We start from the raw sequence: 72,089 nt of genomic DNA, 5'->3' as shown, positions 1-72,089 counted from the left end.
ATATTTTTCACAGACCTGGATAAATATGTAGCTAGAAGTTAGTCATCGGTGATGACATATAAAAATATATTTTTTTCTAAATGTATATTTTTACCCCCTTTTTCTCAATTTTGTGATATCCAATTGTTATTTTGTCTCATCGCTACAACTCCCCAACGGGCTCAGGAGAGGTCGAGTCATGCATCCTCCGAAACATGACCCACCAAGCGCTTCTTGACACCTGCCCGCTAAACCTGGGAAGCCAGCCCCACCAATGTGTCAGAGGAAACACCTTTCAACTGATGACCGAAGTCAGCCTGCATGCGCCCGGCCTGCCACAAGGACTCTAGAGCGCGATGAGCCAAGTAAAGCCCCCCCCGGTCTAACCCGGACAACACTCGACCAATTGTGCACCACACTATGGGACTCCCGGTCACGGCCAGTTGTGACATAGCCTGGGATCGAACCCGGGCCTGTAGTGACACCTCAAGCACTGCAATGCCGTGTCTTAGACCACTGCGCGACTCATCACTCTTAGTCTGTCATAATGCAAAATATCATATTTGTGATTCAAACATATTTTAAGGACAGGTTGGCAACAATTTAACTCCAGTCAATAACTTGTTCCAAAAATCTTATTAGATGTGCTTGAGAGTAATTACATAGACATCGCATGGAGTTGCCTGTCTGATATTAATAACTATCTAGCTGACTCAGCTTGATAGCATGGTCTTGTTATACTTGCCACCTAATGATTTAACAGCAAGAAGAACCCTTTGGCACTACACATGTTGAGGTGCTTAGGCTTCGTTTACGCAGGCAGCCCAATTCTGATCTTTCTTTCTCCATTTGAACTTTTGACCAATCACAGATATTTTGGGAAAAATATCTGATGTGATTGGTCAAAAGACCAATTAGTGGGTAAAATATCAGAATTGGGCTGCCTGTGTAAACACAGTCATTTTTATCTTATTCCAGATAACTAGCAGAAATAGTTGCAGGTTTGTCTGACTGGAAAGCATGCGACCTGTGGAAAACCTTATGTAACTACTCCTGGCAAAGCAGACTTTTTTTTCCTTTACGGCTGCTGCAACTTGACGGAACCTTTTCAACAAGCTCTGAGTAACGAGAAGGTAAACTATTGTATGTTTTAGCTTTGCTCATTGAGTGGTTATGAAAGTAAGTGGTGAATGTGTGAGGGCTTAAGGGTTTACGGCAAGGTTTGTTGCTCAGCTCCTTTTGTGGCCTGTTCTAACCGCTTTGACTCACCACCCCCAGATGCAGGGACAATAGAGGGGAAAGAATGGGTCTAGCCCATGTGAATGACTATGCAGATCTCATTGGTGAGGAGGTTGTGACCACTGAGTGTTATTCAATCTCTAGTTATTCACAACAGTCATGTGCATCTGTTGCTTATAGAAGTCACCAACTCCCTAATTTTACCCTCTTGTGTTTTAGATTGAAAACAATGCCGTTTTTATTGGAAGCTCACATACTGAGTTGTATACCAATTTACAGTACATCACAAAACATAAAACACCCTCTCAAGAAAACTCCCTTGGACTAATACTCCTATGGCTGGGTGGTTCTTTATAATATACTGTACAGATTAGAGGAAACTGCATGTACAACCATTCCCTTTTTTGAATTCCTTCTTGAGTAGTGCAGGTAAGCCTTCTCCCTACAGCTACATGTTCACTTGTCCTGTTTTTCCGTGATGTCAGATGGGCAGAGTATCAGGTCGTCTCCACATGACCCCCAAATACAAACAAGACTCCTCAATGCATGGTGTGTGAAATAATACACAGCACAGCACTGCAATTAAATGAAAAATGACCAGCATTTATAAAGCAGATCGATATCTATCTACAGAGAGGAAATAACAAATTAGCGGCTGATAAATCTGAGAGAAACTTGAAATGTTGTAACAGGAACAGGAGCACCATGTGAGGGCCAATCACATTGCAGTAACCTGAGGCGGTTACCTGACCCCACCATCCCTAGCTTTGCGTTCCTCCGGCACACTCAGAGGTACAGTACTCACAAAGCCCCTCTATCGTTTGGTAAACATCGACTTGATCATATTCTGGGGTTGGAAGGGGCACAGTGATCCACAGAGTTGTCGCTGAGGCCCTGGGTTGCCCCCAAACCTTCCCTTTTGCTGTACTCCAATGTAGGCATGTCAGACGTCGTGTCCTGGAGGGCCCAAGAGCACAGTGACTGGAGCCAACCTGCAGCCGCAGCAGCAGCACCTCAGCAGGTCTGGATTTCTCTAATAGCAGGTGAGCTGGATCGATGGAAAACATTCTCTATCTCATTGCTGCCAGATCAACCTTTACTAGCATCAATTATTACTATATTTCTGGGATTGGGATTTGTTTAATGTGGTATCTCTTCTAAGCTCCAATTGATTGGCAATAACCATATTATCAGATTTTTTTTCTTTGAGGGGGGAAAAGGTACAGTATTTATTGCAGTCTATGATTGAATGAAGTGAAACAAACAGCGACTATGACAAATGACATTCTATCACAGATACATGTTTTCATGATTGATGGATGCAAGAGAAAAGAAAAGACGTGTGGTCAACAATCAAATTTCTTGATTTTGAATGACCTGTGATCTGGGCAGGAAAAACTCTGGACGTTACTGAGGTAGCCTCTTTAAAGGACGGTTCACTAAAAATACAAATGTATATGATTTTGTGCTTACCTAAATAAAGTAAACAAATAACCCTGAGTACTTACATAGGGTCAATGTGTTGAATCAACGTTGTTTCTAAGTCATTTTAATGAAATTACGTTGAACCAACATGGAATAGATGTTGAATTGGCGTCTGTGCCCAGTGGGTGTGCATGATGGCAATAAAACGGGTTTGCTTTCAGTCTACTCTCACTCACATCCTCTCATTGAGGGTGACCCACATAAACACTGGTACGAGAGGATGATACCTAATTCTAGTGTCACAGTTTACTTACTTGTGTTTCTATATAAAGATAAATTACATGTTGAGGGTGAGATTAAGCTGAGATCAAGCTTGGTTGCGTATTGCATTGGGTTTATCAGATAAAACAAGCACCATCCCACTTCTGAGACCAAGGGAGCGAATTCGGTTCATAGCCCCGACTCGATGATCCCAAGTCCAGCAAACAACATCTTAGCCATTACTCCAAGAGGTGCGAACTTCTTGACGAGGTTGCAAAGTAGGTGTTTGGCTAAGGTCGCTACAATATTATCTTAAGTTTCAGTTGCTCAAACTATATATTTATTTACTCCTATATACTGTAGTCCATTGGCCAGAGGGCCAAATTTAACATAATTGTCCACTTTGGGGTGACAAAGTCTAATGATGATTTTCATTAAGGTCCATGTCTGTGGGTTATATTTTGGTATGATAACCACTTATAGGAGGTAGGTAAACGTAGTTTCACTGCATTACATGTTATGACCCCTTTCCGTATATTGAGCTTATGAAATTAAATGTTGTATTATAAGGGAACAATCTTCTCATACTAAAGCAATTCATATATTATTTACTTCATAATACAACACAAATTAAGGTATGAAACAATTGGATTGGTAATGACATATCTATCCTCCTGAGACCCGTGATGATTATTATTATTACATGTTTGGGGTGAAAAAAAATGTTACCAAGAAAGAAATTAGAATAAATATTGTTATTTATCTTTTATTGTAAGTGCAACATTGTCCTCTGTAGTGGTCATTGGGATGTAAATATGAAAAAAATATAACATTAAAGTCAATGGGTACAGTAGGTGAAAAACAGTTGGGGCATCCGGGTGTCTACTACAGAGGACATTTCTTGATAAGATCTTATTTAATGTGAAAAAAGTATTACACAGTCCTGACAACTCCCTTAACTATTCCTGAGATATTCACTTACGAGAAAGAATTTGAATATCAAACTCACAAAAATGATAATTACACACACTTCTTTTCAAATATCCACAGACTGTGCTAATTTTGACCTCAGCCATTTTTTTTAAAAACCAGGAAGACGAAGCTGTCAAGGTCACACCCCCACACGTGATATCATTGAAAAGCCTACAATGTCCTCTCAAAGGGACAACAGGACTTAATACAGTGACTGTATGGCCTCAGAGATACGGACCAAGAACTGATGTTCACTAGAGAGAACAAAAATGAATTGCTGGGTCTCAAGAGTCTATGGGCCCTTTAAAAAAGAAAAGCTGCACACTCTAGGAGCAATCATTTATTTCCAATGTTTCGATAGCCAAGCTGTTTTCATCAGGGTATAATCTCTATTGGCCCACCTTGGGGGTTCAAAGGCCATACATGGGGGTACATCAAGATAGAATGGGCTGTAATGGGTGGAGTTCTATCAACACATGGTACCCCAGCTGATAACTACACCAAATATCATACAGAACAAGGAAACACCATTGGGAAAGCTTTTTAGCTACACTGAACAAAAATATAAACACAACATGCAACAATTTCAAAGATTTTACTGAGTTACAGTTCATATAAGGAAAGCAGTCAATTGAAGTAAATTCATTATGCCCTGATCTATGGATTTCATATGACTGGGAATACAGATATGCAGCTGTTGGTCACAGATACCTTGAAAAAAAAGAAGTATGGGCGTGGATATGAAAATCTGTCAGTATCTGGTGTGACCACCATTTGTGCAACACATCTCCTTCGCATAGAGTTGATCAGGCTGTTGATTGTGGTCTGTGGAATGTTGTCCCACTCCTCTTCAATTGCTGTGCGAAGCTGCTGGATATTGGCGGGAACTGGAACACGCTGTCGTACATGTCGATCCAGGTCACCCATTGAGCATGTTTGGGATGCTATGTCTGGTGAGTATGCAGGCCATGGAAGAACTGGGACATTTTCAGCTTCCAGGAATTGTGTACAGATCCTTGTGACATGGGGCCGTGCATTTTCATGCTACAACACGAGGTGATGGTGGCTGAAGTATGACACGTCAATGGGTCTCAGGATCCCGTCACGATATCTCTATGCATTCAAATTGCCATCGACAAAATGCAATTGTGTTCATTGTTCAAAGCACGCAGATAAACTACCCTTAGACGGCTTTTGACAGTTTGTGCAGAAATTCTTCGATTGTCCAAACCCACAGTTTCATCAGCTGTTTGGGTGGCTGGTCTCAGACTATCCCGCAGGTGAAGAAGTCGGATGTGGAGGTCCTGGGCTGACGTGGTTACACGTGGTCTGCGGTTGTGAGGCCGGTTGGACAGCCAAATTCTCTAAAATGACATTGGAGGCAAAATGAATGCTCATTTTTCTACCATAAGAGAAATTAACATGAAATGATCTGGCAACAGCTCTGGTGGACATTCCTGCAGTCAGTATGCCTATTGCATGCTCCCTCAAAACTGTGGCATTCTGTAGTGTGACAAAACTGCACAACTTAGTAGCCTTTTATTGTCCCCAGCACAAGGTGGAATCAGCTTCTTGATATGCCACACCTGTCATGTGGATGTATTATCTTGGCAAAGGAGAAATGCTCACTAACAGGGATGAAATAAGCTTTTTGTGCATATGGAACATTTCTGGGATCTTTTATTTCAGCTCATGAAACATGGGACCAACACTTTATATTTTTGTTCAGGGCATATAGATTTAGTCTATAATCAGTCCCAGGTATGTCTGTTATATGTGGGTGATTCCTCACAAAACTAGAACACAACAGGACCATGATTTGGGGGATTTTCACAATTGTATCCATAGAAGGGTCCTTTGGAGGAAGGATTCTTGACATATATTTGACATTTGCATCTTAAAACATAATTGAGAAATAATTATTTGAAGTTGGAACGTTTTACATTTTGGGCTTACCCAGGCCTCCTTTAATAAAAAACCATATAGTTTCATCTGTCGGTGCTACATAGCAAACATTGGTGTCATGCGAAGCTTTACCGCTTGCTCTAATATGTGTTTTGATTTCAATAATAATTTCTTATATTAATTTCTTATTATTGAAAAATATAAACATCAATATTGGAAACATGCTGTTTTTGATATGGCAATTGTTTAAATACAGTACCAGTCAACAGTTTGGACACACCAACTCCTTCCAGGGTTTTTATTTTATTTTTTTACTATTTTCTACATTGTAGAATAATAGTGAAGACATCAAAACTATGAATTAACACATATGGAATCATGCAGTAACCAAAAAAGTGTTAAACAAATCTAAATATATTTTAATAATCAGTAATTTCCTCTTGAAAGAAACATCAACCAGTAACTATAACATGAAGCATAAGCAATCTCATACAGATAAGGAAATTGAGAACAATTAATCTACAATGCATTCCACAGCAATCTACGAGACTCTTCAAAGTAGCCACCCTTTGCCTTGATGACAGCTTTGCACACTTTTGTCATATACACTGCATTCTAACAAACCGCCGATAATGAGGGTGTCAACTCACATAGCAAGTGAAGTATTAAAGCTTCAGCCTTTATAGATGATGTCTAGTTACACTATTTATGGAAACATTTAATATTTTAGTTTAGGGCTTCTGCAATATATATTAGTTAGTGGCTGCTTAGGGTTGTCGAGGGCATCAGCAATAGTCCAATTGCTGAAAGGCTGGCTTTTTTTTTCTGATCACCAATTGCATAACTTCAATTAAATGTGCCACTGAACTAATGACTACAAAACGATTAGGTAACATATTTCATTAAATAACATGCATCGTTTTAAGGTGGTCAGGGACAGAAGAGCTTATAAATCAGCAATGTTCCTTTTTTGTTTACCTAAATCTTTGCGGTAACATGCTGAGACAACTCAACAAATGGCAGAGCACACCTTTCAATTTGGAAACTTGGTTATTCACCAGCAGTTTTCCTCTTGTTAAATGTCACTCACTGACAGTCACTCAATTAGCCCATGTCAGTTAATATTTTTTAGATTGGTTACTTAGTCTAGCCAGCTATCTTAACTTGTAGTAATCATGGCCGAATTACCGACCGGACACGCAGGGCACGTGCCCAGCGGCCCTGATCTCCAGGGAAACCCCAATGAATTTTGTTAGTCACTCTCATTCAGATATCATATTAACATGGCAATGGCAAAATGTATAGAATTGCAGGAAATTAGCTGTAAAACAACAACAAAAAGTTATGTAAAGCAAACATATTTATTTACCTTTTGTTAAAGATGCACTTTCAAACTTTAAAAAAAATAATTTCAGGCAGTAGTTTTGAAAGAGGTGCTCAGGAGCCAAAAGTTGTCCTTGTTTTTTTTTGTACTATGTCATCAAATTGTGCAAACTGACTCCGGTCATCCGTTGAGCGGTGTTTCCTTTGACACATTGGTGCATCTGACATTAGGGTTAAGAGAGCAGCGTGATAAGAAGTAGGCGGCCAGGCAGGTCATGTTTCGGAGGACTCTGGAGCAGTGGAAACGCGTTCTCTGGAGTGATGAATTCCCCATCTGGCAGTCCAACGGACGAATCCAGGAGAACGCTAACAGAGGAGAGTGCATAGTGCCAAATGTAAAGTTTGGGGAGGAGGAAAAATGGTTTGGGACTGTTTTTCGTGGTTCGGGCTAGGCCCCTTAGTTCCAGTGAAGGGAAATCTTACGCTACAGAATACAATGACGTTCTAGACGATTCTGTGCTTCCAACTTTGTAGCAACAGTTTGGGGAAGGCCTTTTCCTGTTTCAGCATGACAATGCCTCCCCACACAAAGCGAGGTCCATACAGAAATGATTTGTAGAGATCGATGTGGAAGAACTTGACTGGCCTGCACAAAGCCCTGACCTCAACTTCATCAAACACTTTTTGGATGAATTGGAACGCCGACTGCGAGCCAGGCCTAATCGCCCGACCTCGCTAATGCTCTTGTGGATGAATGGAAGCAAGTCCCCGCAGCAATGTTCCAACATCTAGTGGAAAGCCTTCCCAGAAGAGTGGTGGCTGTTTTGGCAGCAAAGGGGGGGACCAACTCCATATTAATGCCCATGATTTTGTAATGAGATGTTCGACGAGCAGGTGTCCACTTACTTTTGGTCATATAGTGTATGTAGAATGTTCTATTGTTGTTTAATAGTCATTTTCAATTAGTAAGCGAACATTCCAATTTGTGTCAACATTATTTTATCAGCCGGCGAACATTCTATTGTAGCTACAACCTATATAAATGTGTGAAAAACATAGAAAGCTACTTTTTTGGAGAGGTTATCATATCAATTTGGTCAGGGGCTTGTAGGGAACAATTTAATACGATTAACCCTTTGCTACCCTAAAGTGTAAAAATCTTTCCTCTTGCCATGGACCAATAGTTCTGGGCGGTTTATATAGCATTTTATAAACTGGGTGGTTCGAGCCCTGAATACTGATTGGCTGAAAACCGTGGTGTATCAGACTGTATACCATGGGTATGACAAAACATTAATTACGTTGGTAACCAGTGGTGTAAAGTACATAAGTAAAAATACTTTAAAGCACTACTTAAGTCGTTTTTTTGGGTATCTGTACTTTACTATTTCTATTTTTGACCATTTTTACTTTTACTTCACTACATTCCAAAAGAAAATTCTGTACTTTTTACTCCATACATTTTCCCTGACACCCAAAAGTAATCGTTACATTTTGCATGCTTAGCAGGACAGAAAATGGAAGAACTTTTTGAGGCTATTAAATCCTTTCAGTCTGGAAAAACCCCAGGGCTTGATGGCATATCGGAGGTATATCAAGTATTTTTTGATATACTAAAAGTTCCATTGTTAGATTGTTTTAACTACTCTTATAGAAATAGTAGTCTGTCAGGTACTCAGCAGGAAGGTCTGATTTCTCTATTATTAAAACGAAACCCAGATGGCAAATATAAAGACCCAGTCTATCTAAAAAACTGGAGGCCCCTTACACTTCAATGTTGTGATGCAAAAATACTAGCAAAATGCATAGCACTCAGAATTAAAATGGTTTTACCAGGTATTGTTCATCCTGATCAGACAGGTTTTTTACATGGACTATACATTGGAGATAATATACGACAACTACTAGAAATAATAGAACATCATGAAACATTTAAGAAGCCAGGAATGGTATTTATAGCGGATTTTGAAAAGGCAATTGATAAAGTAAGACTGGATTTTGTTTATAAACGCCTGCATTTTTTTCAATTTCGCTAATTCTCTTTTAAAATGGGTAAAAATATTTTATACCAACCCCAGGTGTAAAATAGTAAATAACGGCTACTTCTCAGAGAGTTTTGAATTGTCAAGAGGAGTTAAACAAGGGTGTCCGCTGTCACCATATCTATTCGTTATAGCCATCGAAATGCTAGCTATTAAAATCACATCCAATAACAACATTAGAGGATTAGAAATCCAAGGCTTAAAAAGAAAGGTGTCCATGTATGCCGATAACTTAAGTTTTATATTAAGTCCGCAAGCTAGATCCCTGCCATGTCTCATTGAAGATCTAGATAATTTTTTTGTACTCTCTGGACTAAAACCTAATTATGTTAAGTGTACAATATTACGTATTGGATCCTTAAAAAATACAACTTTTACATTACCCTGCAGTTTACCTATACTTGGTATTCATATCACAAAAGATATAAATAAGCTCTCCACAATGAATTTCAATAGAAAACTTGTAAAAATAGACAAGATCCTGCAACCATGGAGAGGTAAATACCTGTCTATTTATGGAAAAATTGCCCTGATTAACTCCTTAGTCATATCTCAGTTTACTCACTTACTTATGGCGCTGTCTACTCCTGATGATTCGTTTTTTCAAATCATATGAGCAAAAAATATTTTGCTTTATCTGGGATGCTAAACCAGACAAAATAAAATGTGCCTATCTATATAATGAATATGAATTGGGTGGGTTGAAATGATTAAATATAAAAGCACTAAACCTCTCTCTAAAAGCTTCACTCATTCTAAAGTTTTATTTGAACCCTAAATGGTTCTTAAGTAGATTACTAAGAAAAGCTCATCCATTGTTTAAAAATAGCCTTTTTGCCTTTGTGCAAATTGCCATGTCTCTCTTTCGATGAATTGAAATTATACTTTTTTCAAAGTATCTCTCTTTTTCAAACAAGCATTGCAGAGCTGGCTGCAATTTCAATGTCATCCCCCTGAAAAGATAGAACAAATATTATGGCTGAACTCATGTGCTGGTTGATAAAATACCTGTATTTATGGGAAAGATGTTTGAAAAGGGTATTTTGTTCTTAAATTATGTTGTAAATTGGAATGGTAGAGTTATGTCCTTCATGGAAGGTCTGCTCAATCCAAGAATACAACCAATCGATTACAGCATTGCCCCAAAAATGGAGGAGGTGGGTGGCGGCGGAAGGAGGTAGGGAACTGGTCTGTCTGCCCAATATAAAGGATCAAAACTGGCGGAGGAATAGAAATGGAATAAATAGGAAAGTATACCAGTTTCATTTGAGGACCAGGATGTTGACAACTGTGCCATACAGATTGCAAAATAGTTGGGAAGAGATTGTTGATGTACTGATTCCCTGGTACAGGGTGTATGAGTTGATATATATAAAACAACGCAAGATTCAAGTCTTTGTGCTTTTCAGCTAAAATTATTATATAGAATTCTTGCCACCAACAAAATGTTGAATATTTGGGGCATAAAATCATCAAAGCTCTGCAGATTTTGTTGTGAGGATACAGAATCAATAGACCATTTATTTTGCTATTGCCCTCAGGTAGCCTGTTTCTGGTCTCAGGTTCAGGAATGGCTGAAAATGCATAGCATTGATCTAAAATTGACCCTAGAAATAGTACTGTTAGGAGATCTGGAGAGACCGGGTCAGTCAATTACTAATATACTAATACTCTTAGTAAAAGTATTTATCTTCAACTCGCAATCTGTGGATTCTATTCAATTAGATTGAAATTGTACGTTAAACATCACAGCATAGTAGAAAGATATATGTTGCATAGAAACCCGAAGTGGGTGGCCAGCAGAGATAGATGGGATGGGCTGAGGGTTGGTATGTAGAATTGGAGACAAGTGGGAGTGTAGTTGCTGTGTGAGAGAGAATGATGGTCAAATATATATTTTTTAAAGTCCAAATAAAACAGAATTAAAAGTACATTTGAATGACACTAAGTGGCAGTGTTTTTACAACTAATGCCGGTTTGCCTGAGGCTGATGCCGTACAGGTGTTTGTACACATGCATATACACACACTCTCATTCAAATAAAGAACACACACATACATGTAATAGTGCCAGACATGCACACAAACATATACAGTTGGCATTGCTGTTATGATTGTAGTTGTCCGTGATGTCCTTTGTTTTAAATGTATTTTAATTTTTTTGCATTGTTGTTTGCTGTTTTCTTCTGTCTTTTCCTTTTTTCTCTTTAGTTCATTCTCTTGGTTGTTCATGCATTGGGGGGGTTCTTGGGGATGGGGAATGGAATTCATTTTATTTTTTATTGTTCTTCCTGGGGGTGGGGGGGGGGGGGGGGGGGGGGGGGGGGGCACTGTGGGAGGGGTCTCGAATGGTTGAGGGACAGCTATTGGGGATCTTGGAGGGTTCGGGTTCATGTTTTTTGGCCTGGTGGTAGATCGGTCAACATGCCCTTGAGCAGGGCATTGACCCTGGATGCTTCTGTGTGTCGCTCTGAATGGGAATCTGTTGGATGACTGGTATGATGTAGTTTTTGAGCGGCTTCACTGCAAGTATATTGTATGTTTCGAATATTCAATAAATAAATAAATAAAATGGACAGAAAATGGTCCAATTTGCACTCTTATCAAGAGAACATCCCTGGTCATCCCTACTGCCTCTCATCTGGCTGACTAACTAAACACAAATTACATGTTTTTAAATGACGTCTGAGTGTTGGAGTGTGACCCTGGCTGTCCGTAAAATAAATAAAAAACAAGAAAATTGTGCCGTCTGGTTTGCTTAATATAAGGATTTTTAATTTTATTTGTACTTTTACTTTTGATACTTAAGTATATTTTAGTAAATACATTTACTTTTGATACTTAAGTATATTTAAAACCAAATACTTTTAGACTTTTACTCAAGTTGTATTTTACTGGGTGACTTTCACTTTAACTTGAGTCATTTTCTAGTAAGGTATCTTTACTTTTACTCAAGTATGAGAATTTAGTACTTTTTCTACCACTGGTGGTAACCAGTTTAAAATAGCAATAAGGCATCTCTGGGGTTTGTGATATATGGCCAATATATCACTGCTAAGGGCTGTGTCCTAGCACTCCGTCATGCCTAAGCACAGCCCTTAGCCGTGGTATATTGGCCATATACCACACCCCCTCGGGCCATGTTGCTTAATTAATCTCTGTTAACTCACAAGTAAAATATTGTGTAATTTGGTTAGTTGCATGCAGAATCTGCTCACGGGAGATTTAATAGCATCTCATTCTCATGATGTTATTTTGCATTTACATTTACATTTAAGTCATTTAGCAGACGCTCTTATCCAGAGCGACTTACAAATTGGTGCATTCACCTTATGATATCCAGTGGAACAACCACTTTACAATAGTGCATCTAACTCTTTTAAGGGGGGGGAGGGGGGGGTTATTTTGCATTTCCTATCAGCTATATCTTTGTTAATAATTCACTGGGCCATGCTAAACAGGCATACAAAGTGTCTTACTCATATAGGCCTGTTTATACAGTGTTACTTACACATACTGTTATAGAGGTTTTATTATACTATTTACTGTGCCCTTAACTCCATTGTTGAGTATAGGCACAGTGATTCTGATCGCTGATTGGTTGAGCTAGACATGACCTGGAAACGTGCCTTTGTGTGGTGATTGGATGGTTACCATGTGACGTCCCTATCCGCAATCATAGCAGGGAAAAGATTTGTGCGGTGTCGGAAATAAGTCTGTTGTTTGTAATGCATTGATATTTTCCTCAGTTAACGCAACGCGGAATGAAACCAAGAGGCATGCAAATATTTTTTTGCTGCAGGGCTTCACTTTATCCTTGGGCATGGATTTCGAATTGGAATGTCCAAATGACGTCTAATTTATTCTTTCAGCCTAGATAGAGTAGAGCAAAGTGCGTGGCTAGCAACTAGGATAGCTTCTGTCTATCCAGCTAACTTAATTACTGTACTTAAAAAAAAAATATATAGATAGTCTGATACCGTTATCTAGCTAACGTTAACTTTTTCCCCAGTTTAGTCGGTATTTGCAACTTGTCTGTGTCGATGCCTCTCGACAGTCTTAAACATTCTGCTATTCTTTCAACTTTGTTTAAAATGGCAGACGACATAGAATTGATAGGAGCTTCTGAATTTATAAAAGGTAAGTGGAAATTAGGTAGTTGTGTAAACTTGCTAACGTTAACTAACAGTTATCAAGCTAGCCAACTCAATAACGTTAGTATTTCGCCAACCTTGCTACTAACTAGTTAGCGCGAGCGAGCCTTTGCACCTCGCGAGCCAATGTACTGGTCAAGCTCCTCTCTGTCTGTGATTTACACATGCGTTCGAGAACTGCTAACTTGATTACTCATATTTTCAAAGTAAATTTAACTAGCGAATTAATCTGCCATTTTGAGTTTAAATTTACATTTGATTGAACGTAGCAAGCTTTGTACGGCAAGTGTAATGAAAGCTTGCGGGAAGCAAGAGAGACAGTCGCATGAGTAAACAATGTTGCTATAAACGCCTTCTTCCTTTGTAAAGTGTGTTGTGGATGGAGGTTTTTATGGTCCCGCAATGTTTGTTGTTAAGAGTATCCATGTTTTTTCAGATCGATTATATTTTGCTACCCTAAGAAGCAAACCAAAAAGCACTGCAAACACGCACTACTTCTGCACGGATGACGAATTTATCTATGAAAAGTAAGATTTGTTCTCCCTCCCAGAATCTCTTCTCACTTCCATTCGCTTCAGTGCATTTGATTAGCTACACTTTATTGGACAGCGGCAACAAGTCGCTTGGGCTGTTGAGGAGCTTTCATTGCAATTATGTAACAGCTTTTCATTATACGTTTTCCAATTCAGATTAATAAAACCGTTGTGTTCCACTCGGCTTGGGGTTGACCAATGGTTTGCTTAAGTTTAACCCTCCCCGCTGAACAGAAAAGTAAAACAAACTGTCTGTGGTTACAATACACACATATTTAATTGATAATACATATAGCAGATGGGGTTAATTACTGAATAGGATAGCTTAGTCATCTCTGTATTAGACATTTCTATTTAGAATATCAAGAATTTAAATATGTTTAAGTAGTCTGACATTTTTAAATGTTCATTATATTTCAGCTTCTATGCAGATTTTGGACCCCTCCACCTAGCCATTCTGTATAGATACTGTTGTAAACTCAACAAAAAGCTGAAGGTAAGTCCTGTGCCTCTATCTCAAGCCTTACCTCCCTCAGTAAGAATGTACAGTATGCATCTGTGACAACAAAACCACTTGTGGAATTCTACCTCCCACACCCTAATTGACAACAACTGCAAGGTTTGTGACATTTGAAAGCATGGCAACGCATACAGTAGTGTGCTTTATGGGGTTAGTTATTATATAATTACAAAACCCACACATTTTCCCCCCGCCTAGAGTTTAGTTACTTGCAAGGACAATAATAAATTCATAGGCCCTACCAAAATTTTTCTGTTTGGCAGTGCCTCGCATTGGGAAACTTGAAGGGTAGGAATGGAATGATTGGACAAAACAAAGTCCTCAGACCGTGTAAATTAGGGCTTTGGCGAGGTTATTGGTGTTTTGTTTTTAGCCACCCTACACCTGTCCCAAAGCTGCGTTGTCACTTTCCCTCGGGCAGAGAGAGTCATTGGAGATGCCAGGATAAGCTGGCCTTCATTGCTCCCCGTTGCTCAGCAGTTTTATTGGGCTGACACAACACCACAATCTAGTCCAACTTGCAGTATAAGCTACAGCTATATTCCTGTCTATTCTGGAGCCTCCCAAAAGAATGATTAGATAATACTGTTTGTCATGTTTGGTGCAAGTGAAATCAGGAGTGTTATTACCACTTTTGGTAACAGGAGAGGCATTTTGTTTATAGATCTACCTTTGTTATTATTTGTTGATGTGCATTAGAATTTGAGTTCAATCAGGGCCTGGCTTTTATCTAGGAGTCATTACATTGTTGCGGTTTATGATTTATAACTCAATTTTATGCCAAGATTTTACATGAAGTTAGTTTGTTAGGCTCACCTGAGTATTTATGAGTTCTTGTTGACATTCAGGGTACATAAATTATCCAGATATGTTGCTTGCTCAGCCATCTCAATTATCTTCAAATCTAAGTGGGGTCTAGGAGATGTGAAGCTCTAGCTAGGTCTGCTCAATTTTAGCTTTCAATTGCCCTTTTAAAAGGCCCACCAGGCCAAAACCTTCACAAGACCCTAGTCAAGGGGAGGTCCCATCGCTTTTGTCTAACTTGGTTATTCTCAACTGAATGGGTCCAGGGTGTCTGAGTAAAAAAACACGTATTTATTTTTATTAAAAAAAACTAAAAATACTCCAGTCTGACCTTAAATTACATAAACCAGGTAGAAAATGTGTAGAAATTATGAATTAAAAAAATTTACCTCAGACTTTTTTCTTTCTTCATTCACAGTATTTTTAATATAGTGCTGTTAGCAGTGCTATTTTGGTTGATTTTGTGGTCTCAAACCAGAGTTTATTAACATTCTTCATCAAGAATATTAGTATTGTTTAATTATTGAACATTAAAGAGATGGGAATGTTGTTCCGTTGACATATAATTGCTACATTTACTATCAATATAGCATTAAAAATAGTTTTTCAGATTGTATTTTGGTGATTAATTTTTGCGACTGAAACAACTTGGTACAATTTGGGTCCTGAGGCAAAACCAGTTGAGAACCACTTGTCTAACTCATGTCTTTCTACCACCTTGCGCATGTAACTCTCAGATAGTGTCATTAATAGAGGTTCTGCGTCTGTCTTTTTGTCCTGTCAATTTTCTGTCGATGCAGACAGTCTGTAGGTCTGTCATATGTAGATGTTGGTCAATGTTGAAGGTAAAGTCTCAAGCAAGCATGATGTTTTTACCACTGTCACCCCCCCCCCCCCCCCCCCCCCCATTTCTGCCAATGCCACCGCGCTTAGCCCTCCAGTGTTTGTGTTATGAACAGCTTGTTGCCTTAGGGACGGCATTCCTTTGAACCTCACTGGTTTGGATCTGCTGCATGACAAGCTGAGTATCGTCTGGAGAGAAAAAGACAAGGAAAAGTGGACAACCCTGATTTGAGAAATGCTGAAATTATACAGTTTGGAGGCTGAAATGTCTGTGAAATGAGTCAGGTTATCCCTTTGACAATTACGCTTTGACCATACCACACCTGTTGGACTTGAGTCCATTTGATTTGTGTTTTTGCCCCCACTCACCTACCCTGTTTCCACATCCTCTCACCACTCATGCATGTGTCTGGCCTGGCCTCAGTTTTGTCTAACTTAACCTGTTTAGTGATGCATTTCAACATTTTTTTTACCCTGACCTTTACCTAGAGAGGATCTAGGAAGTGTAAACATCTTGTGTTCACTGCTCACTACATTTGAAGTTGAGTAGATTCAATCCATTTCCCAAATAATTTCATAAACATTACAAAACCATAAATCAAATCCATCCACGTGTATTGCTTCAATATCTTGGAGGTTTAGGCCTACTATTTTAGGTCTAGGCCTACATCTTCTAGCAAACCTTGTTAGATAGTCTGAAGTATTTTACATATAAAGTGAAAACATTACAGCAGATTAAGTCTGTTTTCCCCACAATCCAATATAGGCTATGTTTTCGTGGTTACATTTCTCTGTGATATAGCAATTTACTTTCTCTATTAAGACTAGCATATTGGTGCCATGAATGCAACAAGTAGGTCACTTCCCTCCAGGCCTAGATGATGGTATTGATTCATGACCAGGCCCGATGTCTTTTTCTATGGTAAAATATTCCTCCCACACCCGTCCAATGGAAGTTGCTGCCTATGTTTTCCTCTTGGAGGAAAAGACTGAGGTCATCCTTACAAGCCTCTGCAGTTTCATTTCCATACCACACTTCAATTAGTATAGAGACTTGAGCATGGTGCTCCTCACATTTCTGTTTAGGCTTATATAGCAGCGACTGGATTTGTGTCTATGGATGTGTCTATCTTCAAGCTTGCCTTTGCTGCTTCCAAGTGCTTTGGCCCCTTCGGGCAGTGATTCTGAATGAAAACACTGACAGCGGCACACACGCTGTCTCACACACCTGCAGCCCACCTGTCCTGCCAGCGGTGGCGACGTCCTGTCTGCATCAGTACATATCAGGGTTTTTCTGGATCAAAAAGGGGCTTAGGTGGTGGGCGCTGCAATGGGCGTGTGGCAATGGGCGTGTCGGCCCCTATCTTGGGGGATTTAGTGACTTTTTAAGCCACTTTCCTGCAATTCTACAAATTTCTTCATGGCGCTGAGAGATTTGTGCAGTTTTAAAGCAAATTTCCTGCAATTCTATGCATTTTGCCATGGCTAATGCTGTTCTTTTGCTGAAACATAAAATCAATTCTGCAATTCATTGGTTTTCAATTTTTTTTTCAATTTTCCCTGACTGTCTAGCTAGTGATTGTTAGTTCTCAAAGATTATATTATAATTTTTTTTTTTACATCTGATTTCAGTCATTTTAAGTTTACACTGAAAGATTTTTTCCATCCCGAAAAATAATATTTTTTATTTATAAAAAAATATATATATATATCATTTTTTTAATGTTTATCTATATTTTTTACACAGTTTGTCCTGGGCGGCCCGAAAACACTTAGGCGGCCCGCCCAAGGATTTCAATGGCAGAAAAAACCTTTCATGTAATGTAATATCATATACAAGCCAGAACTAGATGTGCTTTCAGGTCTATTAATTAGCTCCAAAACTGCCATGTTCTTGCATCTTTCTCTTGAGTAGAAAATAGGAAGCTGACGAGTTCATCGTTGTTGATTTCTATTTACTGCCACTAACTGTTATATAGGCCTAGCGTATGTTTATGCCACATATAAATACATGATCATGCATAGTACTGTACAACCTATGGTCACCTAACCATTGTTGTTTAGACATGGTTTAGTAGAGTTTGACTCATCCAGTGTTTGAATATCTAGTTCAATTGTTCTAATCTAAATAGCTTTAATGTGATGTTTTAATTGTTGTTGTTTTTCCTTACGTGTTTTCTCCTTTTTGTCTGCAGTCCTTCACACTGACCAGAAAGCGAATCGTACACTACACCAGCTTTGACCAGCGGAAAAGGGCCAACGCTGCTGTTTTAATCGGTGCCTATGCTGTGAGTATCCTCTCTCTCGCTCTCTGCAGGGAAAGGAAGTTATGCAAGGGGAATAGTGTATTTTGGGACATTATGTCATGCTGCACCTCCCGAAGTAATGCAGCTCAAATCATTTTGCATTAGTATCAATATACCCAGATGTGCCGATGCACATTTCCCCTAGCGTATTGTTTTTATTTTGTTTTGGCGCTTTTGTTGTCAATCAAGGCCTTTTTTGAGTGCTTCTTTCAGCCAGTGCTGACTTCCTTCAAGGTGACACAACCCCTGCAGTTTTAACCATGCCAGCCAGGTCTCTGACTCCCTTGGAGTCAGAACAGAAACGGATGGGAGCTGCTGATATATATAGTCAGCCCTATTGTCCTCAATGTCCTGCCACAATGGCCCTATCTTCCAGCCCTTTTGAATGCCCAGCAGCTCCTGTTGCACTAGGCCCTATTCATTTGGCCCCTTGCTGCCATCCATGGTTGAAGGCTGTCCTTTCGCTTCCAATCAGATATCAGCCTTGACTGTAATGTGTGACTGCATCCCCTGCCAGCTGGCTGCTCTGTCACGTGGCAGTAAACGAAAGGATTTATCTGGTGCTTCTGTTGCTGTGCTGTGATGATGACATGCCTTATGACAGATGCCGTAGATGACATGATTATCTCCGGCAATGTGGGTCAGTAGTGTTTCACTCAGTGGACTGTGCCCAGTCCTTACCCCAAGGGAACAGACGGAGGGGTCAGCATCGGTCATGACAACCTTGTATGTAATTTAAGGCCCTACTCAGAATATTTCCATTGTGATGCCCAGCATCTAGAAGCTTTAATAAACCTGGACTTGACCCTCCTCTAAGGTAAGCACGATATAGGCTATATCAGGCTTCATTCTGGTTTCGGCACTTAATGGCTAAACGCATGATTGATAAACCACAGTTGTTGTGTATCTCAACCATGTTTACAGTTTCTTAACTAGCTAGCCTATCTAAATCCCCAAGTAATATTGTATTGCTGGCCTGGGTTAGATTGAATAGGGTTTTTTCTCTATAGCACTATTTGTCTTGCTAGCAGCCCAGGCAGGCCTCATAGCTCTGGGAGGAGATATTAATAAGCAGCGTTGCAGCAGGGGGCATGCTGGATTATAATCTGGATTTGGGTTCCTATCCTGGATAACAGTGGCAGGAGGATGGTTGCATGCCATAATACACCCCTGGTCCTCCCCAAACAACAGACACCCCTGAAGTGAACCCTGTATAACATACTGTCCTATGCACAGCTGTACTTAAGGTTCCATGCTAGCTTTGTCCTCTCAGCATGTCTAGACACTAGCCATATTGATGCACACTAGCCATATTGACACATGGTCAGATGCTCTTCAGTATTTATCCATGCTCGAAAGAATTTGATGTACTGCACTTTCTAACAACAAATAGGATTTGATCCACTCACCTTAAAAGATAAGTTTACCCAAAATCCACAAACTCCCAAGGGATTCCGTACATTGAAACTAGTTAAGTGGAGTTTGCCCTCTCCCCCCCTCTCTCTCCATGTAGTGCTGTACTGAAACAGCTGCAAAAAAGGGTCACGTGACTCATGACGTTGCTGGATGCAGGCCTCGCTCTGCTCCATTGCCAGTGAATTGATGCTTCAGAAATTGTGTACTGTTTTATTAGCTATTTTTGTCAAATGTACTAGCGGTTTTGAGTCAGGAAATGTGTACTTTTCCAACTGAAACATTTGCCCTAATTCATATAATTGTTTTATGTTGGCGACTGCCACAGTAGCTGAAATGGATAACAACTGTGCATGTGTGCTCTTGGGGCAATCCCTGCTATGTAGAAACTTCACATTATGACCTTATTCCCAGATGTTTTTTGTCCCTGATAAGTGTAGACCGCATTACACATTAGTTATACAAGGTAAACAACAACCTACAAATCTGTCTGACGACAAAATACTCGCAAGTTGTGAAGAACTCTACTGGAAAGTCGCCGACGGTGTCGTCGAACCGTATTTATTTGAGCCTGAGTATTTGAATGAAGAATTGAGGCAAATTGGGCTTCAGTTGGCCGTCGATGCCCTAGCTGCCGCAGCAGTAGCTGCACCACTGACCCAACCCATGCCCAGGATCAACACAGACTGGTGGTGCAGTTGTGGCAATTATGCTCCAATACCTCGAATGAGGAATGTTTGTGCTGCAGAGAATTTGAATACGTTACTACAATTCTTACAGAAATGGAGGAACGTAATGATTGCTTTTGCGATCACAGGGATTTTGATGCCCACAAACTCTGATGTCCTGGATTTCCCCCCCCCCCCCCCCCTCGTATCTAATGAGTAAGTAGCTTAACTTTACTTTATTGAATGGTTATCACAAACATTTGAGTGGAACCCTTAGTCGGTTTCTGTTTTCATATTAGCCCAAAACATTAAATAGCCTATGTCTATTTATCGCAATGTAAGGTGGCACAATGTCTGTTGTCTCTCTCCCCCCCGTCATAAATGAGTAGGGTATATACAGTGCATTCGGAAAGTAATCAGACCCCTGGACTTTTTCCACTTTTTCCCCCATTTTTTTACGTTACTTATTCTAAAATAGATGTAAAAAAAATATATGCTAATCAATCTACACACAATACCCAATAATGACCAGGCAAAACAGGTATTTAGATTTTTTTTGCAAATGTATAAGAAACATACCTTATTTATGTAAGTATTCAAACCCTTTACTCAGTACTTTGTTGAAACAACTTCGGCAGCGATGACAGCCTCGAGTTTTCTTGAGTCTGATGCTACAAGCTTGGCACACCTGTATTTGGGGAGTTTCTCCCATTCTTCTCTGCAGATCCTCTCGAGCTTTGTCTGGTTGGATGGGGAGCGTCGCTGCACAGCTATTTTCAGGTCTCTCCAGAGATGTTAGATCGAGTTCAAGTCTGGGCTCTGGCTGGGCCACTCAAGGACATTCAGAAACTTGTCCCGAAGCCACTCCTGCATTTTTTGCTTTTTTTCTTACGGTCATTGTCCTGTTGGAAGGTGAACCTTCGCCCCAGTCTGAGGTCCTGAGCGCTCTGGAACAGGTTTTCATCAAGGATTTCTTTGTACTTTGCTTTGTTCATCTTTCCCTCAATCCTGACTAGTCCCTGCTGCTGAAAAACATCCCCACAGCATGATGCTGCTACCACCATGCTTCACCGTAGGGATGGTGCCAGGTTTCCTCCAGACGTGACGCTTGGCATTCAGGCCAAAGAGTTCAATCTTGGTTTCATCAAACCAGAGAATCTTGTTTCTCATGGTCTGAGAGTCCTTTAGGTGGCTTTTGCCGAACTCCAAGTGGGCTGTCATGTGCCTTTTTTTACTGAGGACTGGCTTCCGTCTGGCACTCTAGAGCTCTGTCAGCATGACCATCAGGTTCTTGGTCACCTCCCTGACCAAGGCCCTTCTCCCCCGAGTGCTCAGTTTGGCTGGGCGGCCAGCTCTAAGAAGAATCTTGGTAGTTCCAAACTTATTCCATTTAAGAATGATGGAGTCCAGTGTGTTCTTCAATGCTATAAAACAATGTTGGTACCCTTCCCCAGATCTGTGCCTCGACACAATCCTGTCTCAGAGCTCTACGGACAATACCTTTTGACCTCATTGCTTGGTTTTTTCTCTGACATGTACTGCCAACTGTGGGACCTTATATAGACAGGTGTGTGCTTTTCCAAATAATGTCCAATCAATTGAATTTACCACAGGTGGACTCCAATCAAGTTGTAGAAACTTCTCAAGGATGATCAATGGAAACAGGATGCACCTGAGCTCAATTTCGAGTCTCATACCAAAGGGTCTGAATACTTCTGTAAATAAGGTAGTTCTGTTTTTTTATTTAGAATAAATGTGCAGAAAATGAAACCTCTTTTTGCTTAGTCATTATGGGGTGTTCTGTGTAGATTGCTGAGGAACATTTTTTATTTAATCCATTTTAGAATAAGGCTGTAGTGTAACAAAATGTGGAAAAAGTCAAGGGGTCTAACTACTTTCAGAGTGCACTGTATGCTAACCTGTAGAGCACCTAGGCCTTTATGTTTACATGATATGGTGCAATGGTAATAACACAAGAACACCTCGAACTTCAAGAATTAAACTCCACTGAACTCGTTTCGATGTATGAAATCACTTGGGAGTTTCTGGATTTTGGGTAAACTTTCCTTTTAAAGGGGATACAGCTATTTAAGGGATTTATAAATGAATGATATGTACCCATTGATTCTTGAAGAATATAACTTATAAATGACTCATGAGCTTAGTTTAACTGTTGTACTCCATCAGAAGCCAAACTATATAAGCTGTTTTACTGTTTGTTAACAAAGCAGGGGTTGGAACGAAAATTATTTTTCAATAGTTTCGTTCTGAATGGAACAATACATTTTTTCCCCTTCCATTCCACATTTCCAACAAGCAAAAAGTTCTGAACCAGTTCAAACCATAAAGTAAAATTTTATATCGTTCCTTTTTAAACCTGTTTTTATATATAGCTCAACATTAATCAATTAGTGCTTATAGAGCACCAATCAGTGACTCGCATCCTTCAGAGCGTTGGCTTAACGTTGGACCAGAGATAGCTAACAAGCTTGTGTGTGCAGAGCGGCAGCAGAATACATTTCCTGTATTGGCCAATAGGAGACTGATAACGTTGTGGGAAGAGTATTGCACTGATGGTATGTCTAATCTGTCACTCGGTGACCCTCATTAAAGCTGCTATCACTTATTCCTTCCTAGACAATCTCTCCAGGGTAGATGCACAAAACGAAGCGCTGAGCTAAATTTTGCCTGAACCTTGACCGATGCCCAAGATGAACTTTTCAGTCATTGACACTGAAATATCACGTTCTCTTTCAAAACCAGGCCATATAGTTTATCCCAGCTGCACGAGTCATTAGCTCTCAAATGCACACTGAGAACATAGCATTCAGAAATCAATATCGTGCCTGGTGAACTGCGTTTAACCAATTTAGATGGGATACGGGATGTGATGTTTGTCTGCGTTATAACATCTGTAGCTACATCATGTGGATTGTGTTGACTTTAATAAGGAGAGAATGTGCTGGGAACACGGCAGGGCGGTCTGCTACTCCCTGTGTTTTCTTTCCAAGTGGGTCTCCATTGATCCGATCACGTGATTGTGTGGGCTCTGTTGAGCCCTCCTGGCCCTGCTCTCATTACAGAAGTTTGGTGCTGCTCTTCAATACAAATGACCCGCTTTCAACCCGAGAGGATTATATGTGGGACAAACAGCTGGCCCACATTCTGTATGATGGATCACGTGGGACAACACACTCCCACACCAGCAGAATAGTTTAATCTGGTGTGTTTTTGATGGATCCAATTGTCTGACTGGTGAATATTTCATGAAGCGGGAGCAGGAATAACAAAGCTCTGTTCTACTTGCTGAGAAGACGCCGGCTTCATGCACTGTTTGGCCTCCGTGTCACCAGACCCACTGACACACAAGCTGCATTCACAAGCCCACTCTCCCATACATGCCCCTAGTCGAGACAAATCATCCAGTCAACCTTTGAAAATTGGCACTCTAGGCCATATGTGTTAATTGTTTACGCCATGGTCCTGTTACAGCAGTTGGGTGTAAGAAAGTTGGTCTTAAACGCTAGGTCGGTGGCGTAGCTACGTCCGACTTTGGGATCAGAATTGACACCTGGTGCACCAACCAAAAATAAGACTAGTCGTAGCTAAGTCTGGCTTAAGCAATGTGCGTTCATGCGATTTAATGCTTCATATTGATGGTTGCTAGGCAGCGGTCCTTACTAGGCTGTTACCATCCTTGTGGCAGTTCTAAACTTTGCGAGGCATGTCCCATCACTTCGCAAAGCCCACCACTATGCATGACCTTTCTTAACCACAACTGTATGGATCAATCAGTAATTACTATCACTGAATTACGAAAATAAGTAGACTGCCATTGAAGGCATTTATCGTGTTGTTGCTTACTGAAACTCCCAAAGTCATCCAACCGTTTTAGATACTTTAAAGCGACAGCCGTGTGTTGTCAACTGTAATTTCAGCACCGTTATGATTGGGACAGCGTTATCGCGCTGCTTTGAGACAACCGTGGGGGGACTCCTCTTGATAAATCCATCAATGTCAGATTTCTGTTTTCACAGAATCTTCGTTTTGAGTATTTGGTTCCAATTAGGCTGGGAAAATGTTAGCCAAATTCAGGTGCGTGGTCATGATGATAATCTAGTTTGTCTATCAGTTGTCAGAACATTTTGCTAGCATGTAAAGTAGCCTACGCTAGCCTAGTATAACAGGTGGGTCGTTTTGCTCCTCACTCATGTAGTAGCCTGGGCTATATTCTGAGTAAAAACCCTTGTCTGATAATCAATCAACCTGTTTCTTTTTCACTGAATCTCCGTCTGTGTATTTGGTTATTGGATCTATTAGTTTGCTGATATCTGATCAGACACATTTAGCGTGCTGTAATGTAGAGTATAAATCAAGTGTGTTATTTTTGCGATTGACTCGCGTATAGGCAACTCGAAAAGCCCACAGTGGCTGTGATATATGAACACGAAACTCACGTCCTTTTGAAAATATAGATAGCTATTTTCTGTGCGTGTCAGGAAAGAATGTCCCAGTTGAACGCCCTATGCCTTTTCTCTACTAGACATACAGTGAGGGGGAAAAAGTATTTGACCCCTCTGCAAAACATGACTTAGTACTTGTTGGCAAAACCCTTGTTGGCAATCAGAGGTCAGATGTTTCTTGTAGTTGGCCACCAGGTTTGCACACATCTCAGGAGGGATTTTGTCCCACTCCTCTTTGCAGATCTTCTCCAAGTCATTAAGGTTTCGAGGCTGACGTTTGGCAACTCGAACCTTCAGCTCCCTCCACAGATTTTCTATGGGATTAAGGTCTGGAGACTGGCTAGGCCAGTCCAGGACCTTAATGTGCTTCTTCTTGAGCCACTCCTTTGTTGCCTTGGCCGTGTGTTTTGGGTCATTGTCATGCTGGAATACCCATCCACGACCCATTTTCAATGCCCTGGCTGAGGGAAGGAGGTTCTCACCCAAGATTTGACGGTACATGGCCCCGGTCCATCGTCCCTTTGATGTGGTGTCCTGTCCGCTTAGCAGAAAAACACCCCCAAAGCATAATGTTTCCACCTCCATGTTTGACGGTGGGGATGGTGTTCTTGGGGTCATAGGCAGCATTCCTCCTCCTCCAAACACGGCGAGTTGAGTTGATGCCAAAGAGCTCCATTTTGGTCTCATCTGACCACAACACTTTCACCCAGTTGTCCTCTGAATCATTCAGATGTTCATTGGCAAACTTCAGACGGGTATGTATATGTGCTTTCTTGAGCAGGGGGACCTTGCGGGCGCTGCAGGATTTCAGTCCTTCACGGCGTAGTGCGTTACCAATTGTTTTCTGGGTGACTATGGTCCCAGCTCCCTTGAGATCATTGACAAAATCCTCCCGTGTAGTTCTGGGCTGATTCCTCACCGTTCTCATGATCATTGCAGCTCCACGAGGTGAGATCTTGCATGGAGCCCCAGGCCGAGGGAGATTGACTGTTCTTTTGTGTTTCATCCATTTGCGAATAATCGCACCAACTGTTGTCACCTTCTCACCAAGCTGCTTGGCGATGGTCTTGTAGCCCATTCCAGCCTTGTGTAGGTCTACAATCTTGTCCCTGACATCCTTGGAGAGCTCTTTGGTCTTGGCCATGGTGGAGAGTTTGGAATCTGATTGATTGATTGCTTCTGTGGACAGGTGTCTTGTATACAGGTAACAAGCTGAGATTAGGAGCACTCCCTTTAAGAGTGTGCTCCTAATCTTAGCTCGTTACCTGTATAAAAGACACCTGGGAGCCAGAAATCTTTCTGATTGAGAGGGGGTTAAATACTTATTTCCCTCATTAAAATGCAAATCAATTTATAACATTTTTGACATGCGTTTTTCTGGATTTTTTTGTTATTCTGTCTCTCACTGTTCAAATAAACCTACCATTAAAATTATAGACTGATCATTTCTTTGTCAGTGGGCAAACGTACAAAATCAGCAGGGGATCAAATACTTTTTCCCCTCACTGTAGAATGTACGCCCAGGCGTAGCACGTAGATGGGCTAACGCCCAGGTGGTGCAACAGGTATCATTTTTATGTCTGCCGTAGAACACATTTTACGTCGGACGTAGAGTTACGACCAACCGGTCCCGGGGCAGTTTTCACTGGTTGTTTCCAGAGGAATTTTCACATTGTCTTTATTTTCTTTGTTCAGAGTAATTTTTTTGCAAGTCATCCAAATGTTATGAACACACCTTGTACTCTGGCTGATAAATTAACTTATTCAGTGGAAATGAAATGGCAGACGTGCTGCTCCACTCTGTCGTTGCTACTCCTTGTATGGATGTGGGATGCTGAGGTGTTGAGTTCCGCAGTGTTTCGTTTTTAGCGTTGATTCAGATGAGCTACCTGCGTTGCTTACACGGTTGGGAGAGCAACACGTTCATGAATGGAGGACGTAACTAGCGTGTGCTTTTTATGTCCTCCATTTGGAGAGCCCGTGGTGCTGAGACGTGGCCTACTGGCCTCTGCTGTTGCCTGTGGAATCTCATCTGTGTGACACATTCTGTGTCCTTGTCTCCCGATCATGTTATATTAGTGCTCTAAGAACCTATCTTTTCAAAACCTGAATAAATCGGGAAGCTGGAGGATTACCAAAATCATGGAATGAAAGCTGTGTGGCTTCAGTAATTCAGTCATGGTTTATGAACTGCTTCCCTGTCTCTCTCCCTCCCTCAGGTCATCTACCTGAAGAAGACTCCAGAGGAGGCCTACAGGGCTCTGATCTCAGGCTCCAATTCTTCATATCTTCCCTTCAGGTAAGACCAGCCATGTCCACACTATCACACAGCAGCATGGTTTCTTGCCACAGAAACCATCATTGGATATTTGCCTTGGAAGCACATCTTGGCTAATTCCCTTACCTTTGTATCATGGTTGAGCTTACAGAGGTGTTTTTGTTTTACATTGTGTCTCTGCAGTCCATATTGTGGGGCTTTAAGCAGCTCGCGTACCTTTCGTACTGTGCTTGCTCTGCCTAGTGCATAGGACTGGTTCATTGGTCTGTTTCCCTGCCTTGTCTTGTTTCCACCTCCAGAGGAGACCGACACCAGAGGCTTCCCCAGTTCCCGTTTTTGTTTGTGTCACCTGAAACGGTGACGCCCTGTCTGTCCCTGGGACATCTGATACTCTGTAATAACTCTGCTATGCAACCCGACAGCACAGACATGGGTCACAGCTCCACAGCACAATTGGTCTCCTTTCTGTCATCCTCGTCGTCATTTTCCCTTAATCCTCTTATTAACAGGGTGTATGTCTTACAATAGATTGGGCCTGTGTGTATATGTATGACGCATGACATGAGGCTAAAATAACTTCCGGAGTGTCTCGTGTCTATCAAAACCAGTTATTAGACCTGAAAATGCAGACGAATTGGTGTGCTCTCGGATTGTAATAATACTTCATATAGTAAGGTATTTTGGTAGTCCCAGGCTTGTGGCATTGACAAAAAAAATCTAGATTCTACAAGTTTAGCCTCCAATTGTTTTTAGTCAGTTATTATACCTGCCTTACTCCAAAACAGAACTCGTTTGTTTTACTCTGCATATTCCACCCACTCCATGAACACACACATCCCCTCTCTCCCCAGCATAACATGGAGTTAATCTGCTTTCTCGTGGCATAAGATATCTATGCCTGTTGTGGATCAGCGGACTCACTCTTTAAAAGGATTGGGCTACATTTTTAGAGTGGGCGTGACAAAAATTGAATAAACAAATCTTTTCCCATCACTCGCCATTGTTAGGTGTGTGAAATGGTTTAATCTTTGTTAGCCTGGTTGCTTTCACTTGTCATATAACACAAACAAACAAGCAGTTTGGAGGGAGTGTACGGTTTAGAATGGATAGCTGGATTAGATTTTGCCTGGCTACCCAGACTCCTTGCTCAGGCCAAACGCTACACCACGCCCATGGACATTAGCTTCTTCTCCGCAATAAGTCTGGATCAGAGTACGTTCCCGACCTTCTGACCGTCTGGTTGGCCCAGAAACGGATGGGTTGGGCCAGACCCAGAACACATGTGGGTGACGCAGCGGTTTTAAAAATTGATCATTGGCTTTGATACTTTGATTGGTTAGAGACAATCCAATCGCTGATGACTGTTTTGTAAAATGCCCCTCTTCACCTTAGTCAGACTGCCTTAATTGAAGTAATTTGGAGTGTGTAGTGAACCCGCAGAGCAGTGGAAGAATTTAGTGTGAGTCGTCAGGCTAGATTAGAGCTGCTTTAATTTGGTATTATTATTTATTTACCTTTATTTAACTAGGCAAGTCAGTTAAGAACAAATTCTTATTTTCAATGACGGCCTAGGAACAGTGAGTTAACTGCCTTGTTCAGGGGCAGAACGACAGATTTTTACCTTGTCAGCTCGGGGATTCGATTTTGCAACCTTTCGGTTACTAGTCCAACGCTTTAACCACTAGGCTACCTGCCACCCCACACCTGGGTCAGGTGGGGCTTCTGTAATCCCAGCTGGTAATTTGGGGTCAGTCGTGTGGTGTAGACGTTGTCACAGTTTGTTGATGGAATTGTCCATTGTTAGATCGTCTATGCATTGAACAGGCCACAGATAACAGGAACAAGGCTATAGTGTGTACGTGCTCCGTAGCGAATATCCTTACTTCATCAGCTCCTTCCTATTGAACTGTGGAGGGAGTCACACCCTCATGATCAGTCCCATCAGCATTCCAACTCAATTTCATATGGTGGCGAGGAATTAGGGATGTCGTTGGGGATATATAGATGTGATGTGTGGGAGCAGGAACGGGACAGAGGGTAAGTAAAGTGAAGGCATGTCAAGAGCTGTTGTATCTGTTCTCTGCCCCTACATTGACCTGTGATTGAGTTCTGTGCCTGTCTTGTACACATGGTCTGTGATTCATTGCTTTGTGACGTGGGTCAGCAGCCAGGCTCTATGGTCGATTTTTGGCCATTGTTGGCCTGAGTTATGATTGTGACAGATATCCACCTTTAGGGCTTGTCTCAACCTGCCGGTGGGTTTGGTGAGTTGAAGCTGAATAATATCATATAGTCCCATGGACTCTCCCTATGTTGCTAGCAAATGGATGAGAGATTAGGATATCTCACTGAACCCAGTTGTCCTTGCTGACTTCTCTCTCTTGTCAGTGCTTGGTTACAATTTAGGCCTATCGTCACTACATTCCTATGTTCTCCGACTACTCTTCCACTCCTTTTTTTATTTACTCACTAACTTACCACGAAGCATTGTATCTATCCACCAAAAGAAAATAGCGATCTGAATACAATGTGTACGACTTTGGAGTCTTCCTGGTCATAGAAGAATCATAGGCGCTGCAGTGTTTGCAGTTAGCCCTGTTGTCTCCTCTCTGTGGCGACGCCTCTATTGGCGCTCTCTTGTTTAATTGGGGCCTTGTGTGGCCCACAAAGATGGCCTTCTTGCCGGGACCACGGGGCTGTGTGAATGGAGAAGAATGGAGCTTTGTCAGTTTACTTGACCAGCTCTAATGGCCCCTAGCTAAAGGGATGGCACTTATGTAACTTGTTGTGTTGGGTGGAGAATGAACGAGTAGAGATTGGTGAAGAGGGGAGATGGTGTTCTCATTCGATCATTATGCTCTCTTGTCCCGCACTTTAAGCTGTGGGAGCATTCCCAACTACGCTAGAGCCCTATTTTTACATACTTGTGTAACGAAGGCTGGACAATCCTCCTCCCACCACTCTGCGTTGCCAGCACAATTTAGTTTCCTTTGAACTTGATTTGATGGATATCGCTGGGCTACTTTTAGAAAGTCTATTTCTAACTGGGCCTTTGACCTTATTCGTCCCACCTCTCCCCAGTGGCTCCCTCCAGAGGGTCGTGTGTGTGTGTGTGTGTTTAGAGAACAGTTGGACACAGATGCTTCCCTGATCCTCACCTCCCATAGTTAGTAGCTGACTTATTTTAACTGTGCGGACTGGAGTTTGGTTTTTGGATGGGGTTGTTACAATGTTATGAGAGGGAAATGGACGGACCACACACACTCACAGTAGTACATAGACACACATTATGTCAGCGGTCTCTAACATTTTCTAGCATGAGCTACTTAAAAAGAAAAATTAAACATGTCGCAAGATACAAATGTCTTTTTCTAGCTGTCAAATATGCACGTTCCCCTCTTCTCCCCTGCAACTCTTCCCCGGGTCCTTAGTGCACTACTTTCTCTTGTACAATGTTTTCTGTCAATAAACCTGGTAAAAGAATGGTTAATAAACCACTCTAAGTGGTATTTTTTTCCCTAAATTGTCTTTTCTCAGTTGTATATTTCCTGGTTTTAGAGTTGTTGTTTTTCTCAATTACAATTGTTCGTAAAGGAACAATGAAATTGGATGTTCTGAGGCCATGTCAATTGTTAAATCAATCTTTTTTTCGGGGGGGTCTGATTTATTTTTTATTTTTTTAATAGCAGATTTTTTTTGTGTAATCCCTCTTTTATTTTAATTTTATTGTGAATCTAGCGAGTGAGCAATGTGCCTGTCTAGTGACGGATCTGTACTGCTGCTGCTCATTTCATGGCAGAGTTTGCAAATAATGGATACAAATGATATACTTACTCATGATATACTTCTGCTAGGTAAGCCTACTTTGCAGTTAACATTTAATTTGAAAGGTTTTGGGGAAACTATTTCTGTCAACCCACAAGACAGTTACCATATCAACTGGCTTCACACGGCATGATAGATAAATGCACGCACCATGTGTAGACAGATGGGGTCAATGTTGCTGGAAATGAATTTGCAGATATTGTGTTAGGTTTTTAAGCCAATAGTGGCTAACCAGCGGTGGGATAAAGCCAATATTGTGTTGATTACACGGTAGCTTGCGGTGTCTGATAGTTGTAATATTTGTTTGACGGTTTGCAATGGAACACATGAAAAATGTAGTATACTTTTGGAATTGTTTGGCGAGCTACTCGTAGGTGGGCTGCGAGCTACTGGTAGCTTTCAATCAACCTGTTGGAGACCCCTGCATTACGGTTTGTAGGCACACATTATGGCAGGGGTCTCCAACCTTTTCTAGCATGAGAGCTACTTAATTTTTTTTTTACTTCCGCAAGCTACTCGTTTTTTAAAAACTTTCAAATAGACACACTCTTCTCTTCTACCCTGCAATTTTCCCCCGTGTCCTTGGTGTACAACAGATGTTTTCTGTCAGTGTTCAGTGCGTTCAGAAAGTATTCATACCCCTTAACTTTTTCCACATTTTGTTGTTCCAGCCTGAATTCAAAATAGATTAAATATTTTTAAAAATCTCACCAATCTACACACAATACCCCATAATGACAAAGTTAAAACATATCTAATTTACATAAGTATTTACACCACTTTGGCAGCGATTACAGCTGTGTCTTTCTGGGTATGTCTCTAAGAGCTTTGCACACCTGGATTGTACAATATTTGCCCATTTAAAAAAAGATATATATACACTGCTCAAAAAAATAAAGGGAACACTTAAACAACACAATGTAAATCCAAGTCAATCACACTTCTGTGAAATCAAACTGTCCACTTAGGAAGCAACACTGATTGACAATAAATTTCACATGCTGTTGTGCAAATGGAATAGACAAAAGGTGGAAATTATAGGCAATTAGCAAGACACCCCCAAAAAAGGAGTGATTCTGCAGGTGGTGACCACAGACCACTTCTCAGTTCCTATGCTTCCTGGCTGATGTTTTGGTCACTTTTGAATGCTGGCGGTGCTCTCACTCTAGTGGTAGCATGAGACGGAGTCTACAACCCACACAAGTGGCTCAGGTAGTGCAGTTCATCCAGGATGGCACATCAATGCGAGCTGTGGCAAAAAGGTTTGCTGTGTCTGTCAGCGTAGTGTCCAGAGCATGGAGGCGCTACCAGGAGACAGGCCAGTACATCAGGAGACGTGGAGGAGGCCGTAGGAGGGCAACAACCCAGCAGCAGGACCGCTACCTCCGCCTTTGTGCAAGGAGGTGCACTGCCAGCGCCCTGCAAAATGACCTCCAGCAGGCCACAAATGTGCATGTGTCTGCTCAAACGGTCAGAAACAGACTCCATGAGGGTGGTATGAGGGCCTGACGTCCACAGGTGGGGGTTGTGCTTACAGCCCAACACCGTGCAGGACGTTTGGCATTTGCCAGAGAACACCAAGATTGGCAAATTCGCCACTGGCGCCCTGTGCTCTTCACAGATGAAAGCAGGTTCACACTGAGCACATGAGCACATGTGACAGACGTGACAGAGTCTGGAGACGCCGTGGAGAACGTTCTGCTGCCTGCAACATCCTCCAGCATGACCGGTTTGGCGATGGGTCAGTCATGGTGTGGGGTGGCATTTCTTTGTGGGGCCGCACAGCCCTCCATGTGCTCGCCAGAGGTAGCCTGACTGCCATTAGGTACCGAGATGAGATCCTCAGACCCCTTGTGAGACCATATGCTGACACATGCACATTTGTGGCCTGCTGGAGGTCATTTTGCAGGGCTCTGGCAGTGCACCTCCTTGCACAAAGGCGGAGGTAGCGGTCCTGCTGCTGGGTTGTTGCCCTCCTACGGCCTCCTCCACGTCTCCTGATGTACTGGCCTGTCTCCTGGTAGCGCCTCCATGCTCTGGACACTACGCTGACAGACACAGCAAACCTTTTTGCCACAGCTCGCATTGATGTGCCATCCTGGATGAACTGCACTACCTGAGCCACTTGTGTGGGTTGTAGACTCCGTCTCATGCTACCACTAGAGTGAGAGCACCGCCAGCATTCAAAAGTGACCAAAACATCAGCCAGGAAGCATAGGAACTGAGAAGTGGTCTGTGGTCACCACCTGCAGAATCACTCCTTTTTTGGGGGTGTCTTGCTAATTGCCTATAATTTCCACCTTTTGTCTATTCCATTTGCACAACAGCATGTGAAATTTATTGTCAATCAGTGTTGCTTCCTAAGTGGACAGTTTGATTTCACAGAAGTGTGATTGACTTGGAGTTACATTGTGTTGTTTAAGTGTTCCCTTTATTTTTTTGAGCAGTGTATATATAATATTTGTTTGTTCTTTAAGGTCTGTCAGGTTGGTTGTTGATCATTGCTAGACAGGCATTTTCAAGTTTTGCCGTAGACTTAAGTCAAAACTGTTACTCGGCCACTCGGGAACATTCACTGTCTTGGTAAGCAACTCCAGTGTTGTATATTTGGCCTTGTTTAAGGTTATTGTCCTGCTGAAAGGTGAATTTGTCTTCCAGTGTTGGTTGGAAAGCAGACTGAACCAGGTTTTCCTCTAGGATTTTGCCTGTGCTTAGCTCCATTCCGTTTCTTTTTTTAACCTGAAAATCTCCCTAGTCCTTGCCGATGATAAGCATATCCATAACATGATGCATCCACCACCATGCTTGAAAATACAGTATGAAGAGTGGTACTCAATGATGTGTTGGATTTGTCCCAAACAACGCTTTGTATTCAGGATATAAAGTAAATTTCTTTGCCACATTTTTTGCAGTCTTACTTTAGTGCCTTGTTGCAAACAGGATGCATGTTTTGGAATATTTGTGTTCTGTACAGGCTTCCTTTTCACTCTGTCAATTAGGTTAGTATTGTGGAGTAACAACAATGTTGTTGATCCATCCTCAGTTTTCTCCTATCACATCCATTAAACTCTGTAACTGTTTTAAAGTCACCATTGGCCTCATGGTGAAATTCCTGAGTGGTTTCCTTCCTCTCCGGCAACTGCGTTAGGAAGGACGCCTGTGTGTTAGTAGTGACTGGCTGTATTGATACATCATCCAAAGTGTTATTAATAACTTCACCATGTTCAAAGGGTTATTGAATGTCTGTATTTTTATTTTTACCTATCTACCAATAAGTGCTCTTTGCGAAGCATTGGAAAACCTCCCTGGTCTTTGGTTGAATCTATGTTTGAAATTCACTTCTCGACTGCGGGACCTTACAATTATGTGTAGGGTACAGAGATGAGGTATTCATTCAAAGATAATGTTGACTATTATTGCACACAGAGCGAGTCCATGTAACTTATTATGTGACTTGTTAAGCAAATGTATTACTCCTGAACTTATTTAGGCTTGCAGTAATAAAGGGGTTGAATACTTATTGACTAAAGACATTTCAGCTTTTCTTTTTTAATTGATTAGTAGAAATGTCTAAAACATAATTCTACTTTAACATTATGGGCTATTGTATGTAGGACAGTGACACAATCTAAATGTAATCCATCTTAAATTAATGCTGTAACACAAAATTGCTGATTTTCTTTTTTTTCAGTTAGCTTTCTCCTGTTCTGGGATTTTTTTCCTATTTTCTTTTTTTAATTGTTTTTTTACTCAAGATTACAATTCTTCATAGAGAACAACAAATTTATGTTTTTTAGGTCTGTTTTAAATTGTGTTATTCCTCTTTTTTAATTGCCTATCTAGCGAGAGTGGAATGTGTCGGTCTAGCAATGTTTCTGCTGTTAGGCCTATTGCTGCAGCACATGTTACGGTAAAAGAATCGCCACCCAATTGATACCAATAATCACGATATACAGTACCAGTCAAACGTTTGGACACCTATTCATTCCAATTTTTACTATTTTCTACATTGTAGAATAATAGTGAAGACATCAAAACTATGAAATAATACATATGTAGTAACCAAAAAAGTGTTAAATAAATCAAAATATATTTTAGATTCTTCAAAGTAGCCACCCCTTTGCCCCGATGAAAGCTTCGCACACTCTTGGCATTTTCCCTTGAATGAGTAGATGTCCAAACTTTTGACTGAAACTGTAGTTCTGTCAGGTAAGCCTACTTTGCAGTTAACACTTAATTGAGAAGGTTTTAGGGAATGTCTTTCTACCAACAAGGCTGTTATCATTAGCATCACTAATTGGCTACACACAGAGTGATAGACAAATGCGTGCACCAAACAGACAGATGGGCAATATTGCTGGCAGATATTATGTTTAGCTTTTTAAGCCAGTAGGGGCTAACCGGGGGGGGGGGGGATAATGTCAATGTGGCTTTGATTGCGTAGTAGCCAGGAGCTTGAGGTGTCTAATACTTGTGAGATTTGTTGATGACAGTTTGCAATGGAAACCATGAAAAATGCATGTACTTTCAGAATGATTTGGTGAGCTACTCATAGGTGGGCTGCAAGAAACTGGTAGCTCTCAATCTACCTGTTGGAGACCCCTGCATTACGGCATATAATCACACACACGTACAGAAACAGTTTCAGCCTTTTGTGTCTGAAACACCTTGTTTTGTGTTGTGAGTGGTGTCACGGTAACTGAACTCCTCATGTCTCTGACACACCACTTTGTATAGGTGGCCTCTTGAAGGCTCTTGGTTGAAGTTCTGCCATTTACTTTGATGCTCCTGTCAGTAACAGAGCGCTCCCAGCCTGCAGCAGCACTCCGACCAAGAGAGAGGAACGAGAACAAACAGCTGAATTTGACCCAGATTCTTCTGCCAGCTACAATATGCCTATGAAATGAGGAATTAAGTACATGCGTGCATAATGTGCTTTTTGAGATGTTGTGCGTGCGAAATTGTGTGTTTGTGAAACAGGGAAGCTGTGTTTATAGATTAATTTAAAAAAGAATGTCAGCATTGGGGAATGCCAAATGAGCTGAGGCCGAAATGCAAGTGCTTTGATTTCATGAAAAGCTGTCTCTAGAAAGATATGTCTTCCCACATTCGCTGGTCTCCTCTCTCAGGGCCAATTCTCTGCACGGAACATCTCCTTAAGGACGTGACGAAAGTCTTACGTGTTCAGTTTTCACCATGAATATATACATATACATCGATCTCCCCATTGCCCTGTTTCAAGTGTTCTTTCCAAATGTAATGTTTTTTTTGTTCTCCTTTGTCGTTGGCATATCTAGTATCCCAATTATATCCAAGGTCACTGTCTGTCACCTGAGAAGTGGATGGTGACATCACTTGTCCTGGCTCAAGGACTTATTCAATTGGAGCATTCCTCTTGATGCCCATGTCCCACAAAAGATGAGATGTTTGGATTCTATGTTCGGATATGGACCAGTGGTTTCTGATTTGTGTGTGTGCAATGGGGATGTTTGCTGTGTTTTGATAGGGGTGAGTACATGGAGGGTACCTTGTTTCGTAGCTGAGGTTTGGGGTCACCTTGTTTTTGAAAGATATATTTTTTTGTCCATTAAAATAACATCAAATTGATCAGAAATACAGTGTAGACAGTGTTAATGTTGTAAATGACTATTTTAGCTGGAAACGGCAGATTTAAGGAATATCTCCGTAGGCGTACAGAGGCCCGTTTTCAGCAACCATCACTCCTGTGGTCCAATGGCATGTTGTGTTAGCTAATCACAGTTGATCATTAGAAAACCCTTTTGCAATTATGTTAGCACAGCTGAAAACTGTTGTCCTGATTTTTAAAGAAGCAATAAAACTGGCCTTCTTTAGACTAGTTGAGTATCTGGAGCATCAGCATTTGTGGGTTTGATTACAGGCTCAAAATGGCCAGAAACAAATAACTTTCTACTGAACCTCATCAGTCTATTCTTGTTCTGAGAAATGAAGGCTATTCATTGCGAGAAATTGCCAAGAAACTGAAGATCTCGTACAACGCTGTGTACTACTCCCTTCACAGAACAGCGGATACTGGCTCTAACCAGAATAGAAAGAGGAGTGGGATGCCCCGGTGCACAACTGAGCAAGAGGACAAGTACATTAGTGTCTAGCTGAGAAACAGACACCTCACAAGCCCTCAACTGGCAGCTTAATTAAATAGTACCTGCAAAATACCGAAATTCACATACTGAACAAATATATAAATGCAACAATTTCAAATATTTTACTGAGTTACAGTTCATAGAAGGAAGTCAGTCAATTTAAATAAATAAATTAGGCCCTAATCTATGGATTATGCATGACTGTGAATGGGCACAGCCATGGGTGGGCCTGGGAGGGCATAGGCCCACCCACTTGGGAGCCAGCCCCCCCTCCTCAGACAGTCCCGCAGGTGAAGAAGCCAGATGTGGAGGTCCTGGGCTGGCATGATTACAAGTGGTCTGCAGTTGTAAGGCCAGTTGTATGTACTGCCAAATTATCAAAAATAATGTTGGAGGCAGCTTATGGTAGAGAAATGAACATGACATTTTCTGGTAACAGCTCTGTTTGACTTTCCTGCAGTCAGCATGCCAATTGCACGCTCCCTTAACTTGAGACGTCTGTTGCATTGTGTTGTGTGACCAAAACTGCACATTTGTGGCCTTTTAATGTCCTCAGCACAAGGTGCACCGGTGTAATGATCTGTTTAATCAGCTTCTTAATATGCAACACCTGTCAGGTGGATGGATTATCTTGGCGAAGAAGAAATGCTCACTAACATGGATATTAACAAAATTTGAGAAACTTTGTGCGTATTGAACATTTCTGGGCTCTTTTATTTTAGCTCATGAAAATGGGACCAACACTTTACATGTTGCGTTTTATATTTTTGTTCTGTATAGTTCCCATGTTTGGGCTTCAGCATATTGTCTTTCCAATCTCTCCAATGTGGTAATTGCGACACTTAACTCATTTTTCAATTAATCTCTCACTCACTTCTTAATTTCTTTGATTTTCAGAGACGCCTCATTTGGAAACTGCACATACAACCTGACTATTCTCGACTGCTTGCAAGGAATCCGGAAGGTGAGTTTTGTGTATTTATGGACTTAGTGAATTTCCAGTAAATCGTAATGTTAAATAGAAAGACATCTTTTGTGTAGCTGATTTTGATTGCTTTCCTTCTGCGCCCTCTTTTCCTCCCTCTTTATCACCATTCTACAGACTTTCTTATAGCCAAGGCCAAGCCAACACTTACTTGCTGACTACACCGGCCACTAGCTTGCGTCCATCATAACCAACTGTATTCATTTGTGGGCAGGTCCAAACAGACAAGTAACATTTAGCTAGCTAGCTTTTGCTGGCTAGTTTGTTCTGGGAGATTAACACTAGGTTGTTATTTTACCTGACATGCATATGGTCCCCTTTTTTTAGCTGGTTCTTTGTAGAATTTTGATCCATAGTCATACAAAGTTGTGTGTTTCTTTACTCCGATTAATCCACAGGTAAAAAGGGAAACCTAGTTAGTATCCAATACGGAGGGGAATTGTGGCACATCTCAAATAGATCCAAGTTCTATTTTAGCGCTTGGCTACACAGACGCTTGTTCGCTTGCGGGTGAAAGGGTTGAATAACATGTATGTGTACATTTTTCTTTTGCGATGCTAGTGCACTCAACATGGTCGATAAGGTTGGCATGTTAGCAGTTGTCTGTCTCTCTGTAGCATCCTGACCTAGCATTTAGATGGCAATCCCAGACTGAGGGCAGAGTTTTGTAGTCCGGCAGCGGGAGACTTATGTTGTGCAGTTTCTGAGTGATGAAGGGAGTGTGCTAGTTTGTCTCTGTATGGGGGGGACAGTTATGTAACCCTGTAGGTGAGCTGTAGGAAGGTAGCACAGTCTCACGTGGCACTGCAGGTACAGTAGACAAAGGCAAACACCCACAATAACCACTCTTTAGGTTACATCAGCCATGCTGGGGACTTAGTTTGCCAGCAGTGTCATTCTGGAAAGACTTGTCAGACAGCCATCATATAGGAATGTCTGCGATTCCATGGCACATTCCAGTATTTCCTGTCAACTTCCACAAAAGGCCCTAGTACACACACACACACACACTACGTCACTCCCCGAAGACCCTGGGAATTTCCCTTCCCATTGTGAGAGGCAGGGAATAATAACAAGTTAGTCTGTGGCACTATTGAAACCTTAGACTCCAGTCCCATATATTTACAATAAGGGTTTGGGGTAATTTAAATTCACTTCCTGAATGAAATTGGCACCAATTCTGGTATATAGCCCTCAGAACAGCACACAGCCAAGACAATGCAGGAGTGCAGCGATGCTCCCCATGCAACCTGATAGAGCTTGAGATGATGTGCAGAGAAGAATGGGAGAAACTCCCCAAATACAAGTGTGCCAAGCTTCTGGCGTCATACCCAAGAAGACTCGAGGCTGTAATCGCTGCCAAAGGTGCTTCAACAAAGTACTGAGTAAAGAGTCTGAATACCTATGTAAATGTGATATTTCAGTTTTTTTTAAATACATTAGCAAAAATTCAAACTTTTTTTGCTTTGTCATTATGGGGTATTGTGTGTAGATTGGGGGGGGGGGGGACAATTGAATAATTTTTTAGAATAAGGCTGTAACGTAACAAAGTGGAAAAAATCAAAGGGTCTGAATACTTTCCGAATGCACTGTAGGTATGTACCCTCACAGACAGGTGGGTCGGGTGTTCACCACAGTGTAAATGGTTCAAATGGATTTCCTTCTTTATAAACCTAAGCGTGGTACAGAAAGAGGCCATAGTTAACCCTGGTTTGCTGAGAGGTTAATTGTCTATTAAACCTGCTGCTCAGGAGAACTGAGAAGAGTTGCGTAACACAGACCTGGGGGGAGAGCAGCTCAGACAGTTGTCAACACTACAGACCTGACAGAGAAGAGGGGATGGAAAGAGGCTGTCAGCGCAGTGTGTGCGTGCAGTGAACATGCACGCTCACGTGTCCAATGTTTGTGTGCATCTCAGTTTCCCTGTCTCAAATGGATAGTCTCCTGCTCTCTGCCTGTCCATGGATTTATTTTACTATATAGTGATTTTAAATGCAGTCGGATACGTTTCTGAGCCAAGGACAGACCCTGAACTTAACCTTGAAAGAGCGCGTACACAATATATTCTACTTGGACAGTATTGTATTATTGTATGCGTTATGTGAGGGGCATGGAGGTTTGTTTGACAGTAGCTGTGTTACTTTGATTTACTGTTAATTCACAGGCTGGAGAGCTGGATCGGGTGGTTTCTTTAGAACTCAACTGGTGACATGAAATGCGATAATTAGTTTAACCGGTTTTGATTTAAGAATAAAGGCCTGGACAGTAAAGACCAGATCTCTCCCATCTATCTGACTTTGTTTTGAAGTAAAATAGATCAAATAGTTTTTAATATCTCTTTGGCTATCCTTCTGGCTTTAGAATCTGTGACTGATCTAGACATGGGAATCCAGAACTATGAACTCAGTGGCTGATCTTTTAAACCAGTTGAGACTTGATTTCTGGTGGATAAAGAAAACCAGTCAACTCTTCTGGGACACTAACAGGACTGGAGCTGAATAGCTCTTTGGCTCGCTGCCTTGGAGAAGCAAAAATAAAAAAAATAAAAACTTAAAAAAATATATATTGGCTCAGCCGAACTATATAAAATTCACTAAATAATTTCAACTTCATTTTACAATTCTGCGAATCACAACCCCCTAATGCTTACCAATGATAGCTCTACAGTGTATGGCTGGTACAGTGTAGTACTGACTTCACACACATAATCAGACACTCCCTATTTGACACAACTGCTGCAAATGTCACAGGCCTTAGACAGGAGACACACAGTGGTGTGGGGTAGAATACTGGGAAGGAGCACGGTGGTTCCACGTTCTCTACTCACAATGACCCTCAAGGCTTTGGTTGGTTGCTGACTGTTCACTATGCATCAATCCTCACCAACGCTATAATTGAGTTGGCGGGTTAAAGTGCCCACATGTAGTAATTTAGTAATTAGTCATTTAGCCTTGCACCTAGCAAACGCGTCACTTTGTCATGCCAGTAACCCTCTTATGTTATTGTTGCTTTATTATCCCTATCCTTGTAAGCCCACATTATCATCAACATGGCTTAGTTTGATGCAGCTGATAATGACTGTCTGGGTCACTTTGCCATCCTCCGCTGTAACAGTATCTGTTCTGAGCGACGCAGATTGTAATCGGTCATCATGACCCTGCATAGGCTTTTGTGCGTCAGGCTTTCCGGTGGACCGCAGGCTTGAGGTGAATCTAGTTCTAAGGCTGCCTGGGTCACTTCAGTTTTGCTTGGTCATGAATGAATTGAGACACACACATACATATATTAAACTGTCTCTGTTCTTTTCTTTCCTCTTCAGGCCCTGCAGCATGGATTCTTTGACTTTGAGACATTTGATGTGGACGAATACGAGCACTACGAGGTAATGATGACATGTTGACCTTGGACCTGCTCCAATAGTAAGCGTCCACCCATCAGTTTGAACGGCAGAGCATCTGTAAAATGCAAATGGAAGCACCCCTACAATATTCACAATCCCACTCTGTTACGCAACGCTGCGCTCGACTGATGAGCTGACGTGACCTTTTAGTTTAATGAAAACGTCTTGTGTGAGTGACATCAGTTAGTTTGACCCGACTAGGCAAAACCGGGCAGAATATTGTCGTCTACTACTAAAGTGTGTGGCACATAGTCACAAAATTACTTTTTTGATAATGTTGTGGCAGTCTAGCCTGGTCCCAGAGCTGTTTGTGCCATGGATTAGCAATGACAATAGGAGTAGGCAAGGCGGTACAAACCGATCTGGGACCAGGCTAGTGGGAGCCATCAGTTTAGGCTGATACTGAAGATGGCTACTAACTGGCCAGCCTGGAAAGTCTGAATAAAGCATTTAGTGTTGAAGTAGAATTTTCAGTCAGAGCAAAATGTCCATATCCCTTTTCTTCTGGGCCCCTGTTGGATATGTTGAGTCGTCTTCTCTCTCTCTCTGTTATAGCGAGTGGAAAATGGAGACTTCAACTGGATCGTGCCTGGGAAATTTCTGGCCTTCAGTGGACCCCATCCCAAAAGTAAAATAGAAAATGGTGAGATGAGTTTTGGATTCTCTCCGTGACCTTTTATGGACCCTTTTTCTTTCAGAATCAACAGCCGTTCCAAAGTAATTTAATAGTGTTGTCTCGACCAATGAACCTTGACAAGGTTCGGGTTTAGATTGGAGATTTAGATAGACTTTCCCTATGCATCTGTTTTCCCTTGTCTGTTCTCCTCTGTAACAGCAGATGGAGTCATTGGCATAGTAATAAGTTTGACAACAAACCAAAGATTGCTCTGAGCTTAACAAGGCTTTCGTTACTTTTTGTCTTCACCGGAAAGTCTAGAATTAGTTGTCCGTACCTAAGTTTTACACAAATTAACTGTTCTTAATCTCCCCCCCCTAAACCAGGCTACCCTCTTCACGCTCCAGAAGCATACTTCCCCTACTTCCGACAGCACAACGTTACCTCGGTCGTCCGGCTCAACAAGAAGATCTACGATGCCCAGCGCTTCACGGATGCCGGCTTCGACCACTACGACCTGTTCTTTGTAGACGGCAGCACGCCAAGCGACGTCATCACCCGCCGCTTCCTTCACATCTGCGAGAGCACCGACGGAGCCGTGGCCGTCCACTGCAAAGGTGAGACATGCGCGTGCGCACACTGCAGTATATGTTCAGATATTTCAAATATCTGATATACCTGAGGTGTGCTTGATTTGGCTTGCCTGGCATATGGGGTCTGCACTATTTGGACTGTTTCCATTGTGTGCCTGGCAAGCTAAATCAAACGCACCTTACGTATTTTATGTTTGTTAAGAGGGATTTTAAAGAGTTCACTCTTCATTGGAATGTTATTTGGCTGCCAAGTTGATCAGTAATGCAGCGCTCAACTGTAGGCTGTATTTTTGTATTCTTTGCCACTGAACGCAGGTCTGTAGGTCTTACATTAGGGGGCAGTGTTGTTTAATGTATGCCTCTTGTCAGGCGTATTACTTACCAGTGTTACTGTAGTGCTCTAGTATTGCAGTGATACTGTACCCATGTCTTATGTGATGGAGCCTATGTTCCTAAAAGTCTTATTTATAGAACAAATCTGATAACATTATGGTCATGTCTTTATCTGTCTCTTTATCCCATCTGTTTTTATTTATCTCTTATCTATCTCTCTCTCTCTATCAATCAGCTGGCCTTGGGCGTACAGGCACTCTCATAGGCTGTTACCTGATGAAGCACTACCGCTTTACAGCAGCAGAGACCATCGCCTGGATCAGGGTCTGCCGACCAGGCTCCGTCATCGGCCCTCAGCAGCACTTCCTGGAGGAGTAAGTATTCCTTATAGCTGGTCCTAGATCATTTTCCTCTAGCTACTTGTCATTCATATACATTATAAGCCTTTGGAAGAGCAATTGTTAGAATCCACAGTTTCTCAAGCAAGGAACTGTCTTGACATAGTCTTTGTGCCCTTGATTGGCAATTTGTCTTGTTCATTCAGAGTTGAGGGGGAATTTAGGGGGGGGGGTATGGAAATCTTCAGAGCCAATGAAATGTTTGTGCCTCAGGTTATGGCCTGATAACACGCTCTGCTGTAGATTTTGTCAGGGGAGAATTTATGTTATTTTTCTTAAGTGTTCTTTAATCTTTATACCAGTTCATCCAAATGTGTTGGCTGACCACTTTTTATTCAACTTGCTGACTAAACCAGAAAGTCTGGCACTCGTGTGTGTTGTGAAGGGGGATAACATACTCCTCCATGGGGGAGAGTCTAACAGGAAATGCAAGGACAGATGAAAGATCTTACACATACCAGTAGGATGCTTTAGACAGCTTTTCAGGCTTGCTCAACTGCTGTTTTGTGGGAAGAGTGTGTGTTAGCGTGTGTGTTTTAAATAGTGCTCGGGACTTGTTCCCAGTCCATCCATCATCTGTGAAGCTGAACAGATTCCTGTCCTGGTTATCCACAGCTTGTTGTTGGTCCTAGTCTCTCCAAAGCTGTCTGCCATGTTCTGGGTGAACAAAGAGGTAAAGATTAAATGGGGTAAATTGTTGGTCAAATCTGTCCCCCCCCCTCCATTCAGCCCTTCAACAGCAGTTGTAGTATTATCTCTTAGCATCGATTCCATTGTCCTGGGATATAAACTGTCTCTCTCTGGTCAGGCCACAAGTGACATGGTCTTATAGACTTAAGGTCCCATGGTCGGTGAGTGTGTCCTAATGCAACCTCTCACTCCCCCACACCTTTCCATATTTCTCTCCCTTTTCGTCTTCCGCTCATCGCTTTCTCCGATCTGTTTCTCTGTCAGGAGGCAAGCAGCCATGTGGATGCAAGGAGACGTGCAGCGTTCGCAGCAGAAGCAGCCGAGGGGCGTGTCTCGCCTCACCTCCAGCATGGACGACCTCACCCTCAACCCCACCCACACCACCATCACCACCAGCCCTGCTGGCATCCTCAAGTCCCACAGCATCGACCGCCTCCAAGAGGTCAGTGCCACCCCACAACACTTCCCAGGGTCCTGTTTGTTAGGCACTAAAATGAATTTAAAAAACTGAAACAGGGAGGGAGTATCTGAACTTGTCCAATAAGAAACACTTGTTTCACCTTAATCAATACATCCCTGTGTTCACTTAGGAAATTGCGAATTGTTTCAACCCTGTTTTTAATAAGTTATTTTCTGTTTGGCGCCTAATGAACACGACCCTGATAATGCCCCATTTCCCCGTGGATGTGAAACATCTGAGGCTACAGCTATTCCCCCACTTTTGATGTAAAACCATTCTAGTGTTCCTTCTAGAATGTTCAGTTATAGGTGGCCTACTCCCCTTACCCTCACACACCCTTACCCTCTCTTGTTTGGAGCTGTAGCGTGGGGATGACTAAGTATCGTCTACTCTTGTGGAGGCTGACTCAATTTCCCTGCGGAGAGTGTGTGTGTGTTCACGTGCGTGTCTGTGCGTAGTCGGTGGTTGTCCGTAAGTTCTGGGGGCTGTGAGGACAGACAGTAGATGTTTGCTTCTAAAGGCTTCTGATCTTGTACTCTTATCCCAGGGTCAAATTATTTATATCAAATGAATCACACACAACTGTTGACCTGAAGAAAATCTGAGACGTCTAGGGTGTATTATTTCGTACCTAATGTATACTCAGCAAAAAAAGAAACGTCCCTTTTTCAGAGATAATTCGTAAAAATCCAAATAACTACACAGATCTCTATTGTAAAGGGTTTAAACACTGTTTTCCATGCTTGTTCAATGAACCATAAACAATTGTTAAGACACTAACAGCTTACAGACGGTAGGAAATTAAGGTCACAGTTATGAAAACTTAGGACACTAAAGAGGCCTTTCTACTGACTCTGAAAAACACCAAAAGAAAGATGCCCAGGGTCCCTGCTCATCTGTGTGAACGTGCCTTAGGCATGCTGCAAGGAGGCATGAGGACAGCAGATGTGGCCAGGGCAATAAATTGCAATGTCTGTACTGTGAGACGCCTAAGACAGCGCTACAGGGAGACAGGACAGACAGCTGATTATCCTCGCAGTGGCAGACCACGTGTAACAACACCTGCACAGGATCGGTACATCCGAACATCACACCTGCGGGACCGGTACAGGATGGCAACAACAACTGCCCGAGTTACACCAGGAACGCACAATCCCTCCATCAGTGCTCAGACTGTCTGCAATTGGCTGAGAGAGGCTGGACTGAGGGCTTGTAGGCCTGTTGTAAGGCAGGTCCTCAGACATCACCGGCAACAACGTCGCCTATGGGCACAAACCCATCACTGGACAAGACAGGACTGGCAAAAAGTGCTCTTCACTGACGATTCGTGGTTTTGTCTCTCCAGGGGTGATGGTCAGATTCGTGTTTATTGTTGAAGGAATGAGCGTTACACCGAGGCCTGTACTCTGGAGCGGGATCGATTTGGAGGTGGATTGTCCATGGTCTGGGGCGGTGTGTCACAGCATCATCGGACTGAGCTTGTTGTCATTGCAGGCAATCTCAACACTGTGCGTTACAGGGAAGACATCCTCCTCCCTCATGTGGTACCCTTCCTGCAGGCTCATCCTGACATGGCCCTCCAGCATGACAATGCCACCAGCCATAATGCTCGTTCTGTGCGTGATTTCCTGCAAGACAGGAATGTCAGTGTTCTGCCATGGCCAGCGAAGAGCCCGGATCTCAATCCCATTGAGCACGTCTGGGACCTGTTGGATAGGAGGGTGAGGGCTAGGGCCATTCCCCCCCAGAAATGTCCGGGAACTTGCAGGTGCCTTGGTGGAAGAGTGGGGTAACATCTCACAGCAAGAACGGGCAAATCTGGTGCAGTCCATGAGGAGGAGATGCACTGCAGTACTTAATGCAGCTGGTGGCCACACCAGATACTGACTTACTTTTGACCCCCCCCCTTTGTTCAGGGACACATTATTCATTTTCTGTTAGTCACATGTCTGTGGAACTTGTTCAGTTTGTCTCATTTGTTGAATCTGAAAATACAAATATTTACACGTTAAGTTTGCTGGGGGAAAACGCAGTTGACAGTGAGAGAATGTTTCTTTTTTTGCTGAGTTTATTTATCAAACCGGCACTAGACATACTATAGGGGTGGGAGAGCTATTTCCGTAGACAGCTGTTCTTCTTGTACACAAAACACGGCCATGTTTTGCTTTGTTTCATTGTGATCTACTGAACATGCTTAGGCGCATATCTTACCGGTTCATGCGTTCTCTCCACAGAACGACTACATTGGAGAGAACGGGCTCTGCATGACCCAAGGAGATAAACTGCGTGCCTTAAAGGGCCGGCGCCAGCCCAGGTTGGCCACAACGGGAGCCCTAAGGTAAGAATTGCCATGGATACCTCAAACTTCCCCTTTAAGATCCTCCCATCTTATTAGTTGGCACCTTTTTGAGATCTCCGGTGAGGAATTCAGCCTTTCCTCCCTTAGCAGTATAGTGTTCCACGTTTTGATGAACTCCGTCCTCTGCACTATGGAAAGTAATGCATATTTAAGGTTATAACCCACAGGTAAAAATTCTGGGAGGCATGAAAACCACCCCGCTGGCGGACAGTTGTAAACTGTGGAATGATTTGAATTTATCTGTCTAGCGCCGTCTTCTAGCTCAGTGGTTCCCAACTGAGGAACTCAGGTGTGCCGTGAAACTTTTCCTTATCATGATGATTTCTTACTCTATACCACAGCCTCTTGCTATAGAAAGAAACAGAACATGGCTTTGTGTCTGTGGTCGCACCTTTTTATAATGAAGAAAACTGATAGTCTCTAGCATAAACTGTTAAAAACGAAATACTTATTTTACCTGACCTAAAACAAAATAAATTCTGGCGCAGATTTCAGGACACTCTTGAAGAGGTACACACATTAACCATTATGAGTAAGGAACTATGAAAACGATGAAAATAAAATTAACCCTATTTAATCTATAGAAAAACTAAATTAATGAATTGGGACATTTTAGGTGTACTGCAGAATTTTATATAGTGTCATGGTGGGCCACGGTTCAAAAAAGATGTGGGATCACTGTTCTAGCAAGTAAGACAGTCTGTGGCTCTGTGATCTGATTCGGGGCTCAGGTTTCCATGGTTATCTAGCTGAAATAACACAGGCACTGCCAGGCAGGGCAGGATTTTCAGGATAATGGCTCTGTTTCACGCTGGGGTTTCTGTTGAAAAATACTCGATTTGGTTTTCCTCTAGAAAGTCATTTTTAAGCTTTCGTTTTAGTCATGTAGCCTACTGGATGCTCTCTTCCAAAATGACTTAGTAATCACTACTTTCCCCCTTCCCTGTGCTCTAAGTAAATATACATGTGCAAACATGCTGCCTTTGGACATGTGAACCCTCCATCTTTGTCTCCCTCTTTCTTTCTCAGGCTTGAAGACATGAAAATGCACACCAGGTCACCGTCCCAACCTTTGAGGTACCATTACAATAGTGTTGACTTTGCTGTTTGTCTGTTTGCCCAGTTTTCACTCACACAGAGTGAACTGCTGTCACAAAACACACAATTCACACATTCTCATCAATATAAGTGGCATTAACATCTGTCTCTCTCTCTCTCTCGAGTCATTCAATTCAGTGCAAAGTAAAGCACAACTCAACTCAAGCTGGAACTAGGCTACATCCAGCACAGTGCTGGATGGACAGAGAGGTAGTCCTTGATGATCTTTTTGGCCTTCCTGTGACTTTGGGTGCTGTAGGTGTCCTGGAGGGCAGGTAGTTTGCCCCTAGTGATGCGTTGTGTGGACCGCACCACCTTCTGGAGAGCCCTGCGGTTGTGGGCGGTGCAGTTGCCGTACCAGTGATACAGCCAGACAGGATGCTCTCAATTGTGCATCTGTAAAAGTTTTTCAGGGTTTTAGTTGACAAGTCATATTTCTTTAGCCTTCTGAGGTTGAAGAGGCGCTGTTGCGCCTTCACCACACTGTCTGTGTGGGTGGATCATTTCAGTTTGTCAGTGATGTGTACGCCGAGTAACTTTTTAAGATGGTGCTGACAGAGGGGGCTGACTCGCTTCTGGTTCTTAGGAAACTTTGCAGTATTTTGTTTTTTTTCTGTATTATTTCTTACGTTGTTAGCCAAGAAAATGTTGTGTTATTACATACAGCTGGTAAGAACTATTGGATATCAGAGCGGCGGTAACTCACCAGCACGACCAGGAATACGACTTTCCTGAAGCGGAACCTTTGTTCACACCACCCTGGGCAATTGAACTGATTACAGAGGCCGACCCAGAACAACGCCGGCGGAAAAGGGGTACTCGGAGCGGTCTTCTGGCACGACTTAGTTGTGCACACCACCCACCGCTTCCGAAGTATATTACTCGCTAATGTTCAGTCCCTGGATAACAAAGTTGACAAGATCAGGGCAAGAGTTTCTTTCCAGAGACATCAGGGGTTGTAACATACTCTGTTTCATGGAAACATGGCTCTCTCGGGATATACTGTTGGAGTCGGTCCAGCCATCTGGATTCTCAGTTCATTGCGCCGACAGGAATAAACATCTCTCCGGGAAGAAGGTCGGGGGTGTGCGTTTCACGATTAACGACTCATGGTGTAATTGTGATAACATACAGGAACTCAAGTTCTTTTGTTCACCCGACCTTGAATACCTCATAATCAAATGCTGACCGTATTACCGTCCAAGAGAATTTACTTTGATTATAGTCACGGCCGTGTACACCTCCCCTCATGCCGATACCATGATGGCCCTCAAGGAACTTCACTGGACTTTATGCAAACTGGAAATCATATAGCCTGACGCTGCATTTATTGTAGCTGTGGATTTTAACAAAGCAAATTTGAGGAAAAGGCTGGCTAAATTCTATCAGCATATCGACTGTAGTACTCGCGCTGCTAAAACACTCGACCACTGTTACTCCAACTTCCGGGATGCATACAAGGCCCTCCCCCGCCCTACTTTTGGCAAATCTGACCACAACCCCATTTTGCTACTCCCTTCCTATAGGCAGAAACTCAAACAGGAAGTACCCGTGCTAAGAACTATTCAACGCTGGTTTGACCAAACGGAATACACGCTTCAAGATTGTTTTGACTGGGATATGTTCCGGGTAGCTTCTGAGAATAATATTGACGAATTCACTGAAACGGTAACTGAGTTTATCAGGAAGTGTATAGGAGATGTTGTACCCACTGGGATTATTAAAACCTACCCTAACCAGATCATCAAGGACAACACCCACCCGAGCCACTGCCTGTTCACCCTGCTATCATCCAGCAGGCGAGGTCGGTAAAGGTGCTTCAAAGCTGGGACCGAGAGACTGAAAAATAGCTTCTATCTCAAGGCCATCAGACTGTTAAATAGCCATCACTAGCACAGAGAGTCTGCTGTCTATATACACGGACTTCATTGGCCACTTTAATAAATGGAACACTAGTCACTTTAATAATATCACTTTAATAATGTTTACATATCTTGCGTTACTCATCTCCTATGTATATGCTGTATTTTACACTACTCTACTGTATCTTAGTCTATGCCGCTCTGACATTGCTCGTCCATATATTTATATATTCTTAATTCCATTCCTTACTTAGATTTGTGTGTTGGGTATTTGTTGTGCAATTTTTAGATATTACTTGTTAGATATTGCTGCACTGTCAACCAGAAGCACAAACATGTCACTACACCCGCAATAACATCTGCTAAGCACGTGTATGTGACCGATTTTGATTTAGAGGAGGAGAGGCGGCTTGGAGTGTGAAAAGAGGGGATGGAAATTGAACTCCCTCTTTTGTGCTAGAGTACGGCCCTTAATAAGTGTTCCTCAAAGAGGAGCGAGCGAAGAGTGCCCTTAAACAGCTCTCTCCTCCCACTACTTTAGCCATCTTCCTTTCACCTACTCAAAGGTGTGTGTTTCCGTGTGTGTGTCACTGAAAGGCAGAGGCTACTCAGGCTAGCACATCTCCTGTAATTGTTGTACTCTCCTGAAATAAGAGTCCTTCAGTACAGACTGATAGTTCACGAATGACCACGAGCAGCAAAGACGGACTGCTTTTATGAAGGAGCTGGGAGTGATGCCTCGTACCAGAACCAGCTTTTTTCTGTCTACTATTATCTCATTCATTGCCACTCCCTTCACACTTCAGTTATATTATACTAATATCAAAGATTCAACTATGGTGCTGTTAAAGCTCCTTACCTAATAAATAGTCCTTTAGATACCGTTCTGTAACGTCTGGTGTTACTGGATACATCTTTCACTGGGTGTCGTCATTGAAGTCTTGCCCATACGTTGTTTGTTTCTAACAATGAGATTTGTACTGTAGGTCCTTAATGTCCTTAAGGGGTGTACACTATCCAATTTGTGTGCCCGACAAGATGATGGTTTCTATGTGTGTAGTAGAAGAAACTATTGTGTATGTTGGCAAAAGTTGTTACTGCTGTTAACAGCTGTTACGTTTGTTACTCCACCTCACAATATGTACGTCCAAATCATCTTTCTTTCTCTCTCACACAGCAGGATGAACCTCGGAGTGGGCACTCAGGGCACCATCTCCCCTCTCAAGTCCTCCAAAGTCCCATCATCCTCTACTTCGGCCAGCGCCAAGAGAATCGGCAGCAGCTCCTCCTCCTCGGCGTCCAACCTCAAGAGGTGAGCCTGCACCCTCCCCTCTACGCACCCCTCCCCGGAAACTTCTTACCCTTTACTCCTCTTTTTAAAAATCTAAACACTTCTTTCTTTCTTCCCTTTTCATCCTGCGTAGCCTCCCATCCCTCCATTTATCCACTTACCCTTTTTCAAGCCTCCTGTAGATTGGTTTATTCTATAACCTTTCTCTCTTCCCTCTCTTTCTTGCTCTTTCCTGTCCTGTCGTATCTTTCTTGGCTGTCTCAGTCCCCTGGTTGTGTTTCTGCCTGTCTGTGACTACCCAATGCCCTGAGAACCAGTTGAAGGATACACAAGGCAGAACTGTGTGTGTGTGGGGCTCACTAGACTGATTCACATAGAGGGTTGATGTGCTGCAGGCAGTGCGCTTTCCCAACAGACCGAATCTAAATCCCCCGCATTTTGCTGTGCAAGAGACAGGCACAGATACACACAACTGAGAAAATATGCATCATCAACCTCTCCCCCTTGAGCAGTACCGGATCTACTTTGCTCTGTGGAGGATTTGTGAATGTTTCTTTTTCTATTCTACTGCGTGATATAACTGTGAATGTGTAGGTAGGTAGCCATGGCAATGAGAACTCCAGATCCCCCCCGGTGAATCTGGCAAAATGCCTGCAGTGCCCCACTAACATGGGGTAGTCAGTCTCCTGTATCAGACTGCACATTGACAATATAGATTGTCTATGTCTGACTCAATCCCCTATTCCACTGTTAGCTGATTGTATAAACCGGTTGTGTGTTAATCAGTCTCCTATCAGAGCCAATGTACCCAAAGGCAGCTGCCCTCTCCTTAGCCTGTGAAAGCAAAGGCAGTGGCTATCCCCTTGTCATTGTGTTTGTTTGGGGTGTGTCCCTGTGTATTTACATGTTCCCACTCCTGCTACCTTTCCCTCCATATATTTGTCCACCCCCCCACACATCTCAGCTCCTCCATCAACTCCAGGCTAGCCAGCTCCCTAGGCAACCTGTATGCAGCCAACGGCGGTGAGGACAATAAGAAGCCGCCTTTCGCTCCCACTTCATCACCACCCTCCTCTCCCCCCTCGTCCATTGTCACCATCACTCCATCGGGCCGGACGGCTCCTGGTCCCCGCTACGTGGCTAACGGCACGCGTGGCACCATTTACCATCACCACGAGGCCAACAACAATCAGTATAATTCCTCCCCCGCCGGGATCTTCAGCCACGGTGGCCTCGCGGGGGCCCCACACAACGCTGCAGGCAGGTTGGGGCCCGGGCCTGAGGAGTATGGCCCCTACAGATCCCAAAAAGGGGGCTACTCCGGCCTGAGCGGATCCTCTGGCCGCTACCTCAGTCGCTCAATCCCCGTAAGTGTGTGTGCTCACCACCTGAAAAAACAAAACTCCAACAGTAGCATCTTTTTGGTATTTCCACTGTGACCCTTTTTTGACCTCTTGTGTTTCCCCTATGCACTTCTCCGTCAAACACAAGTTTCCTTCCTTTTTGTGTGGATGTTGTCTTATGATCATAGCCAGTCGTCCTCTTCCTGCTGCTGCTGTAGCTTCTCCACTGTCTGTGTGTCTAACTCTCTGGCGGCTCCACTGAACTCTATTCCTTGTCTGTTGGCTTCATGGTGCTGAATAAGGACCTACAATGGCCTAGTTCCACTCTAAATGCCTACTTCATACATACCAACTACGGCTATTAGGCCATTTCACACCAGCCATGAACAATGAAGTTTCTCTTGCATTGTGTATTGGTGGGGAGACATTTTGCTAATTCACTCTGTTCTTTCCTAACCTGTTAAATGGATACTTGGTGATTTTGGCAATGAGGCCCTTTATCTACTTCCCCAGAACTTGTGGATAAAAATGGTATGTCTCTGCCCACAGTTGATGGAAGTTGCTAAATAACGCTAGTGCAATTGCTAACTAGCTTTAGCACAAGCTAGTTTGCATTGGCTTGCAAAACAACCTCTAACTTCCTTCATACTGGACACAGACATAAGAATGGTGTACATGAGTTCATCAGACTCTGGTGAAGTAGATACCACATCGCAAACTATCCCTTTATCTTATTCACCTCTATTGAGTGGATCCTAGCATCACATACCAATTAAAAATAATAAAGCTCTGCAACAGAAAAAACACTAAACTGGAAATGCGCTTTAACTACTAACCAGGTTGATTCTGTGTAAACAAAGGGCCTTTGTGCACTGGCCTCATTGGCTGTGGCAACAGTCATGTGATTCCTCCTGGTTGGGTGATTGGCTGGTTCCTCCTGGTTGGGTGATTGGCTGGATGTCAATGTAGTTGGGTGATTGGCTGGATGTCATTGAGGTTCCTTCAGGTTTCTGGCTTTAACATAAGGAAATGTAATAACTGAGACATCAAACAACACTTTTTAAACATGACACTAACTTCTAACACGTGCTGCTGTTCGGTAGACGCAAGGGGAGTGCAATTACGCTGTGGATCTGTGTGACCGCAAGCTTAGTGTGGCCAAATGTTTTTTTCTCTCAACAGCCCACATGTGTCCCCCCTCGAAAGCGTTCCACAGGGATGCTGGCCCATGTTGACTCCAATGCTTCCCGCAGTTGTCAAGTTGGCTGGATGTCCTTTGGGTGGTGGACCATTCTTGATACACACGGGAAACTGTTGAGTGTGAAAAACACAGCAGCGTTGCAGTTCTTGACACAAGCCGGTGTGCCTGGCAGCTGCTACCATACCCCATTCAAAGGCACTTAAATCTTCCTTCTTGCCCATTCACCCTCTGAATGGCACACACGATCCATGTCTCAATTGGTTAAGGGCTTGTGAGTAAGCATTTCACAGTATGGTCTACAGCTGTTGTATTCGGCACATGTGACAAATAAAATTTGATTTGTCTCCAGGCTTAAAAATCCTTCTTTAACCAGTCTCCTCCCCTTCATCTACGCTGATTGAAGTGGATTTTAATGGTTGACATCAATAAGGGATAATAGCTTTCACCTGGTCAGTCTGTCATGGAAAGAGACGGTGTTCCTAATGTTTTGTACACCGTGCAAATTCTAAACTATGTTGTTATCCACTTGTAGAAGCTATTATTGGAGTAAAGGGCATTCATCCATCCCTCAGAAGATAGCATCTCCCTCGGTTTTGTCTTAGCCCAACCCAGAGGGAAATCCTAACCTCCCTTCCAAAAAGCAGTTGTTAGTTGTGGCCCAGTGCCAGACTCAGTCATATTGTAGAGCTCACTCATTTCCTGAGAGGTGAGCCCAGTAATCCTCCTCCTTCCTTTACCATGAACTCATGGTGGCCTTTCATAGGCCCTGACCACGAGGGCCTGACATCTGAGGCTAGTTCCCGGAACTTCCCACACTTGCGCCAGCAACGCCAGTGCCAGAATTCTCACCCACTGCTTCTCAGCCAACCTAGATTGTTGCACCGTTGTCATTCATTTAACATTTTAGGATTGACTGGCTCAACCTGCTAATCTTGCACAGATATCAAGTTAATTCATGTTCAATCCCCATCACCTTGCCTATACCTACTAAATAAGTAAAGGATAGATGAATTAATGAATAACATCTTCCAATATACTCCCCTCACCCTTCCTAGGTGATGGAAACACACATACCACACTAGCAGCCACAACCACCAGCCCACAAACGGTGTGAAAAGAAGGTAACAAGTGATGTGACAGACAGTGCTTATGACAGTGGTGGAAAAAGTGCCAAATTTGTCATGCTTGAGTCAAAGTGAAGATGCCTTAATAGAAAATGACTCAAATAAAACTGAGTCACCCAGTAAAATACTACTTGAGTAAAAGTCAGTATTTGGGTTTTAAATATACTTAAGTACAGTGTATTCAGACCTCTTGACTTTTTTTCCCAAATGGTACTTTACAGCGTTATTTTAAAATGTATTACTTTTTTTTTTTAAATCATCAATCTACACACAATACCCCATAATGACAAAGCGAAAACAGTTTTTGTTTTCATTTTTGCAAATGTATTAAAAATAAAAAACATACCTTATGTAAATAATTATTCAGACCCTTTGCTAAGAGACTTGAAATTGAGCTTGTACATTTTATTGCCATTGATCATCCTTGAGATGTTTCTACACCTTGATTGGAGTCCACCTGTGGTAAATTCAATTAATTGGACATGATTTGGACAGCTGTCTATATAAGGTCCCACAGTTGACAGTGCATGTCAGAGCAGAAACCAAGCCATGAGGTCAAAGGAATTGTACGTAGAGCTCTGAGACAGGATTGTGTCGAGGCACAGATCTGGGGAAGGGTACCAAAAAATGTCTGCAGCATTGAAGGTCCCCAAGAACACAGTGGCCTCCATCATTCTTAAATGGAAGAAGTTTGGAACCACCAAGACTCTTCCTAGAGCTGGCCGCCCGGTCAAACTGAGCAATCGGGGGAGAAGGGCCTTGGTCAGAGAGGTGACCGAGAACCCAATGGTCACTCTAACAGAATTCCAGAGTTCCTCTGTGGAGATGGGAGAACCTTGCAGAAGGACAACCATCTCTGCAGCACTACACCGATCAGGCCTTAATGGTAGAGTGGGCAGACGGACGCCACTCCTCAGTAAAAGGCACATGACAGCTCGCTTGGAGTTTGTCGAAAACAACCTAAAGGACTCTGACCATGAGAAACAAGATTCTGCTGTGGGGATGTTTTTCAGCGGTAGTGACTGGTAGACAAGTCAGGATTGAGGGAAAGCTGAACGGAGAAAAGTACAGAGAGATCCTTGATGAAGACCTGCTCCAGAGAACTCAGGACCTCTGACTGGGGTAAAGGGTCACCTTCCAGCAGGACAATGATCCTAAGCACACAGCCAAGACAACGCAGGAGTGGCTTCGGGACAAGTCTCTGAATGTCCTTGAGTGGCCCAGCCAAGGCTTGGACTTGAGCCCGATCGAACATCTCTGGAGGGAGCTGAAAATAGCTGTGCAGCGATGCTACCCATCCAACCTGACAGAGCTTGAGAGGATTTGCATAGAAGGATGGGAGATACTCTCCAAATACAGGTGTGCCAAGCTTGTAGCGTCATACCCAAGAAGACTCGAGGCTGTAGTCACTGCCAAAGGTGCTTCAACAAAGTACTTAGTAAAGTGTCTGAACACTTATGTAAATGTGGTATTTCAGTTTCTTTATTTACATTTTCAAAATGTATTAACCTGTTTTTGCTTTGTCATTATAGGGTTGTAATGTAACAAAAATGTCAAGGGGTCTGAATACTTTCCGAATGCACTATATCCGAAGGAAAATATACTTGAGTATCAAAAGTAATGTAAATTATTTTAATGTTTTTTTTTTTTTTTTATGTACAGAGAGACAGGGTCACACTCCAACACTCAGACATCATCATTTACAAAGAAGCATGTATGTTTAGTGAGTCCACCAGATCAGAGGCAGTAGGGATGACCAGGGATGTTCTCTTGATAAGTGTGTGAATTGGACCATTTTCCTGTCCTGTTAAGCATTCAAAATGTAACCAATACTTTTGGGTGTCAGGGAAAATGTATGTAAAAACTACACTATTTTCTTTAGGAATGAAGTGAAGTAAGAGTTCTCAAAAATATAAATGAGTAAAGTACAGATACCCCAAAAATGACTTAAGAAGTATTTTTACATCGCTGCAGAAGGGGTGGTTGAGAATGGAGAATATTGTATTAATGTCTCCTTGTTTTGCCTGTCAGTGGAGTTGTTTCTTTATCAGAATTCATATACCCTATCAGAATCCCATGTCCTTCTCTCCCTTCTTGCACAATTCATCTCACCCCCATCTGTTTGCCAGTCCTGCTAATTCCTGCTCTCTACCTTGCAGCTTCCTACTCTTGCCCACACCCTGTCTGTCTTGTCCACCATAAATATATTAATTAGTCCAGGAAAATGCATTTGGCATTTAAATTATTGTCTATTTTAATGGCTTTTCTATACCTTTGTAACCAACCGTTCAAGTGTAACCTGTTAGGAATAGAATATTTCACGCAGGCTTGTTAGATAAGAACCTTCACCCTTCATGTTTTTTTTGTCGTCAACACTTGAACAATTAGATGCAGCGATTTGCTTTTCTATTTGCATCAGAGCCGGAGTCTGTGCTATAATCCATTGTGATTCACTGTCATATTTTGTCTCTCTGTCTCCCCTCTCCGTCTCTTGCAGTCCCTTCAATCTGAATATGTTCAATACTAAAGCGGTGGTTCTGCGTTGACCAAGACCGGACAGACACCTTGACACTGAACCTCTGACCTGGATGGGATGGAGTCTCCCACCCCCTTTTTTTCTCTCTCAATATCTCCCCCACTCTCTCCCACATACTGAAAGGAAAATGAATAAACCTTGGCATCTGAATGGGTGTGGTCTTTGAAGACAGGCACATCGACAGCCACAAACTCCCAAGGGCTCATGGAACTTTGAGTTTTGGGCTTCTTCTGTCAGCCTCAGGCGGCCTCGATCCACCCTAACTGCAGTCACTGTTTGGATAATGCTTACAAAGGGCGATTTGTTTACCCAGCTTTTTTTTCTTTTTTTTTCTGGTGAGCTATGATTAGGCTTGGCCAGGCTGTGACTGTGAGTGCTCTTTCTTTAAAGCTGAGATCTGGCCATATAGACTTTCCTGCATCACATATCTCTGTTTTATTTTATATGTTTATGTGCTAATACTGTGTACACATGACTTCTACTGGGGGGGGGGAATTATTATAATTTTTTTAGATGAGAAAAGATTTTATACATGAAATATGACAATTTTGTTGCCTGGATAAAGAAATGTTTATTTAGAAGTGGTTTGGGTTATGACAATTCTATTTTTGTCTCTGAGTGTAACTACTTCACTAACAATATATCTAGATCAAAATATGTGAGATTAAAGGAGAGGCGGCGTACGGTATTTTGCGAGCCGTGTTCCTTATCAACAAAGTATTTACAGGACCAGGCTCAGGGTAAAGTGCTCTACTATTTACGATTGTGTTTTGTGCGTGCGCGAGGGTGTACGTCCGCGTGTAGTAGCATGTACGTACCCATAGACTATGAGAATATGCACGTATGTGAGCGAGTGTTTTGCACGTGTGCATGAAAGAGATTGAGTGGTGACCGTGTGTGTAGGGGGTTGTCTAGAGATCATGTGTGCAGTCCTCTGGTGATGGGCTCTAGAGAAGAGATGTGAATGGAAGATAATTACATATAGGGAAGAAATGAATGCTGTCTCTTCACTATTCTAAAAGTAATTTTTTGTTTGTTTTTGATTAAGTCAATTCAATCGACTGGGGGGTTTTGGTACCCCCTTTTCAATTGGAACGAATTAATAATGTTCTCCTCGGTCGCAAGCCTACAGGAGATTTGCATATCAATGGGACAACTATAGGATAAATACTAAAGTCATACCTGCAACCAGCGTTGTGTAGGCCTTGTGACTGTATGTTTAGCATGACGAACCAAACGGCTGATTCCAACCGTGGTCATTACTAGAGGACATTTACATTTACATTTAAGTCATTTAGCAGACGCTCTTATCCAGAGCGACTTACAAATTGGAAAGTTCATACATATTCATCCTGGTCCCCCCGTGGGGAATGAACCCACAACCCTGGCGTTGCAAGCGCCATGCTCTACCAACTGAGCCACACGGGACTGACACCACCCACAACACAAGTCTCAGTCCCTACAGTATACTGTTCATGCCAGGCAGCTCAGAAACCCTCTCCACAGACACAGGATCCCACTGCAATCATGCTCTTTTAATGGGAACATTTTTGATTTTAATGAGCAGATTTTCAGTGTTATTCAACCCACATTGACTCGCTGTAGTTTACGAAACTTGATTTCGTGGCAGCCTATTTTAAACACACACACACACACACCCTACTGTAGAACCAATTATGTTAGTTGTTTTATAATTAAGGCGCAGTGGAAGTTCAACGCTATTACTGAAATATTTCCATGTTGTGTTTGTGTTGAATGTAAAAACAAGTCAGAAACTGTTTTTCCTGGCTTGTGTCTATTATAATTAGTCCAGCTTGTAGATGGAGAGAACTTTTCAGCTTTGCAGGTAGAGGTTCCTTAAAAAAAAAATGAAAAGCACAACTGTCCCCCAAAAAATGCTCTCTTTAGAATGTCATGCTGGATGTCATTGGGTGCACAATGCAGCGGTCATTATCAAAGCTGGTTTTCTACCAATGAGTATGGCCTACTATGGCCCAACTAAGTACATTTTCTGTTGGACCTTGTAACAATGGATCCATATATTTGGATGCTTCTTATTTTTTTATTTTATGTAGTTGAATATTGAAGTTGATTTGGGGAAGAAGAAAAAAATGGGTACAGAAGCGTCTGTTTATCACTGATTTTATTATTTTTGTTATTATTCTAGACCTCTGTACATTCCTGGCAGTGAAATTATTTTGTTTCAAAATGGGAGAATCTTAATGCAGGTATTCTACCTCCATGAAATGTAAAATTTTAATAGCAGAAAAGTTCTTACCTGCATATATTTTTTCAAGCAGTATGTAAAGAAAATGTTATAACTGTAGATCAGTATTTTTCATACAGTAAGCATACTAAAATGCAAATGTGTCTACTGTATGTACACAGAGCAAAAATATAAACGCAACATTTTAAAAGATTTTACTGAGTTAATTTAAGGAAATCAGTCAATTGAAATAATTGCATTAGGCCCTAATCTATGGATTTCACGTGACTGGGAATACAGATATGCATCTGTTGGCCACAGATACTGTACTTTAAAAAAATAGGTAGTGCCGTGGACCAGAAAAACAAGTCAGTATCTGGTGTGACCACCATTTGCCTCATGCAGCACGACACATCTCCTTCGCATGGAGTTGATCAGGCTGTTGATTGTGGCCTGTGGAATGTTGTTCCACTCCTCTTCAATGGCTTGGCTGTGCGAAGTTGCTGGATATTGGCAGGAACTGGAACACGCTGTCGTACATGTCGATCCGGAGCATCCCAAACATGCTCAATGGGTGACATGTCTGGTGAGTATGCAGGCCATGGAAGAACTGGGACATTTTCAGCTTCCGGGAATTGTGTACAGATCCTTGCGACATGGGGCCGTGCATTATCATGCTGAAATATAAGGTGATGGCGGCGAATGAATGGCATAACAATGGGCCTCAGTATCTCGTCACAGTATGTCTGGTCATTCAAATTGCCATCGATAAAATGTAATTGTGTTCGTTGTCCATAGCTTATGCCTGCCCATACCATAACCGCACCGCCATCATGTGGCACTCTGCTCAAAATGTTGACATCAGCAAACCGCTCACCCACACAATTCCATACACGCTGTCTGCCATCTACCCGGTACAGTTGAAACTGCGATTCAACCATGAAGAGCACACTTCTGCAGCGTGCCAGTGGCTATCGAAGGTCACCATTTGCCAACTGAAGTCGGTTACGACGCTGTTCTGCAGTCGGGTCAAGACCCTGGTGAGGACGACAAGCACGCAGATGAGCTTCACTGAGACAGTTTGTGCCAAAATTCTTAGGTTGTGCAAACCCACAGTTTCATCAGACGATCCCGCAGGTGAAGAAGCCGTATGTGGAGGTCCTGGGATGGCATGGTTACACATAGTCTGCGGTTGTGAGGCCGGTTGGATATACGGCCATATTCTCTAAAATGAGGTTGGAGGACATTCCTGCAGTCAACATGCCAATTGGCATGTGTTATGTGACACAACTGCATATTTAAAGTGTCCACAGCACAAGGTGCACCTGTGTAATGACCATGCTGTTTCACCAGCTTCTTGATATGCCCCACCTGTCAGGTGGATGGATTATCTTGGCAAAGCAGAATTGCTCACTAAGAGGGATGTAAACAAATGTGTGCATAAAACTTCAGCAAAATACGTTTTTGTGTGTATAGCACATTTCTGGAATCTTTTTGTTTCAGCTCATGAAAATGGGACCAATACTTAACATATTGCGTTGTATATTTTTTGTTTTGTGTATATATCTTACATTTACAGTTAATGCAGGTTTCTAAAGGAAGTAACAAAATAAAAACACATTTTAAAGATTATTGCCTCTGTAAATGATTTATTCTACTTGCTCTTTTTTTCTCTTCAGAACTTGCCATCTTGACCGATAGGAATACATTTGTATTTTAAGGAAGGAAGGAACACTAGCTCTGACTGATTCTGGTTGTCTTGGTTTCACAGCTGTATAGCCTTTCAGCTGTCAAACTGTTGAATAATTTGTTTGAAAACGCTAACCGAACATAGCATCTTTTTTTTAAATAGCGCACTTATTTCAAATGACTACCTAGGCACATCAACTCAGAGCCTTCTATTGCAATAAAGGGCTCTGCATCATCTTTTCTTAGGCAGGGGAGTTCACCTGAATTTCTTATCTTGAAAGGGATTGGAAACAGCCAGAGACAATTGTTATCTTCGATGACCAAATACAAAAGTGTAAAATATTACACGAAGAAACTAACTTTTTGGAAGCATTGTGTCTAGTCTAACTATATTTGCCATATGTGTACATATGGTGATTTTAATTTGATTACTAAATAAATCAAGAGTCCGTTTCTTATGGTTCATGAAGACAAATTTCAAGATAAGGAAGCATTGCATTTTTTTAGGTGAACGTTCCCTTTATACATCAGTGACAGAGTTTAAAAAGAAATCGTTTTTATTGTTTCTGCCTGTCCTTTTACCAATTGGTACTCCTGTGTGTGTCTGTGAGCACAGTCTATAAAGGGACAAGTCAGTAATGAATTCTGCATGTGTTTGAATTGCTAATGACATTTAGTTTTTCACAGCTTCATAGCTTGGTGCCAAACAGCCCTGTTTTGATTACATAACAAAAAAAACGGTGAAATTGACTTTTCTTGTTCTTTCATGTTTTCTCTCTACTTTTCTCCCTTAATAAAGTGGTTGTTTTGTTTATTGTTTTTGTAGAGAACTATAGTGAGAGTTTAGATAATTTCCTGGGTGTGATTTGGACAGTTTCTTTGTCTCATTACAGCATGTTTAGAAATTCTTCCTGTGTACGTGAAACTGCCTTGTAAATGAATCAAATCAAATTGTATTCGTCACAAACACCGAATACAGCAGGTGTAGACCTTACAGTGAAATGCTTACTTACAAGCCCTTAACTAACAATGCAGTTAAGGGAGAAAAAAAGTGATAAAGTATTTACTAAAATAAACTGAAGTAACATTTATTATATATTTTTTTTTATAGAAAAATAATGATGTTGCAACAATAAAATAACACTAGCGAGGCTATATACAGGTGGTGCCTGTACACATAATAGGACTGTTTTTTTTTTTAGAGAGAACATAATTTGCTCTAAATCAGCCATTGGAGATTGTGTAAGGTGTAACCTATAATGTACACTACAGTATGATTTATTTGTGTAAGGTTTTGTGTAAAGTCCTGTGTGAGCTACTGTATGGTTCGAAACCCTTTGTAGAGTCATTTCAAACGGATCCAAATGCATGGGGCTCTTTCCATTTCAGTTTGTTCCAATCCAGGCCATGTTGATTCTCTTTCATATAAATGTCTTGTAGCTATTGAAATGCTGCAGTCATGGTGGATAATAAGAGGAATGCCATTGACTGGTATGGGTTTTGGCTTTGTATACACCCTTCAATGATCTATCAAAACGGTGGTGTTCACATTTCTTGCCTGTTATAGGCTGCGTTTCAATCTGGCAAATGGTGCATTTCAAATTTTTCTCTTTCATAAATGCATTAGATTTGCACAGCAGTTAGTCCAGTATGGAGGGAGAGTTAGGTATTCGGGTCTGTCTGATTTTTGTGCACTGGATGAATTCTCAACCAGGTTTGCCATCAACTGAACAGGTTATGCCCATTTCTAAATCAAGTGTTAACTCCCCTCAGCCTCCTTCCAGGACATCCTGCTGTATCAAATCAAACACTCTTCAAAACGCTTTTTGGAAATGGCCAATCTGCAATTGATTGAATACCAGCCTTGGTGTTGGTGGAAAGACATTTTACTAATATTGTAGGCCTATAATAAAAAGGGATTACAGAAAACTGTCAATCTCCGTATTATTATATTTAAGAATATATTATTTTTCAACAAATGGATGTTTTGGCTAGATATTCAAAAGGCTTCTCTGACTCCCATCACATTAAATGTCAGGCAGCCAGCCATTCTCTTCAGATGCATTGGTTCTGTGACTCTTAACTCCTATATAATCACATATTATGGATTTTCCTTATTCAAGTTTAGTAGGATAGCCTATGCTATATTCCTTTAGTGTATGATATAGGCCTATTTGAATTTCCATCATAATTATTGGAAATAACACATGGAAATCATTCAATATTTATTAACATGCCACATGCAGTAGGCTAGATATTTGGGGTAGGTGTTATCATGAACCTGCTCTCTGCTCCAGTCTTCTCATACGTCTTTGTTGATCTAGTGTCTGCAGCATCACCACAGGCGCTCAATGCAACTGACTGCTGCCTCAATATGGAAACTAATTTCCACTGAGGGAGAACAGACTAACATCAACAATATTGCAAAATGACTCCTTACTCTTTTTTCGTATGAAAAACATTTGATTCTTCCAACATGCAAAACGACTCGGCGCAACTGGAAGACTGCGATGTGGGACACAATGCCAAAATCAGTCTTGCGGCACTCTATTCTCTCATGTGCCTGTTTGGGACCATTTTAAACCTTTTGGTTGTTTACCTGGTCGTGACATTTAAGAAACTTCGGACGGCTAGCAATGCGTTTATTGTGAACGGCTGTATAGCCGACCTGTTGGTGTGCGCATTTTGGATGCCGCACGAGGCGGTGGGAATTTATTCTGGAAGCCCTTTCCCGGCTGGGTACCAAGCCTTCAAAGATGCGCTCTTATTCATCGGCATCACTGTCTCTCTTCTCTCCCATTCCCTGGTCGCCGTCAACCGATACGTGTTGATTACCAAATCACCAGTGACCTATCTGTCCATATACCAAAAAAGACGCACAGAATGGATGATAAGCGCATCGTGGCTTTCGGCGCTGGGATTTATTTTACCCTGGATCACATCTTTACGGTACCCACAGGAAGGATGCTCATATCTCCCGGCTTCCGCAGCATCACTGCTCAAAGGAGGGAAGCCCATTTTCTCTGACCCATTTGCAGCTGGTACCCTGGCGTTGACTATTATTGGTCAGACAATGGTTGTTCTGTATTGCTATTTAAAAATCTTTCGAAGGGTGCAGATCAGTGTGAAGAGGGTCAGCATATTACATTTTCCTATCGTGAATAACCTTCCATATTCGTTCCCCAGAAAGGACAAACGTTTGGGGTTCTACGTGTTGGCAGTGTGTTTCATATTCATACTCACTACACAGCCTCTTTTCTGGGTGTTATCAATAGCACTTTTTACCACAGTGCCATTGGCACTAAGGACTTGTTCATGGATGTTTTTCTGCACTCTCTTTGTTACAAACCCATTTCTCTACACGTGGAAGAACGAGGAGTTTAGAAAATCTTTCAGATCCGTGCTCAAGGGAGAATTTTGGAGAGGGTCTACAGTTGGGGTTGAGCCCATCACAATTAATACAATATCTCACCTTCTGCCGAGACAAAACAGTAGAAGGGCATTTTTGGCTGAGATAAATTGAACAGCATCTGAACTGCAATGACATTGGTCCCTGTAAGGATACAACCCTACAGTGTTTTAGAAAGCTTACCTGGCAACTCAATTGAAAATTACGCTATTGGTTGCTCAGCATTGTAAAATGTTAGTGATGCTGTTAAGGTATTATTATTATTAATAGTATTATTATTATTATTATTATGTAGTGCCATTATGCAATAAATTGTAGGTCAACCAGAAGAACACTCAGCAAATTAATAAATAGTTTGTAAAACAGTGTGTATCAAATTCGTTTTTATTTATATTCATGTATTTTTCTATATACATTTTTATGGACCATGGTTGTAATAAGCCTTTATGCAAATTGTACATCCGCTTATGTGTTCATTTTAATAAAGCTGAAAATTAAAGTGCAAAAACATTTTGTCACATTTGGCTATTACACTTGACTAGGTGCAGTGTCCTTGTGTGTCCAGATGCACCTGAGGTCACCATCAGTGCTTTCTCATCTGGGAGCAGCAGGGATGGCCACCCCCCTTTTACCATTGAGTGGGAGAGAAAAGGGAATCACTTGTCCCAGAATTTTCACCGACACAAAAATTGAACTTTCACGGGCTGGCTTCAATAGTTTTACCAGTGTGTGGCCAAGAATGTGTTGTCCGAGTCAAGGAAGAGATGACACTGGAGGTACAACGTAACTGTACAACTACTTACTACTTTAATCAGTGCAAACATCCAGGGGTGCAACATCGCTAAGCTTATGCATGCCTCATCTGATGATGGTATTGGAAATAATATTCCTAACGGTCGTTGTTTACGACAGTGCATCTTTTGATGAATCATTTTACAATTTGCATTTTAAAGTGACAGCATTTTGACAGGTATATGCTTCCATATCACTTATGTTGTTTTTCACAGCCTGTTTGTGCTCTTTGTAGACGGATCAGCGAACACGAGTATCCAGGCCTACCCGTTGCAGACCATTTCCTACAGGTTCGGCTGAACCTGACCTGCTTGTCGGACATGCACCCCAAAGCCAAGCAGTACACGTCTGGACCAGGATCCCAGATATGATACTACCCAAAGAGGCCATGATTACAAACAGCCATTCAATCTTTGAGAACTTCCAAAAGCACCATAAAGGCATCTGAGTGTGGAGTGAGTCACCACGGTGGGAATACAGAGGGAGCATTTTATAATGCCTCTGTACAAGGTACGAAGTAGCCACCAGTATATTGTCATACTGTATTTGCTGCCTTGTAATAATTTCCTCAATCAATACATTGATATAAATTCATTTAAGCACAGCATATTAAACAAATGTATAAGTATTATGATAGCAAATGTTATCAAGGAAATTAGTGGTCAAAGAGTACTGATTTATGAATTGTTAGTCAATTGTAAAAAGGAAACAGGTTTTAACCTGGAAGACTAACAAGTCAGAGTGTAATGCTGTTAATCTTGCCTGTTCTACATCTTCAAACAGCTTAGTAATACAGGCTTGTGCATGTTTTGTACCACATTCCCTGAAATGCCATGTTATCGAACTGTGGTGTCCCTCTTTTGTCTCTGCAGCGTAGCCCGAGTCTAAGGTGTCCACTCAGTTGGCAGCTACAATGACTGGCTGTCTGGTCAGCGGAATCACTGGAGGGTCCGTGGCAAGATTCATGCTGGCTAAATGGCTCAACTGATGTTCCCTTATATCACCTCATTGTGTGGGATTTATTCTTGAGCCATTCAGTCTCATCCATAGTGCCTACAGTCAAATCAAACTTTGTCACATGCACCGAATATATGTGTAGACCTTAACGTAAAATGCTTACTTACAAGCCCTTAACCAACAGTGCAGTTCAAGAAAGAGTTAAGAAAATATTTACCAAATAAACTGAAGTAAAAAGTAACACAGCAAAATAACGAGGCTATATACAGGGGGTACCGGTACCGAGTCAATGTGCGGGGGTACAGGTTAGTCAAGGTAATTTGTACATGTAGGTAGAGGTAAAGTGACTACACGTAAATGTAAATAATCCGGTGGCCATTTTGGTTAATTGTTCAGCTGTTTTGTGGCTTGGGGGTAGAAGCCAAAAAACTGCTGAACAATTAACCAAAATGGCCACCGGATTATTTACATTTACAATTCATACAGCGAAGAAGCATAAAGGCCCAATGCAGCCGTTTTTTATATCCATATCAAATAATTTCTGAGTAATAATTTTAAGTACCTTACTGAAATAGATTTCCATTCAAATTAGCAAAAATATATTTTTTGCAAAAAAATCAAGCAATATTTTTGCTAGGACTGTCTGGGAGTGGTCTGAATTGGGAGCGGGAAACTGAAAACTATCTGTTATTGGTTGAGAGGTTTGGAACTCTTTGTTTTTGGTCTATTAACCAATTTACCGCATGGTGATGTTACCACGGAAAGCCCAAACTCCTGCCCATGCAAACCTGATGATTAGAATCTCCTTTGTAGATTGTACACTGAGTGTACAAAACATTAGGAACACCTCCCTAATATCGAATTCCACCCCTTTTTGCCCACAGAACAGACTCAATTCATTGTGGCATAGACTCTACAAGGTGTTAAAAGCGTTCCACAGGGATGCTGTCCCTTGTTTACTCCAATGCTTCCCACAGGTGTGTCAAGTTGGCTGGATGTCCTTTGGGTGGTAGGCAATTCTTGATACACATGGGAAACTGTTGAGCGTGGAAAAACCCAGCAGCGTTTCAGTTCTTGACAGACTCAAACCAGTGCGCCTGGAACATACTACCATACCCCCATAAATCTTTTGTCTTGCCTATTCACCCTCTGAATGGCACACACAAATAATCCATGTCTCAATTGTCTCCAGGCTTTTAAATCCTTCTTTAACCTGTCTCCCCCCTTCATCTACACTGATTTGAAGTAGATTTAACAAGTGACGTCAATAAGGGATCATAGCTTTCACCTGGTCAGTCTGTCACAGAAAGAGCAGTGTAAATTCTAGACTGTTGTTATACACTTGTACAAGATATTGTTGGAGTAAAGAGCATTCATCCATCCATCCCTCAGAAGAACGCATCTCCCTTGGACTCTGCCGTAACCCAACCAAGAGGGAAATCCAAACTTGTTTTGTATACTCAATGTCTTTTCAAACAGCAACTATCAGGAACAGTGGAGGCTCCTGAGAGGAGGAAGGGGAGGACCATCCTCAGTGAATTTCATAAAAATTGTGAAACTTTAAAAGTTATCCTTTTTAGATAAAACTATACTAAATATGTTCACATGTCAACAAATAATTTATTAAAACACAATTAAGGTCTATAGTAACCTCAGCAGCACTCTGTAGGTTAGCACCATGGTGTAGCTGGAGGACAGCTAGCTTCTGTCCTCCTCTGGGTACATTGACTTCAGTACAAAATCTAAGAGGCTCATGGTTCTCACTCCCTTCCGTAGACTTAAACAGTAATTATGACAACTTCTAGAGGACGTCCTCCAACCTATCAGAGCTCTTGCAGCATGAACTGACATATTGTCCACCCAATCATAGGATCAGAGAATGAATCTAGTACTGAAAGCATAAACTACAGCTAGCTAGCACTGCAGTGCAAACAATGTGGTGAGTTGTTGACTCAGAGAGAGAAAAAGAAAACCGTTTTGAACATTATTTTCTTCCAAAATTAATAAAAGAGAGTGAGAGAGAGCTAGCTATATATATATTTTTAATAAAATAAAATAAAATGTTACCCCCTTTTTCTCCCCAATTTCGTGGTATCCAATTGTTAGTAGTTACTGTCTTGTCTCAGCGCTACAACTCCCGTACGGACTCGGGAGAGGCAAAGGTCGAGAGCCATGCGTCCTCCGAAACACAACCCAACCAAGCCGCACTGCTTTTTAATTTTGTCAATAGGGGGTGCCATTTCGACTTTGTAAAAATTCGTTCCCAAATTAAACTGCCTCGTACTCAATTCTTGCTCGTACAATATGCATATTATTATTACTATTGGATAGAAAACACTCTCTAGTTTCTAAAACCGTTTGAATTATATCTGTGAGTAAAACAGAACTCAAGTTGCAGCAAACTTCCTGTCAGGAAGTGAGAAATCTGAAATCGGGCACTCTGTTCCAGGGTCAGTTTATTAATTTGCATGTAATCTATGAGTCGACATGCACTGCATACGATTTCCCCTAGATGTCAGTAAGCAGTTAGAATTGGAATGGGGTTGCTAGGTAGATCTGAGGCCGTATAAAGGCTCTTGGAACGGGGGTGCACTCTTTTCAACGTTCGTCATGGCGCAAGACAGACCTCAGGATGGCATTCTGAAAAGCTCTCGTTATAGGCCTTAGATATATCCGGCTCTGATTTTATTCAATATAGGTGTTAAAAACATCATAATGTAGTTATTTTAAACCGAGTTATATCAGTTTATATCAGTATATTGCGATTTTCGGAATTTTCTTTGTGCTGCGTTATGAAGAGTTGGACACGTTTGGGCCACATAGCTAATGTTTGCTGCTAATTCCTAAGTTGAAGACGACAATCTACAACCGAGCAACGATGATTCTGGACTAAGGACAACTTGCACAAGATTCTGATGGAAGCTCATCAAATAGTAAGAACTATTTATGATGTTAATTCGTTGTTCTGTTGAAAAATGTGAAACTATTATTCCACCATTAATTTCGGTGCGGTCTCGCTTTAACGCACGCTGTATGTCGTAGTAATGTTAATTTTAAAAATCTAACACAGCGGTTGCATTAAGAACTAATGTATCTTTCATTTGCTGTCCAACCTGTATTTTTTAGTCAAGTTTATGATTAGTTATTGATTAGATTAGGTGCCTCTCCCAAGATTTCTCCCGACATTTTGTTTGTTGTTTGGCTACTATTAATATTGTATAACCACGATTTGTGCCGCTAAATATGCACATTTTCGAACAAACCATATATGTATTGTGTAATTTGATGTTATAGGACTGTCATCTGAAGAAGTTTGAGAAGGTTAGTGAAAAAATGTATATCTTTTGCTGGTTTATTTGCTATCGCTAACGTTATGTTGAATGAATGGGGCTGTGTGGTAGGCTATTGTAGTAAGCTAATATAATGCTATATTGTGTTTTCGCTGTAAAACACTTACAAAATCTGAAATATTGGCTGGATTCACAAGATCTTTGTCTTTCATTTGCTGTACACTGTGTATTTTTCATAAATGTTTTATGATGAGTATTTAGGTAATTCACGTTGCTCTCTGTAGTTATTCTAGTTGCTTTGGTGAGAGTTGTGATGGTGGCTGCAATGTAAAACTATGATTTATACCTGAAATATGCACATTTTTCGAACAAAACATATGCTATACAATAAATATGTTATCAGACTGTCATCTGATGAAGTTGTTTCTTGGTTAGTGACTATTTATATCTTTATTTGGTCGAATTTGTGATAGCTACCTATGCAGTAAAAAAATGGTGGAGAAAAAAAAGTTGTGTCTTTTGCTATCGTGGTTAGCTAATAGAAATACATATTGTGTCTTCCCTGTAAAACATTTTAAAAATCAGAAATGATGGCTGGATTCACAAGATGTGTATCTTTCATCTGGTGTCTTGGACTTGTGATTTCATGATATTTAGATGCTAGTATTTACTTGTGGCGCTATGCTAGGCTATGCTAGTCAGCTTTTTTACTGATGAGGGTGCTCCCGGATCCGGGATGGTGACTCGTGAGAAGGGCTTTTTAACACAGCGCACATCCAACCCGGAAGCCAGCCGCACCAATGTGTCGGAGGAAACACCGTACACCTAGCGACCTGGTCAGCGTGCACTGCGCCTGGCCCGCCACAGGAGTCGCTAGTGCGCGATGAGACAAGGATATCCCTGCCGGCCAAACCTTCCCTAACCCGGACGACGCTAGGCCAATTGTGTGCCGCCCCATGGGCCTCCCAGTCGCGACCGGCTGCGACAGAGCCTGGGCTCAAACCCAGAGTCTCTGGTGGCACAGCTAGCACTGCGATGCAGTGCCTTAGACCACTGCGCCACCCGGGAGGCGAGCTAGCTATATTTGATTGTATTTTTGTGTTTAAACTTTCACTTAGCTAGCAAATGCAGCTAACTAGTTTAGCCTACTCAAACACCCGGCTCAAACCGAGGGGGATGCTATGTTAGCTAGCTGGCTATGGCTATCCATCACAAGTCAAGGTAAGCTTTTGGTTTGATTCATTTATTGCCACTGGGGCCCACCGGTATAACTGCTAAACTAATTTCTGACTGTACACTGTACTGCATGATTGTAGCAGGTTTACTAACACGTTAGTTCTAGTAGTTCTAGTTGACTATGATGTGACAACGATGTAGGCTGTGTGTTGCGGTCATGATATGAAGGTTTGGCTAGGAAAGTTTTTTTTGGCTGACGAGTTCTGCATCGAAGTCCACAAGCGAAGGGAAAACATGAGAGGAGGAAAGCGCATAGATAGTTGCGAGAAGGAATTATATATAAAACAAGCAGTGATCATGCTGTTTTTGTGGTTGCTATGAAAGTGAACTGTTGCGTGTGATCAGGTGTGTTTTCATTCCGACGATTCTGCTGGAAAACGTTTCTTAAATGGAAGCAAACAATGAAACGAGGATAAACATACCTGCATTTGTCAAATATAAACTCTTGTTTGCAACTGTTGGACTAATGATTACAACCTAGATCAGCTAGATGCAGGCAAGAGTGTGCAAGGTGGTATTGAATGTAACACGGCCACCTTGATTACTCAAAATTCTCTCAACATTTGCACCTACGTTGTAAACTTTCATTCATTGGCAAGGTTGTAGCAACCTCATGATAGGTACAGGGAACATTTTAGTATCATGTTGTAGCCAAAACCTATAGATGTTACATTGAGCTGGGTGAATGGAATATGAATGACAGTCATCCAATATGCTGTAATTGAAATATGGCCATGCTCATTAAATTCATCAGCTGTACGATATGATATAAAATTTTGGAAAAACTTAATTTTGCCTGCAATGGGCAGCTATGCTTGTAATAAGCAATGTATATAGGCTAATACTGAAAGTACATACGTCTAATCCTAGTTATTGTACTACACACACTACATGGCCAAAGTATGTGGACACCTGTTTGTCGAACATCTCATTCCAAAATCATGGGCATTAATATGAAGTTGGTCCCCCCTTTGCTGCTATAACAGTCTCCACTCTTCTGGGAAGGCTTTCCACTAGATTTTGGAAAATTGCTGCAGGGACTTGCTTCTGTTCAGCCACGAGCATTAGTGAGGTCGGGCACTGATGTTTGGCGATTAGTCCTGGCTCGCAGTTGGCGTTCCAATTCATCCCAAAGGTGTTCAATCGG

The 72,089-nt window shown here is 41.9% G+C and overlaps 2 protein-coding genes across 3 annotated transcripts; both read left to right on the top strand.

The window, feature by feature from the left end:
- Positions 1–12,837: 12,837 nt before the first annotated feature.
- Positions 12,838–60,009, top strand: LOC120054662 (dual specificity protein phosphatase CDC14AB-like). 2 transcript variants are annotated; one of them, XM_039002189.1, is made up of 16 exons: positions 12,838–13,285; positions 13,736–13,826; positions 14,253–14,328; positions 18,195–18,287; positions 27,069–27,148; positions 37,972–38,038; positions 41,379–41,441; positions 42,015–42,102; positions 42,462–42,692; positions 43,237–43,375; positions 44,354–44,531; positions 46,784–46,887; positions 47,938–47,985; positions 51,046–51,180; positions 52,124–52,526; positions 57,325–60,009. In XM_039002189.1, exons 1-16 carry the CDS (start codon positions 13,189–13,191, stop codon positions 57,352–57,354), a joined length of 1,923 nt encoding a protein of 640 aa, XP_038858117.1. In that variant the 5' UTR covers positions 12,838–13,188; the 3' UTR covers positions 57,355–60,009. The 2 variants fall into 2 exon arrangements, with proteins under 2 accessions (XP_038858117.1, XP_038858118.1); XM_039002190.1 differs by lacking the exon at positions 52,124–52,526.
- Positions 60,010–63,734: 3,725 nt separating this feature from the next.
- On the top strand, positions 63,735–64,781 carry LOC120054581 (probable G-protein coupled receptor 88). Its single transcript, XM_039002034.1, has one exon. The coding sequence runs from the start codon at positions 63,735–63,737 to the stop codon at positions 64,779–64,781; it is 1,047 nt and encodes a 348-aa protein (XP_038857962.1).
- The last annotated feature ends 7,308 nt before the right edge of the window (positions 64,782–72,089 follow it).

The sequence above is a fragment of the Salvelinus namaycush genome, chromosome 10, assembly GCF_016432855.1.
Source record: "Salvelinus namaycush isolate Seneca chromosome 10, SaNama_1.0, whole genome shotgun sequence".
NCBI classification, from domain to species: domain Eukaryota; kingdom Metazoa; phylum Chordata; class Actinopteri; order Salmoniformes; family Salmonidae; genus Salvelinus; species Salvelinus namaycush.
Note: the sequence above shows the minus strand (reverse complement) of the source record. Positions and strands in the feature narration are given on the sequence as shown.

Excerpts from the sequence above, each read along its gene's own strand:
- LOC120054662 (XM_039002189.1), top strand. The coding sequence starts at position 13,189 with ATGCCTCTCGACAGTCTTAAACATTCTGCTATTCTTTCAACTTTGTTT. Across the intron at positions 13,286-13,735 it reads AGCTTCTGAATTTATAAAAG|ATCGATTATATTTTGCTACC; the intron begins GTAAGTGGAAAT and ends ATGTTTTTTCAG. Across the intron at positions 43,376-44,353 it reads CAGCAGCACTTCCTGGAGGA|GAGGCAAGCAGCCATGTGGA; the intron begins GTAAGTATTCCT and ends TTTCTCTGTCAG.
- LOC120054581 (XM_039002034.1), top strand. The coding sequence starts at position 63,735 with ATGCAAAACGACTCGGCGCAACTGGAAGACTGCGATGTGGGACACAAT.